The 72,089-nt window shown below is 42.1% G+C and overlaps 3 long non-coding RNA genes across 7 annotated transcripts; all 3 read right to left on the minus strand.

Moving 5' to 3' along the window:
- Positions 1-9,247: 9,247 nt before the first annotated feature.
- LOC118166766 lies at positions 9,248-25,551 on the minus strand. 5 transcript variants are annotated; one of them, XR_004750717.1, is made up of 8 exons: positions 21,838-25,551; positions 21,058-21,292; positions 20,003-20,245; positions 19,314-19,450; positions 14,716-18,857; positions 13,585-13,693; positions 13,008-13,078; positions 9,248-9,462 (listed from the first exon to the last, which is right to left on the minus strand). It is a non-coding gene; the product is annotated as an uncharacterized LOC118166766 (long non-coding RNA). The 5 variants fall into 5 exon arrangements; XR_004750720.1 differs by lacking the exon at positions 13,008-13,078 and having other exon boundaries at positions 21,058-21,226; XR_004750716.1 differs by lacking the exon at positions 13,008-13,078.
- Positions 25,552-31,646: 6,095 nt separating this feature from the next.
- Positions 31,647-48,213, minus strand: LOC118166767. Its single transcript, XR_004750721.1, has 7 exons — positions 48,093-48,213; positions 44,690-44,820; positions 44,195-44,275; positions 43,576-43,677; positions 40,267-40,335; positions 37,472-37,573; positions 31,647-31,710 (listed from the first exon to the last, which is right to left on the minus strand). It is a non-coding gene; the product is annotated as an uncharacterized LOC118166767 (long non-coding RNA).
- Positions 48,214-56,965: 8,752 nt separating this feature from the next.
- LOC118166769 lies at positions 56,966-59,735 on the minus strand. Its single transcript, XR_004750723.1, has 3 exons — positions 59,651-59,735; positions 57,585-57,709; positions 56,966-57,373 (listed from the first exon to the last, which is right to left on the minus strand). It is a non-coding gene; the product is annotated as an uncharacterized LOC118166769 (long non-coding RNA).
- Positions 59,736-72,089: the final 12,354 nt, after the last annotated feature.

Below are 72,089 nucleotides of genomic sequence, written 5' to 3' on the forward strand. Positions count from 1 at the left end.
GGATCAGGGGCTAACAACAGCTTGAGATGTCCTCACAACAGCACCAGCGATGCCAGCACTGAGCAGCCACTCGGAGCCTTGGCTGAGACATTCAGCAGCATCTCTGCTGTTCCCTTTCCCCTGACCCTGCTCCCACATGTCCCCATTCCCAGTTCAGCTGATGCCAAAGCTAACAAGCCGTTGCAATGCTGCTGCTCTCCATTGCTGTTCCTTCTGCTCCTCCTTCACGTTCAGCCCCACGCTCCTCTCCACTTGTCATCACCAGCAGTGGAGCAGCTGCTGTCAGCCAAAGCCTTCCTTTGGGAGAAAAAAAAGTTGCAGTTGCTCCAGGAGGGACTCTTCTGAAGGCTGGCTGGGAGAAAGTGAGTTTCTTAACCAAATCCCTTGCACTCTGCAAAGGGAAAGGCAGGAGGTGGAAGAAATCCCCCACAAGAGGGATCAGACCCAGAGCTATGCTGAGGACCTGATCTGTGCAGGACTGCCCTCTCCAGCAGAGACAGAAGGGCTTGGGATGGAGGCAGGTTGTGAAGAGCCCTAATTAATGGACCTGAGGGATCAGCATCTCACCTACGGAGCTGCAAATACATTTCCTCCCAGCCTAGCGTGCATCCAATTTCCCAGGCAGAGCAAGCCGCGTTTATCCCACGCTGTGCAGGCAGCCACCTCCTTGCCATGGTCTGTGCATTCTCACCGTGGCAAACCGCTCTCTTCCCAACCTTGGCACATGCTGCCTCCAAACTCCCTGCCTCAATGTGCTGCGATACGGCACCAGCATGCTAAAGGTCAGGTTTCCATTATAAGCAATTCAAGGCATCAAAGCTGTACCAAGCACAGTAAAAGCTCGTGATTTTGCACCACATAAAAAGAAAAAAAATAAAACCACAGTAAAAATGCAAAAATGTGTTTGACAAATCCATCAAGCTACATCAACATAGTGCCTGGTGTTTCTGGATTTCTTCATGCATGCTACTGAGAGGAGTAGGAGTTTGCCAGAGGCTTTCACCAAAGCGGAGCTGCCCCCTGGAAATACAGCTTTCCCTGAGCTAAGCCTACACTCACGGTCAAGCACATGAGCTGGGCGGTCTTATGCCGTCCATCTTTCTGAGGTCAGTTACATTGCTGTGCACAGTACATGAGAAAGCCTGGTTTGTTGTATTCCCCAAGCACCAGCTGACTTATTTCTTTAATTTGCAGATTTGCTTGGTTGTTTGTGCAACCATCACAACCTGGCTCAGCCTTTGCTGTTTATCCACAGTGTGAGCATGGGGGCAGGACCTTTTTCCTTCTGTCCTTCTTTTCCCATCTTGCCTATCTATGAAATCAGGCAGGAAAAGAAACCAAGGGAAGGAAAACCATGCTGTGACCTGCAGGTGACCACAGCACCAGCAGTGTCCTCACCAGCCAGGCTTACAGGTGGTGAGGGAACCAGGGGAAGGGCAGGGATGCTGACAGTGCCCCAGGTGGGGAAAGCCACGCAGATAGTTGGGTGAAGCACGTCCTATCCCTCCCCACAAAACTCTCCAGACACCACTCACTAAAGGTAAAGGGAAGGCTTGGTGAAATGGCTGGGAATGAGGTGAATCGAGGTGCTGGTGTCATCCCTCAGTCAGGACATGGTCCATGTGCCAGGAAGAAACAGACCAGAGGCACCAGGGGCTGTCGGGCTGCCACCAGGTCATTGTTCCCCCAGCAGGGAGCTCAGAGCACCGGGCCCCCAGCCTATGCCACTGCCACAGCTTCTGCAGGGGCTCTTCTTGCTCTGACAGGGACACAGAACAGAGTACAAAGGGTGAAGGGCTGGCATTCGAGAACAAGGCATATGAGCTGGACATCAGACATCACGGCATGACAGCTCTTCAAAAGCCTGCCTGGAGAGAGAGATGCTGCCTTCAGACAAATCCAGGCTGGGGAAGCACAGCCAGCTTTGCTGGATCTAGAAGCCCTGAGTGTGTCTTTCCAGCCCCCAGGATAAACACAGGTACTGTTTTCAAACAAATATTTAGGAAAAGAGTAGCATATAGTTTATATGTCTTCTGCTTCTCTTTCCTGCCTGGCTGCCAAATCTCTCCTCGGACAAATTTAGTTGTGCAGCCAGTCCTGCACTGGCCTCACTGGAAACGCTCCACTTCAGTCTCTCCCAGAACCGCTGTGATTTGGGGGAGATGGAACAAGATTTGCCCTATGATGCTCACTTAGAGAAACACCGAGGGATGTGTGGCCATCTGGCCATGTGTGATAGCAAGGCATACTTCTATGGGAAGTGCATGCAGGGGGGTTGGTGTCAGAATGTCTCGATGCTCTTGACAAGAAAACTTCTTATTTTTCTTTAAGCGGTGCATTGCATGTGGTTCCCTCGCTTGAATCACTCGAGTATCACGTTGGATCACATTGTACCCAAACTAATCTACTGCATCTATCAATCCATCTGTTTGTGTTGAAGAATTCCCAGAACAGGAACATGTCTTCAAATGTTTATTTAAAGTATTTGGCCTGGTTAAAGACTTCATATAGTCTTCAGGGAAATGAAGAACATTGCCCTGGGTTCAGCTGTGCTGCAGATTGCAACAGTAAGTGAAGGGCTGTGTGCTCTTCTGAGCTAGGAAACGGCTAGATGGGCTAGAGGGAAATGGAAGGTGGATTGCTTAAGGACAGGAGATGACAGATAGCTTTGACAACTCACAGATTAGGAATGATGTGGAGAAGGGTATTTGTTGCTAGGAGAGTTACGTCCCAGTCCCCAAACTATTTTAATGCTGGGAGCAAGCAGCAGTAGTTTTCTGTATGATACCTGCACATACTTTGTGGAGTGGCATCAAGCTCTGACATGCTTCTATATGAACAGTGCTTGCTAAATGGGAGGTACGCTTCTCCCTGCCTTCCTAAAATCTCAGATTTGGAGAAAAATATAAAATGATGGTGTGTGATTGTTCCCTCCATGCCTCAGAAATACTTGATCTCAGCAGAGCTGGTCATCTCAGCAGGGCTGTCCTGTCTGCTACAGCTGTCCTGAGTTAGAGATAAAAGGGGTAAATCCCACCAGGCAGGGTCTGCTTTAGGAGGAGGGTTAGGCTGGTGGTGGGTTTTGGGGAGTACTGTTTTGAGGCAAGCCTTCAGGTGAGTGTTCAGGTGTGCTGTGTTGCTTTATTAGCTGGGGGGGGGGGCTGAGTTGGAGCAGGAGGGGTCACTGTGAAGATGTGAGTCTGAGAATACAGAAGTTGTTGCTAAAATGTTACCTGAGGTGTGGGGTGAGGTGGTGAGGAGGAGCAAGAAAAATCAGAGAAGAAAATGAAAGGTAAGGAGTGGCTTGGGGAACAGAAAAGTTGGCTTTGGCTGTATCTTGAGTCTGCAGATCAGAGCTGGAGGTGCTTTGATTTATTTGTTTATTCACTTCCCACCTACAGCTCTCAGAGGCGTGTTACTGAGGTGCTGGAGGTGTAATCCCTAAATGGGGCAGCTGGCAGGCACCTTGCTGGATGCAGGATGTGGCCAGGCAGCTTTTGGGCTCTTGGAGGAAGTTGAATGGGTCATGCTCGGAGTCCTGTGCGTGCCTGGAGCCCACCTAGAGGTGCAAGAACCAGCTGGTAATGCCTCTTTTCACAAAGGAAAACTAGATTTATGTGGTTGTGGGGGACCAGAAGTGGGAGGAGAGTTTGGCTTTTACTGTGTTCACGATGTACCAGCTCTTTCTGAGCCTAGCCTGAGAGAGCCTGTGGAGCTTGTGGTCTTTTTCTTCCACAGCGTGATCTCTGCTGGTGGCAATTTGATTGTCTGATGCTCTGTTGACAGTTAATGATTGTCACAATTTAAAAAAAAAAAAGTTATTTACCAATTTTCTTTCCCGTGGAGCTGAAAATAATAACAAAATCAATTTAAACCACATAACGCTAAGAAAACAAATAGATTATCCGAGATGACCAAATTAAGCTGCTCACAGAGCTCATGGTGATTCTGTTCAGTGGCTGCCGTGGGGCTCTGAAATAATTACTGCTGGCTGCCAACTGTGTGGCGTGTTGGGGCTTTGGGGGGAGCACTGGGTCTTCAGTGGGGGCAGAGGGCCACTCCATTCAGTGGGAAAGGTGAAGTTAACTGCTGATACCATGTAGGCTTAATAGCACTTGGTGTGGCTTTTTTAACTATTCAAAAGAAGTGCACAGATAACAGCAGTGATATGAGGGGTACTTTCCAAGGTGAAATGCAGAAAACAAACTCACAATGGGAACAAATTTGTCTGGTAATGGTGTGAAGAGTCAGTGTTCTCATAGTAAAAGGCTGTGTGGGGCAGTGGGGAACCTACAGAAATACTAGAACAAAAACATTTTAGGCACAAAAGCAGAAGAAAGGTGGGGAAGAGAATCAGAATTGGTGGTTGTTATTCTTTTTAGGCTATCTCACTTGCAAGGCCACATTTTAGCTGTGGTAGGGTCAGAGTGGTAGACAGCATGCTCTTGAATTTTCCTGCTCTTAATTATTTGCTCCTGAAACACTGTTTTCTGGTGTTAAAGGTTAATCTGAGATGCAACAGGAGGGAAGGATGGGGCCTGGAGCAGAGAGTTAGTCAGAGAGAGGCTTCTAATGATAGAAAAATGTTCTCCTCTCTTTGGAGAGTGGCATGTCTGTAACAGTGACAATGTTGGGCTGTCACTGTGGAGTCAGAGAAAAGAGGAAGCACAGATGAAGAGGAGCGAGGAGGGGGATGATGCCAGCTCTCCTGAGGGGACAGCTGCAGATGGGGGCAAGAAGTGAGGGCGCAGTCCCAAGGTGAGGCATTTGCCCCAGTGCCAAGCCTGGGGTGATGAGTTTTGTAGAGGTGAACAAAGGGGTTTGGGGTACAGTCTTTACCTTCTAACTCAAAATGCAGTGGCAGCAATCAGCACTTTGACAGTGGTTTGCTCAGGTATTTTTTTGCTTTATCCTCACACACACCTGAGTGACTTAGTGGTGAGGTTAGACCTCCCCTGGGTTGTGTGCTCAGCCCAGGCCAGGTCCTTGTTCCCAACAAATGCTGGTCACCTGCCTCAGCTTTGCAAGATGTGCAGTCTTTGGGTTCAGCATCGATTGCCTTTGCATCACTTGTGATAGGGCTGGCTGAAAGTCCAGCCAGGCTGCGGGACCTTGTGAGCAGCCGGAGAGCCCCGTTAGAGGACTCCAACGGCCTGGCAGAGAAGCTGGGGATGGTCCTCCAGGATCACGGGAAGGGTGAGTTATTGTAAGTCACGGGCTCTGACACCAGAACTGCTCATCCTAAGGTTGGGAGGTAGAGGCTGGTCTTTAAGGAAAAGCTCCAAGGAAAGCCGTACAAGCTGAAACGTGGAGCCTTTATTTGCCCACCAACAATTATTCCTAAGCCTTCAGGCCTTTTCTCCTACAGTAAACAATGAGGCACCTCTCTCATCACACCATGGCTCTGTCCAAATATAATGCTGTCCCATTTATGCCTAATTAATCTTTCTACTACTCATGTCCTTTCATAAAAAAAAGAAAGACGACCTTGCCTAGATTTAATAAGAACAGTTATTCTTCTATTTTCCTTTTTCTAAAGACACGGCTTGAGGAATTGATGCAAACTTGCTGACTTTCTTCAGTATAAAAAAAGGAAAGAAACAGTTCCCTTGGTAAACAACAGATCTAAACACCTGGACACTTCAATGTGAAGTGGCATTCCTCATTTGAAAATTGGTGGTTTTTTTTTTTTTTTTTTTTTTTTTTTTTTTTTCCTTGAAGGGGGTGAAGTAACTCAAAGAGAAATAGAGTATCAGGTGGAAGTGCTACCTTGAGAAAGTGCTCCTACTGCTAACTGCCTGTCCTGATATTGGGAAGATGCTCAACTCTCTCCCTTTCTGTTGAAAGCAGGTGGCTCTTTTTTTTTCTATAGTCTTCACAGTGGAGAAGAAACTGCTTTTGGAAAATTTCTGCCACTTTCTCTTTGACACCTGGGCTCCTGCAGCTCGAGGTTGCTTTTAATGTTATTGTGTGTAATTAAGTGGAGAAAGAAAGGGGCTTCTGCAGCCACAGTGACGTTCACTTGAATACACTTGGAGTACACTTAAAACAGGATTAGCAGCAAGCTGATTTAGGGGATGGAGTCAGACAATGCAATCCTCCCAATTCTGTCTCTGCATATGGAAAAGGACCTTGAGGAAGAAGGGGCTGAGGGCAAGCATGCTGCCTGGCTAGTACCAGGAGGGCAGCCTGGAGGAAAAACCCATGGGTCCAATGGGAGGCATGAGTCTGGGAGGCTATTTTTGCAAACAGAAAGGCTGGCTTGCTGAGGGCCATGGGATAGGTGGGTATGTGCACATGGGGCTGTGGGTTGGGTGTGAGTAGAGGAGGACACTGAGCAGGCATTGTAATGCAGCGCACCAGTGCCTGCTCACTCCGTCGCTGCACCTCCGAGACGCCTGCTGTCTGGCCAAGGGAGATCTGTATGTGCAGCATCTTAAAGAGGTGTGTCCCGTCTCTGGATGTGCTGTGGCATTCTCTGGTTGGGGACATCTGTGTTCCCTGGAACAGCAGACCCCACAACTTCTGATAGCTCACCACCTCCTCAGCATGACATGGGGATGAAAGGAAGCCTTTCCTGGAAGGAAGAGCTTTCAGACAGGTAGGATAAAAGGAAGCAGTGTGTTTATCCACAAATCAGATTACAATTCCAGGAGGCAAAAGGGAGGTGTGAGAGTGCTTGGAGCTTGAACTTAGATTTAAAGGAATAATTAAGGGTTTTGCCACTGAGTGATGGCAATGAGCTGGCTGGGAATAAATCAGATTGCACTTGGAGGAAGTGACCTGGAAATATATTACTGCCTGTCCCCTAGCCAAACCTCATCACCATAGGGCGTCATTGAGTGGTGGTGAGGTAACCCAGGCCAGAGCTGGGGAGGGCTCAGCCGGGGGCCAAAACCTGCTGTGCAGGGCTCTGGGGACTGCCCAGTGGTCTTTGTTCCTCCAGACCACAGAAACCTCTGCTCTGAGTAGACCAGCCTTTGTTGGTACAGTTCTGTCTCTCAGAAATGCACACAATCTTTTATTAAAAACCCTACAGATGAGTTAACAGCTGGGAGAAGCTGGAATATGATTAATGTCTTGTGAATTAGCCCTGGAGGTGCTTTATGGAAATAAGATTTACAACACTATTACACGTGGTCCTAAATGCATTTTACATTTTTAAATGAGGAGAATGAATGTTTCTCTCTGCTCTGCTCCCTTTCCCCGGGCTCTTGCAGAAGTATGTGCCTGCCCGATGTGGGACAGGAGGCTCTGGGGTGGGGGGAGGCACTGGACCATGCAATTAATTGAATGATCTTACTGGCCCCGGCACTTTATCAAGCAAGAAATCAAAATGCGGCCTGACATGTAGGATGTGATTACAAGTCATTAACACAGGAATTATAGATGCTAGGATGGAAAGAAGGGATCTATTGGGCTGCTTTGTCCATCCTCTTGCTGCCAACATGGGATTGCTCCTGACAGCATATGCTTCGGTGCTTCCAGAAAAATTTATCTCCTGACACCTTCCGAGCAGCACAGTGCTTCAAGCTCTCCCATTTATTGCAGTGTGTCAAATGCTCTAGTTAAGAGTTTCCTTTCAGACTTCTGAAGCCTTCCTAGAGGGAGATGGTATTCTCTGTGAAGGCCCTGCCTCGGTACATGTCCCATACTGAGGGGGATGCTCCTGGAGACTTTTCTTGGGAGGAAAGACCACTCTGGGCATATATCATCTCCTGGGAGCCCTCTGCAGCCAGACCCTGAGTTTACCTTGCTACCAGAAATAGAGTGAATGACCCTATGTAGCAGCAGCAAAACTCTCCCATTCTTTATTAGTATCATTTCTCATCTGGAAGAGGAGCTGGACTCTAGTTATCTTAGGGGAGAAGGTGACAAACCAGAGACATCCACTTGCTTATCTCTAATAAACCAGTTGCTTTATTGGTGATTAGGTGGTGGAAGAAGAGCTCTGAACTGGCTTTGAGCTCATGCTGGGGGGGATTTTTGTGCCCCAAATCCAGTAATTTTTTGTGAGAACCTAGTGTTTTACAAAGCTGTGTCTAGATGGAGACTGTTTTGCCAAAACACCTTGCCATCTGTAGGGATCCTCAGGCTTGGTAGTGAGCCTTTCTGCTGAAGTCCTGGCTCTGTCCTAGGTGATCTCAGTTATCTTGCCCTCCCCACCCCCCATTAATGCTATTAATGCTACAAAGGTCCAATCAGACCCATCTCCTTGTCTGGGATGACATCCTGCCACAGGCAAGCTGCAGGCTATAATTACCCGCTAGCTCACCAAATACTTTTCAGTAGGTGAATCAATCCGACAGGAATCGGGATCCTTGTGAGCAAACGGGGAAGCCCTTTTGGAGCAGCACAAAGCCCAGACAGCTTCTGGAAACAACCATATCTGTGTGCACAGGGAACCAAAAATGTGCCCAAAGCTCCTCAGCAGCAGGGAGCCGGGGCACTACGGGACACGGTACCATGGGTTGGCTCTGTCCTAGGAGCACTCTGACTGCGGCAGGAGGTGGTCTCGGCCCGCTGGGCTCCCAGGGGACCCGTGTCCGCCCGGAGCGGCGTGGGGCTGGGATGCTGGCGGGGGGGGCAATGCCTCGCCGGTTTTAGTCTGGTTTTTGTTGCCATCTGGTGGCAGAGTTTGGGAACTGAAGTCACCCTTAAAGTCTCAGAAGGTTGCACGGTATAATCTCATAGCACATTGCTCTCGCCTCATTATTTATTTATTTATTTATTTTTATTTTTTTTCCCCACCGATCTTATCTTTCATTTGGTGTTATTTTTCCATTAATTGCTGCCTTCCCACAAATTCAGCCCAGAATCATGGCTCCCTTGGTGTTTCAGCCCCTTGCAATGTACAGCTTAAAGGCAGCAAAAAAAAAAAAAAAAAAAAAAATCCCAGAAGATGGATATCCTGTAAATTTTCTGGAAAACAATTCAGAATAGATTGAAGAGAGGCAGCTGACCAAGGACTCGAAAAGTGCTAATGTGCCATCTTTGATCTTACCTCTGTATTAGTTTAGGCAAAAGAGCACTGTTTCTGCAATTAGCAAAACTCACATTGAAGTGTAACAGATAAGTAAATATTACTGACCTTTTAGGGACTGCCAATCTAGCTATGTATCAGCATATTTCTAAGGTGTGTCTGCTCTTTGTTTTTAAAGTCACTAGATTAAAATAGTTCTGCCCCCAAATACGGTATGCATTCGCACAGGCACACACCTGCAAACTTTCTATACTTTTGCTGACATGAAGTTCACAAATCTTTAATCTGAAATTGAAATCTTCCAAGAACCCCTATCTAAAGCTACATGAAAGTCACCAGGCACAGACCTGCACTTCTACTGCAGAGGCAAATAATCCTGGAGACGTACTTCTATAATCTCTGCACTATCTTCTACAGCTCACTGCAGCTCTCTTGAAGAAAATATTCCAGGCAGAAGGTCTCCATCCCTGCTGTTCTTCCTACAGAAATAAAAAGGATTAGTGATGACTCTGTTTTCATAAATATAAACCTATTCTTTAATTGTTTAGGAAAAAAACTGTCAACTTCAGAAATGTTTGCAGGACACTGCACCTTTACCATAAATCTCAGTGCTGTAACACTTGCCGCCTTCTGGAAGTCTCTTTGTGTGGCCCTGGATTCACTCTTCCCAGACCCTCTATAGCTAACCGTGCCATAACTGACTGGGTTGTACGCATGTATAATTACACACATGGTGCTGATGGATGTAGTGTAGTTTGGTTTATGACAAACTATTTTGTTGCTAGTTGACAGCATTACAGCAACTAGAAGCAAGTAACTGCGCAACAGGTTGCTGATCCGTGACTTTTTTTTTTTTTTTTTCTCCAAAGGGCTCCCAGGGAAGCTTGTCTGGCAAAGGAGCTAGAGATGGTTTAGCAACCTCAATTATTTTGGGGGGGGGAATGGAGGAGAAGGAATATGACTATTGGACAGAAGAGAGCCTTGCTGCTAAAGGTACAGTGGTAGAATAATAAACCTATCCTTAATCATACATATGAACGGATGGAGATTGCAACTCAAAGGCAAAAAAAAAAAAAAAAAAAAAAAGTTGGAAATTACTGATACCAGCTGTTGAAAAACTGCTTTTTAAAAAAAAAAAATCTTAAACACCAGCCTTCATCTGACTCTAACCTTTGCTGTTTCTCGTGAGGCAGCACAGCTCTCTGTGCCTGTGCTGAAGAAACGTGCTTGCTGCATGCAGGAGTTTTCCATAAGGTGTGTCAGGATTTGCTACTTAACTCCTTTTTTTTTCTTCTCTGCATTTATGCAGTGCCCTGCCTGACTCAGGGTTGCTGGGTGTAATGGTTGATATGGAATTGCATAACCTGAATTTCAGAAGAAGTACAGAGGTGCCTGGGGGTAGTCCTTGACACCTCTCCAAGGACAGGCATTTAGTAAAGGAGTTGGAGGAAGCCTTCTGTCTCATGCAGTTTGGGGTTTATAAGGCACTGTTTTACCTGTAGTCACATGCGCAGAAAGTATCTTCCTACTTTCCAAAGTTCACTCTTCAATGGTTTCTTTCTGAATATTTAAATGAAGTTGCCATTTCTGAGCTGAGAAAACAAGACTAAGTGAATGGGGATAGAAAAGATGAGGTGGGGTTTTTTTGTTTGTTTTTCTTTGGTTGTTTTTTTTTTTATTTTCCCTGTATAAAAATTTTGGCCTTTCTCCTCCACAGCATTTAACACTGCAAAGCACACTTTTATCAGCTGCCAGAATGATGCTTGGTCTTTGGGTGTGCTCACTAGAAGTGGATGCATGTGAGTGAACCTGCAGTGTCACTGCGTGCTATTGCCTTGTATATGTATATAGGAATTAAAAACAGCAAACACTTGGTTTAAATGTGCAACGTCCATCCCAGCCTTTTAGCCAGGCTCACGCTGCGGTTTGGACTCTGATATTTTTGATTCATTGGCAGTGGCAGAGGAGATGTTCAATGTTCTGGCTCAATAGGTGTTTGGAGGCGAGGTGGGCTTTGGTCTGCCCGGGGAGACTAATGGTCAGCGTCCTGCCGATTGGCACAACCTCTCAAGGTCCCAGAGGGTTTTAGGAGGGAAGTGCAGTTTGTGTTCACCCTGCTGTGCACCTGGTTGTGCACCTGGTGGCTCCTGGCTTGCAGGAAGGACCCCAGCTGCCAGGGGAGTTTCACTGGTGAAGCCGTGGACACCCACTGGTGGACTGACTCCAGTTCCTCATTCTGCTTCAGACATGCATAGTTCAGATGTCTCCATGTGAAGCTTTCACCCAAAGCTGTGTCTGTAGATCTTAAAGAGAAATAAGCACTTCTAGAAGACGCCTCCTTCCAGTCAGTGCAGAGAGAGATGTGGAGAGATGTGTTGTGCTCTGGGAGTGGTGTAAAGTCCTGTCTGTCCCTCTTCTCAGCCTGTGACTTTCTTCGGTCAGGCAAACCATTAATCTATTTTGTGCCTTAACTCGTTCATGATGATAAATAGAAAGTATGTCAAAAGGGCTTCACTGCATTATAATGAAGTATTCTGTATTTCCATCACACTTTCCTGCTTCACATCGTGCCATGAGGTTAAGACCGTAAAAGCCACGCAGGAGATTCTGACTCCCCCTTAATGATCTTTAACTTCTCCAAATGGTTTTTGTAAATCTTAGCTTACGTTAACTGCTAGCCTATATTTATGGCTCTGCAACCATAAGCAAGTTATAGCTGATAAATGAGGCAAAAGCTAAAAAGGGAAATTTTCTGACATCACAACGGATTTAAAAAAAATCATTTGCATCTATTCTGGGAACTCAGCTGCCATGCTGGCACTACAAGCATTGTCGCTGCAGCTTGAAGAGCTGTCGTAACAGTATGTGGAGGATTCAGGCAAGCAGGATTCAGTTTTGTCCCTGCTATCCCATTTGCTACAATAAAACACCTGTAAATTGGAAAGAAGCAAAGCTCAGCTTATGTCTGGGGTTAGGGCAGTCATTGCAGCAGCCTTAGCAGTTTCTCACTGTCATACCCAGCATTTATGGCTACTTTATCACATCTGCCTCCATCTTGTGTTCTCACCCCACAGGGCAGCCCAGCTCTGCCAAGCAGCAATGCTGCTTGGTGGTGCTGATGCCCAAAACAGCACAAGAAAATTGTGGCCACCTTCTTTCCAGTTCCTCTGGCAGCAGGACTGGGTGGCTGGGTACTACAGCCACTGCCCTATGTCTCTGGGCTGATTCTGGAGATGTGGCTTTAGCACATCCCACTCCATGCACGTGGCCAGCACTGAAGAATGGTAACTTAGCAAAAAACACAGAGCCGGCTTTTAAAACTGAGACATGAAAAGTCAAGTGCGCTTCATGCTTCTCTTTCAATAGCTTTCTTGCTACAAACACTACCATGAGAAAAACATCTTTCTGCCAACCAGGGCTGTGCAAAAATGTGGCATGTAGGCATCTCAAGGCCTGCAGAAGCCTTCAGATGCTTACGGTTTGCTGGTTATACTAATGTTTTGCCTTGCCTGACCTATCTCCCCAGGGCAGCAATAAAAATAACCAGTTTTAGTCCACTACTTGGCTGCTAATAGTCCACTTGTAGATCTCAGTCCCAGCTGGGCCTGCTTCTGCCCAAAGGCGGTTGTGTTCAGTAAGTGGCTGCGTGCATTTGCAAACAGCCACTTACAATAGAAGCAGGTGGCTGCCATTTTTCATGCAAGAAAGCTCTTTGGAGAAAAGGAAAGGATGCAAATGGAAAGAAGGGGAAAAAAATGCAAGGCATCTATGAAAGTCTCTGCTGCCCTGGTTAAAATGGATAGAGACAGAAAGTGTGCATAATTAGAAGATAAGAGAAGTGCTTTGTCAGGACACAGGAGGGAGAGGAAGAAGTGCTGCTTCTCTGCCAACCACAGTGTCCAGGACTACCCTCTCTGTTTTCAATTTCCAGCAGTATGCAACACCTAAGTATTTTCCAGTGAAGCTGCAGCCCCCTGTACAGCTAATTTAAGCCTCCTGATTATGACTCCCTTCAGTGAGTTACCTTGTCTTGACAGCTTACAAGGAGTATGTATTTTCCCTGAGGTGCTGCAGACCAGAGGTGGAAACCTGCAGCTAAGCACAAAGAGAGAAAATGGCAAGAAATCACTTCGCTGCAAGCTTCAGAGCTCTTCTTCCTTGAGTAGGCGAAAAAGGAAACTTCTAAACTGCCTGTCACATCCTCTCACTGGTAACAGCCATCACCTGGAAAGGGGACAGCACCGAGCTCATCTCTGGAAAGAATAGGGGAAAAGTGCTGCAGAATGCTCTTGTTCAACACCACTGCTGAGCAGAAGCTGGTTTTTTTTTTTTTTTTTTTTTTTTTTTTTTTTTTTTTTTTTATCAAAGGAAGTTCTGCTATTTTTATTTTTTTAATGCATAAGTGTCAAAAATTGAGCCTTTGAAATTTCTTGCCTTGTGACAAGTTGGGGGGGGCACTATCAGTCTATCAAAAGACTTGATTTTGTTGTAATATTACACTGAATTCCAGTCTCTGTTCTCTTCTCCTACCAAATACCTCATCTATATGCCCACATCATTTATTTACATGAGCAGATTAGAAAGGGTGGTTAGCCACTGACCTTTGACTTCCCTTTCACTACAGCCATCACGTAAAGCCTCCAGGAGCAGTCTGGAAGTAAACCAATGCCTGTGGTTCTTCACTTAGTGGTAGCTGACCCATGGGCCTTCCTGCAAAGGGACAGCACAATTGTAAAAGTTTACATAGGATTGAGGGGAAAATGGTCAATTAATGAAAGACTTTCCTCCCAGGGCCACTGAAAACAGAGAAATTGCTTCTGCAATTCAACTCAAGTCAATGGGACTGAAAGGATTCCGAGAATGACAGAAAAAGTATTGCAGTCTTGCCCTGCTCTTATCTTCCTTCCCTTCACTTTTGGTTGATGTTAGGAGATACTGGGACTGGTGAACAGTGGTGTGACTCATTATGATGCTCTCAAGCTTAGAATTTTGTCTTATGAATTTTATATAAGTATTTTTTTTTTCTGAAAAAAATGGAAAGCAAAAGACGAGTTATTTCAAAATAACTGATCTGTTAGAGTATTACCAACTAAATTTTTTTCATTCATCTTTTAGAATAAAATGTCAGTTGCACACATCACTTTTTGAGTCACAACCAGTCCTAGGTCAGGAATCTCCGGAACAATGTTTAACATCAACTCCTTAAAAAATGAAATGTGAAAAGCTATCCTGGATGCAGCTAAGATTTGAATGAGTTGTAAGTGCTAGTTGTACTGGTGTGTAGATGATGTCATACTGAAATAACTGTAAAAAGTGCAGTTTTCAGGTGTGTCTGGGTTGGGGAGCCTCAGTGCTTGAGCTCCCCTAAGGGGGATTTTTCTAGTTATGAGTATCTCATGACTCTGGGAGTCAGAGGGTGTGGAGGCTTCCCTACTCCTCAAAGGGCTGAAGTTAAGACTGGCAGGTGGCTATTCCTACTGTGGATTTCATAGCTGGACAGTGCAGCCCTGCTTGTTCATCATTTCTGGGTAGGAGCGTTCAACACCACTGGTTGTGGTGTTCACACAAGACATAGCTGCTCCTTGCTCCTCAGTAAGCATTGGCTGGGCTGAATGCTGAGGGCTATGCTTTACAAACCGGGAGGCATGCTGAGCAAACAAGGGTCTCTGTGCAAGCTCACCAGTGATTCTGTCTCCAAGGACAAGTACTAAATCTGTGGATGTGTACCTTACCTTACAGGGAGTCTGGAGATTGATGGAGAAGTCAGAAACTGTCTGGAGCATACCCAAAGCAGTGGGAAGTTAAAGATTTCTGGGGTGTCATCACTCTCTAAATCACAGGTAATAACTTCATTATTAATTTTGCAGATGTATCTGTGGGTATCTGAGCAGTAGATTTCTTCTTTACTCTTCTAATTGGGATGAAGAAATAAGAGTTCTTTTATTCACTGGGATTGTGGAGATCAGACTGGATGCTATTGCTCTGTCAGACCTAACAAACTCTTTGCTTCCAGGGAGCTGTGAGCTGTTTTCTGCTTGAGCTGGGCTGACCTGCAGCTGGGGTGCCTGAAGCTCTGCAGCAGCACCCAGAGCATGAACACAGGGCAACGACAGACCCTTTGGACCTTCCCGGCTCAGTAAGTCTAGATCTGCTTGATGCATGATAGATTGAGACAGCACAGCAGGCAGTCATAGGCAAATCGCATGTTTTGAGAGCCAGCAGATCAGTATTTCTGGAACAGCCTGATGAGAGCCCCACTGAGCATTACCTCTGCCATTCTGGCCATGCCCAGTTGCTGCTTACTAACAGAGCGAGAGAGAAAAAAATGTTTTCTTGATTCATCCATTTTTTTTTCCATTTTTTTTCGTTTCCCAGTCTAGATCAGCTGAAGCCAGTAATAAGTTTCCATCCTTCATAAAATTATGTATAACTTACAAACTATGAGACTCAGGGATTAACACTAATTGTATTAATATTTGCTCCGCAGATCAGCTCTGAAGAGCTGGTAATTCATCAGCTCTTTGTTCGCTGTGGTTTAGTGCCCATGAATTCCCTCTGGAAGTGGCTTGCTGCAGCATTTCTGTCTTTTGAGGTCAATGTGATGAGCTGTGTGGGTGTTTTTAGACATGAATCACATGCAAAAGGCTGATTCTTTTTTCTTCCTTTTTTCCTGACATACTAGAGAGCTTTTAAAAAAAAAAAAATTCTCCAACTTCCTTTTCAATTGAGAAGCAGTGCAAAGTTTCATATTCGCTGACTGTTCTCTGTGCTCCAGAGCTGTGTAACTTTTTCATTACATAGAAAGGATTGGTGTTGGGTGGTTTCAGAAGAGACATATCCAGTTGTTCCAGAAAAGGGATCTGTCTGGGTGTTGGGTCGCCTCCCACCTGCAAGAAGCAGCCTCTTGGTTAAGAAGTGGAGCAGCCTTCCAGAGCCATGGGCCCTTCTCTGTAAGTTGTATCAACATACATTATTCTGTCGGTGCTGTGGTGACTTCATTTTGGGTCCAAGCTAGCAGTTTGGTCATTTTTTTCTGTGCTGTTGGTGTTTTGGTTATTTAAGTTGGAGTTGTCTGACTGAAGTTTAGGTCTGCTGACTGTAGTGACCCTGAGGCCACAAAAACTAGCCTTGAATGCTACCTGCATTTGTGGGCAAAGGAAAGGTAATGATTGCTAAAGTGAAGATTAAGCGTCAAAGGGAGAACAGGGGTTATGTTCATCTTGCATGGCCTTTGCTTTCTGGTGGACCATGTGGAACCACTGAAGGCAGTTGTCACAGGGAGGTGGAAGAGCCCTAGTTTGCCATGGCTGAGCCCGTGACACTCTTACTTTGATCAGATGAATTACAGCCTGCTTTGTAGTGCTTGTGTGCTTGCTGTGTCTTTCAGGAAGTCACGGGAATATATTATATATGTCTTCTTTTTCATAGCTCAGTTACTGAGCACTGCTGACTCCACAGGGATGCTGGGGGGCCCACACCTCTGGCTTTTGTGCCTTGGGTACCTGAACTGAAGCACGGATATTCAACATTCCTCAGTTTAATTCAAGCTAATATAGGCTTTGGGGTTTCACATTGGTTAAAATGTCACTTGTAGGATTGGAAAGCATAAGTGCTTGAAGAGAGATCATCAGGTATTAAACTCTCGTTTGAAAGTTATAAATCCTTAGGCAAATAATATATCCTTTTATTAAAGGAACACTGGCAAGCATCACCCTGATACTATATTTAGCTTTTAAATTAAGCGTGTTCTGACATCTTCATTTGCTGAGTGGCCTAAACCCCTTGTCTGCAGCACTGAGGCAATAAGTGCTGTATCTACGAAGAGCTCTAGGACTTGTGGACTGATGTCAGAGCAATGCTGGGAAGAGGCTGCGGAGCTGCAGTGCCCTTGGGGTGAGATGTTTAGCTGCTTTTAAGGTAAGTCCTGGTCCACAACCTCTCTTCCATCCTTCACCTTCTGGAGAGGAGTAGTTACGAAGAAGCTTTTAGTGTCTGCATGTGTTAATACTTAAATGTTTGGGCATCCAGACTTGTTTCTTTGTGACTTGGAATGTTGAATATCTTCTTTTTTGATTCAGGAAAGAGAGACTGTGAGGAAAATGGACATATTCAGCCTACTGTGTAAGAAACATCCTAGAGGTAAGATGAAGAGGGCCGGGGGGGGACATGTAGACAACACCCAGGGACACGTGTCACCTTTAGTACCTTAGTATTGTGGCTACCAGGCAGAGGAATGAGATTTTTCAGATGTAGTTCTGCAGTGCTTGCTGTACACCCGGAGCAGGTCTGCATGTATACAGACCGTGCACTGGCAGTGGCAGAGGTATGGAAATAAGGCAACAGCTTCTTGGCATGAGGGTGCCATTAGCTGGCTGTGAACTACAGCTGCTGAGCTCTGCTGCTCCCTGCCCTCCATGGAAAGGTTAGCAGTACCACTTCCTGAGGAAAAGAAGGCAATTGTTAAATAGGCACCAGTTTCTGAACTGTAGTGGGTAATGTCATAAAATCCCGATGCTACCTAATGGATCTTGGTATGTCCTGGGCTCACAGCTGCACCCCCCCAGCTATGAGAGATGCCCCACCACACTGGACATGGTGCATCACTGGAGGAATTAAGAGGGGTGCCCAGGATGGGTCAGAGGTGTTTAAGCTTGAGCAGGGTCACTCTTTTCCTTTTCTGACAGAAAAGTATTGGTGTGGAAAGAAGCGTGAAGAGGAAACTTTTGGACACCTTGGAATTTATGAAGAATTTCTTAAGCTGCCAGCCAGCCAGCAGGTATAAATGTTTCTTAGACTCTTGTATTTCTTAGGGTACATCACCTGTGAGCAAGGCAAAGGAAGCAGGTGCTATCCTTGTGTTTTGCCATGAACCCAGATGCTTGTGTCCAGCTCAGTTATTGCAGGCTGTACACTGGCTGCAGGCTGAGAACTGCCAGAATGAGACTGCAAAGCTTTCTGTAAGATTGTCCTGTATTGGTATATGTTGCATAGTGCAGAAAAGACCAAACCTGACTCTAAGACACTCTCTGTACTTAGGATATCCATGGATATCACCTATTTAAAGACTTAACATGTTACTGAAATGATGCTATCCTGGATGAATCTCAGGCTTGTGTTGTAAGCAGGAAAAAAAAATGAATGTGTATGGGCAAGGGAGCTGCCATGGGGAAGTCTCACTGAAGAGTTACTTTCTTCTGGCTGCAATTTTGCTTTTTGCCTTTTTTTTTCCTTCTTCTCACAAGAGTTTTTTTGTCTACACTGATGCTGTGTCAGCGCAGCAGAGATGGAAAAGAGCTTTAAGCCTCAGCCAGGAGCAAAACCCCAACCCAGATGAGGAGCGCTGGAGGATACAGAAGTGTCCTGAGCCAGTGAGTGAACAAATCTAAATCCTAATGCCAGGGACACGCAGCAGAAGCAGAGTGTGGCACGGTTGAGGCAGCCTGCTAGAGCAGTGCTCTGAACCTGTAGGAGCATCCTTGCTGTTTTGCCTACTTAGCTGAAGCACAAGGCCCAGCTGTACCTGTATGGATTGCACAGCCCCATTCCAGCACAAGATATCCTCCTGGTGCTAGGACCGAAGAACTTGGCTTCCTCTGAAGTTATTTCTTCTCTTGTAACTAGGTGGTACAACCCCTCTTCACAGAGCATTAAACTTTCTCTTTGCTTGACTGGCTGCACTGTGGGTAGAGTGAAAGTGCCTGGGGCATCCACACCTCATATGTTGATATTTTGAAGACCAGACTCTAGACTTGTCCCTCTTTGCAGTCTCTGCATTACCTAGGAAAGAGGTATTTTTGGACACACAGGTGCTTGTTGCTGTTGAAGAACCCATATCTCAGTCCTGGCAAAGTTTTAACCTGCTGTTTGGGACCATCTGGAGACAAAAAAAAAAAAAAAAAAAAAAAAAGTGAGCTTGTTTTCCAGATAACCCTTCAGAAGAAGCTGGCACTAGACTTTGCATTCATTACACATCAAGAAAATGCTGCTGAAGTAAAGAAGCAAGCCTAAAGCATTTACTTCTTGCAGCACATTTGGTGTTACCCTCAGGCTCTCTCTCCAGCAGCCTGTACTCCCCTCACTGTGGAACTGTTCCCACAGGAAGAGCTGAGAACAAATCCCATGTTAGCAACATGCAGCATCATTTCTGCTCTTGGAAATCGCATTTGGAGAAAGCCACAACTAAGACAACAGGACACTTGGTTTGTTTAATGTACTACTAATATAAATTAGTAAATAAGTAGTGACTGATTGAGGTTTACTTATTTAAGTAATAAAATTATTTCCTCTTGCAGAAGAATCCCAGCTCTCGGCACAAGAAAGGACAGCTCACCTCGCTCCTCAGCTGCTGCTTTCCACCCAGGTCTCTTGGGAAGATCCCACTGCTGTGCTGCTGGAGCTGACAGGTAGCAGTTGCCAGTCACATTTGTCTCCCAGCTGCATCACTCCTCTCCTTTCAGTGCATCGTAGCTGGAAAAGGAAGTGGCCTCCCACTGTTTCCTTCCCTCCCACCTCTTTTACAAATTGTGTTCTTGTACCACCTTGGCTCTTTCCTCCTTTTCAGAGATAGTGCTGAAAGTAATAACTCCAGCTACTTACATTAACAGGTTCTATCTGGAAAGGCATAAGTAACTGTCATAAACTAATATTAATGTCACTGTTTTAATATGAATAAATACTGGAAATTGAAGAATCCCTTTGTTTTCTTTTCCTTGTTGGAGTGCTGGGGGGAAGCAGCTATATCACTCAAACATGTAAATCAATCCCCTGCTTTCCACCTCCTGGAGCCTGAAAAAAGAGCCTCAGCTCTGATGAGGTTTGAGTACCCTGCCTACACTTCCTTACCCCCAAAACTGCCACCTTAATCCCCCAGTGTGGCCTCAACACTGGCCTCGTGGAGTGAAATGCACTGAGCTGGCTGGGCAGTGGCAGTGCAGGGAAGCACAGCCCTGCTCTCTCAATATGAATTAGACGAGCAGAGCCCAAGGAAAGACTGGCACGCTTACTCAACAAGTCACTTACCTGCAGTCCTCAGCATGCAGGGCATGGCTTAAGCTCTCTCACAGCTAAAGCGAGCGTGGTCTCTTCCCCACGAGACCCTCAGCAAGACCCTGCACAGCACAGCTGCTCTAGGCTCACTGTGCCCTGCACCCCAGGCTCTGCCGGGACAAGAGCCCCAAATTCCTCTGGGAGCCCTCCCCAGCACACCTCAACACTGGCAGGGATTGGAGAGCTGCCCAAGTGTTGGAAATCCCCTTTTCCCTGCTAGAGGATTGAGGCAAGGGAGAAAGCTCACAATCAATCCAGATCAGAAGGCTTCCTATTCATTAAGCTGTTACTACTAGGGGAATCGAGTTCTTATCATGCCCTGCAGCCTTCTGTCAGCCACATGATGGCAGAAGAAACAAAGATCTGCTTTTAAAATAGCTGCTGCAAAGAGGGGAGGCACCTGCCTCTGGATGTGCTGCTGAAAACATTCTCATCTCTTACAAGCCTAGAACCCACCAGGAAACCAGTCTGGTCAAGAAAAGGGGGTGGGAGGGGACTGTGCTACCTGTCAGTTCATCTATAGCACCTCCACAGAGAGGTCATGGCTGCATTTCTCATGCAGAAGGTCTCACCTCACACCATCACACAGTCCAGATGCCACACAGGACCCCTGTGAGTCTCCACATCACCCAGTGACCACAACAGCATAAAGAAAGAGCTCCAGTATTTCATAACAACAGACAACTAGAAATTCAACATCTGACTACAGAACTATTGCTTTAAAAGCCCAACAGCTATGCTCACAGCCTGGAACAACAATGCTTTTCCCTCAGTCACCTCACTTCCTACCTCACAAGGAAGAAAATTCAGAAGCCAGCTTCAGAAGATGTCTTTACACAAGAGACGAAATCCACATTAGAGCCCTGAGTGCTCAGAGTAACAAGCCCTACTTCAAGCCATCATAACAGGAAAAAACGAGTACCGCCCAGCATCATGTGAGAGAAATCCAAAGGGCTGTCAATTATTACAATGCCAACTGACTTTCTATGCCACCAAATATCATGAAATCCAAAAAAACAGTGCCTTACCATGTGCTGGTTCAATTGCATGACAAAAGACAACATGCACTTTGGTTGGCCTTTCACCATCCACACAACACAGGAGAAACATCAGCATGTGTCTCCAGGGCTGGGGGTGGAGCTGGTCCTTTCTCTTCTGCCACATCACATCCATTTCTCCTGAGGTACTGAGCACCATCTGTGTGAGGAACCGATGCTCAAAAGACTGTGTCGCTGCCAGCACTTCAAAAACAGTTGCAGGACACTGCAGATAAAGATATTATTTGAAGAAGAGTCTGATGGGCAGTGCTTAGTTCTGAAAGGCTCCTGTCAATAAAGGCAGGCTCTGACTAGCTTTCATTTACTCTCACACCAGCCCCTCCGAGGTCTAAAGCTAACTGACCACTGCTAACCAGCACCAGTTTCTGGTTTATTCTGCTGCCATGGGCTCACACCAAAGGCTCAGAGGCTTGTTATTCTCTGACGGGATGTTGTTTGCCAATTAAATAAATGGTAACTGCTTACCATAACGTGCCAATGGAATTGGTTTCAGCCTAAGTAAAAACAGCACAGCATGACTCTTCCTTCCAAAGAAGCAGGTAAAAGCTCTCTGTACAATTTCTAGGCCTCCATGGAAAGACTTTGAGGTAGCTGCTCCCCAGACTGTTTCCCAATGCAATGAGGTAAATATTATTCATTCTCCAGGAAAAAATAAAATAATAATAATAAATAAATAAAAACTTATGCTAAAAGGAGTCCCTTCAAATGAAGTCCCCTCTGCAAACTCTGAGAAGCACAGAGCTTACTTACCTGCACATCCAGGACTCTGAGGGCCAACACAGGTAGGAGCCTTCTGCCAACCCCCAGCCCCAACATCTCCAGCGAGCTGTAGTAAAGCAGGACATCGGGACATCATCCCTCCTGGTCATACCGGGCTCCAGCTCTCTCTTATCTCGCAGATGATCTCACACAGGCACATCTGTTGCAGGGGAGGAGGTAAAATTAGGGTAATAAAAGTTGAGAGAGGATCTCATGCACGGGGAAGGTGCTGTTTAGCTGCAGTCTCTCTAACCAAGGTAGTGCAACCCCCACAGCTGTGAACAAGCACAGATTTCATCCGTTCAGACACAGCTGGGCAGGGTGTGCAGAGGTGTGCTGGGGACAGCTGTCAGCATGTGTCACAAGCACAGGACAGGGTAGGAGATCAAGATGTCCAGGACAAAGCCACTTAGACCTCACATCCCAGCAGGCCCTTAACAATTCAGTGGCTACCAGGACTTGGAGCAAAAACTGCTGTCGAGCTCCCAAGACAGTTTTACTGGGCCTCTGACCTGGACCCTGGGATGTGTCTAGCAGCAGGTACACTGTCACGCATCTGTCTCACTGGGGGCCAGCTCTGAGCTGCAGAGGGAGGATGCTTCAGGATATACTATGGCCTGCAACAGTCCTACTAAGATGCTGACTTTTCAGGTGCTTGCAACAGAGCCCCTAGCGTGCACTTCGACAGACAAAGCAGGGCTTCTGTTTTCATGAGCCACAAGAGCATGGTGCTGTCCTCCTAAACTCTCAAAAACTAGACTCGCAGCTCACAGCTGAGGCAAGGCAGCCCATTCAATAGCCAAGACTTTTGTAGTCACTGTGTGGAACAGATGATTCACTATAACTTCCTTACTTGCACAAAAAAATGCCATTTTTCCAGAGATATGCAAAGCTCCTGGCTTGCACATAACATACATTGCTGGGACAATCTAACAAGCTTTGTTTTTCACAGCTGTGACTTCTCATCACAGCAGTGGTTAAATTGCACCTCAAATATTCAGTTTCTTCTTCACAATTGTCTAAGCTGACTTCTATAAAAGAATGAAGAGGTATTAGCATTCATATTGAAACTACATCACATCAACCTGAGATTTGGCAGCTGCTAACAGCTACAAACAAGCATCTTTTAGATCAGCTGTTAGATCATTCCCAGCCTGCAGTGAGGGCCAGCTGCTCTCATGGACAGGGAGCCAGGATCTGAGGGAATAACCCATGTGGCAGGACAGGACCTCACCAGCCAGGACTCATCCCAGGGCAGGAGCCAGGCAGGCCAGGGGGGCAGTCAGAATCAAGCAAGAGCCCAGATCACCAAACACATCCACGGGAACAAGGCAGATCCATGGTTAAATTGGGAATCCAGGCCATAGGCTAGGATCAGGTCCAGAAACAATACTTAGGGCCTGACACAACCCCAGGGTGGCCAGGCAGGACGATGAGACAGATCTAGTGCTACTCCTGGATATCAGCCTGCGCCACCAGTCCACAGAGCAACAGGGTTAAAACACAGGCAGCAGCATGGCTGCAACTAAAACAAAGCCCATCTCCCTTCCCCAGCAGCTCAAGCAGGTACTGAAGGTCTGGGGTTGGGCTGAAATAGGGTTCCCAGTCCCTGGGGCAGGGTGTGGACAGGAGGCCACAGGTGAGGCTGCTCAGGACCATTAAGGCCCATTGGTGCCATCTGGGCTCTGACACTCATTGACCAAACTGGTCTGCAAGATCACATACTGCTGAGAGGGTCCTGGCTCCCAGACGGATCATTTTTAACACATCATTTTTTTGCCATTCATCTTTTTAAACAGGAAATTAATATCCTCAATTGAGATTTTCTTCAGATTAATAGTGGTGATTAGCTGCTCTCTACCTGCTGAAATGATTGTCTAAAGGCCTAGGTTACAAAATTTCATAAAATTTTGGTACTTGTTTTACATCAAGCAGTTATGAACAAATGTCAGTATAATAGACATCTAAGCAGTTTCTTGTTTCTTACAGGAAAAAAAAAAAAAAGAAAAAAAAAAAAAAAAAGACCTTTTAAAGCTTCATTGAGCTTGCACAGTAGAGCCTACCCTGCCAGTTCTGCTCTGGGGCTATCTGTTGCACATGGCATGACTAGAAGTCTGCTTCTGGAAATACAATACAATAAAATAAAATAAAATAAAATAAAAATAATACCGTCTGTTCTTGTTTGAAAATTCCAAGTAGAAAAGGATTCACGTAGTGACTTCCTTTCCCTAGACAGACTGAATTAACCCTTCCATGCTTCTCCCTTTGTGGCACTGTGGACATCAGTGACACCTACAGAGGGCTTTAACTGAACTTTAGCTTTTAGCTGAGCAGTTGAAAACAAGTCTGGAGGTGAGGTTAATTGAAAATATCACGGGTAGCTCCTGCCTGCCCCAAAAGCGCCTCGCCCAGTGCTATGCCTGCGGCAGGTGGCGCTCCCCATCCACAAATACAACAGAGCCGGTCACGGGCTGCATGCTGAAAAACAGAAGCTGGGCAAAAAAAAAGTGTGTTCCCTTCCCAGCTGCAGTGAGGAGCCCCTCGCTGTTATCCCTACGGAAGCCACAAACTGGATCCAGCCCTCAGCTGTGAGAAATAAAGGCAGGATTAGTGGTGGCATTGGACACCTAGAGCCTTTTGGACAGCAAAATGAGAGGGGTAAACTTCAGGCATTTTGTGTTCTGAGAAGTCTGGGGTTTTTGGCAAATACAGCCACACAGATCAGCTATGCTGCCTCCTGTAAACTGAAATGCCCTCTTAATTCCTCTGAAAAGAGAAAGACATGAATGCACTAGAGAATAAGTAAGAAATGGTGCTAAACATGGGAACATTTTGCTGTCATTAGCAATTATCACCCTGAACATCACTGCTGGCATTCAGCATCAGGAATTGGTGACCTGTGATATTGAAAACCCTTATGCTGACTTCCTCAGGTGGGGGCTTGACTGATTTCTTTAGATTAATTTAAAAAAAAAAAAAAAAAAAAAAGTAGTAGAAATTTGGTGACAGACATGGAATACATATGTGAAACATATCAAGAAAAATCACATGCAATATTGCACAGATATATCCAGCTGATTTCCCTGTGCTTTTCCAACTTTCACAGAAGTTTGGATTCTGAAGGCTATGATGGGTAGCATTAGGCTGATCTAGTCTTATCTCCTACATACACAGATTACACGATTTTTGCCAGAAACTGAATTAAATGTATCTTGGAGATGGATTCCAAACAATGACAATCTTTCTCACCCAAGCAAGATAGTTCAGTGCACCAGTTCAATCTTGCTGGTAGGAAATGGCACTGTCACTGACCATAGCAAGTTTCTGCCTCCAGCTGTTAAACCAGACTAGGCCTTTTGTCAGTATAAACAGCAAGGTCTCCTTTCCAACTCTTGTTTTATAAATAACTCAATGGACAATTTACCTCTTTACTATTGTTTAATAAACTGAAAAGAGGCAGTTTCTCAATTTAACTTTAAAGACTTAGGTGTGTTTTTTGTTGTTTTTTTTGTTTGTTTGTTTGTTTTTTTTAAGTTCCCCTTTCAAGTTCCTTTGAAATCTCTCAAGGTGTTCCAGATCCTCCTACAAATTTCTGTGCCAGAACTGGGCTCCCTTTCAAATATACAAGACAACAGTCCCTTTATTTGATTATTTTTTTTCCTTTTAACTAAAATATTGCAGCTTTGACATAGCCATCCACTGACAATGCTGCCAGTGGGGTGCCATCTACAGTGGTGCATAGCAGAGCACATTGATAACCCCTGAGCAGCACCTCTGCACAAGAGGAGCAAAGCAGATGAGAAGCAAAACCAAAACAAAAAGTGGAAACATCTTTAAGTGGCATCATCAATTGGATGTGTTTCATTGATTACAGACTTACAACATCTAAACAACTAGCAGCACTTGCCAGCTCTTTTTTTTTTTTTTTTTTTTTCACATTATTTTGCCTAGCATCTGCAGTGAGCTAACGTTTGTAGGTCAACATAGTTAAGAAGGACAACAAAGCCAAACCAGGTGCAAATTTGTATGCCTTCACTTACAGTAAGGAAATGACTGACCAGAAGCAGTAACATATTTTGAGAAACTATCAAACTTACTCAGTGTTATTTATTTTTCTCTTTTCTTGGAATTGGCATTTTGGGGAAAAAAAATTCCTCCTTGGTGTTGGTAGCTATTAAGTTTTGCTCAGCCCCATGTGTCAAGCAAGCAAGTACAACCATCTGGAGAATATCTTTGCTTTGAACACTCTTCCTCGTCTGGACTGAGTCCCTCCTTCCTCAGTGGTGCTGCTCTTTGTGCACTGCACAGCTGCCTCTATTGACTCCTGTGACTTCCTTGGGTACTGTGGGAGATGGAGACAATTTCTACTTGGGTAAATTAGAAGAAAGAATTTTTAGCAGGGAGAACAAACAGCAGATGGATGAATGTGACTTACGTCTCCAGACCTAGGAACAGGAGCCATGCTGCAGGACCGTTTCTTGTGTCTTTGTGTCACCCGCATCATGTTTGTTCCTCAGATCACACAGGCCACCAGCAATGCAGGTCTTCTACATCATAAAGACAAAAGCATTCAAAGCAACGTTATAAAGAGAAATTGAAGTTTTTTGGCACTCAGGAAGACAGAGGAAAAGAAGTGGTGTGTGCGGAGGCAGCAGGTGAATTTACAGCTGCTTCGGAGCATGAACAAGGCTATTTGTGCTACTGGCACATTTTATATTCATGCATCCGATACTGAGCCATTTGTGCAGTGTCACTACTAGGAATTAAGAACTAGGAATAACAAATTGTGCTGTCAGTCAGACAAGTCTGGAGAAATCCCAGCATATACTTGTGTACTTAAAGCAAGTGACCTGACCAGAGCCAGAAAATTAAGCTGAAGCTGAGAAGTCTCCACATTGTAAAACATTTAAGTTGGCAATACTGGGCCAAATTTACTATTGTGACAAGCAGCACAACTGTCCTAAAGTAGACATACTTCTATCAAACCCCAAAATCATCTCTATCACTGCTTATAATTTACTTTGTTTAGGATACCAATGGGGCAGGGCTTAACACATCTTTTCCAAAAGCACATTTTCCGTTAAGTAACTTTTTTTCAAACAAAGAACTTTTCATAGGAAGATGAGAGAATCTGCCTGATGAAATATTGACTCCCCCGATACATATTAAATTTTCAAGCATCATTCAACAACTCTGAATTGACTAATGGCCATCACAGCAAATGGATTTCCACCTTAATCTTTAGTTCTTGTCTGAATGATATTAATACACACTGTTTATCACTAATGAGCTCTAGAATATGATGTTAACAGGAGCAATTAAGGGCCCACCATAACTGTCTGCAACACTGTGCTGGAGCTGAATAAACAGCTAATGAATCACTTCCACAGTTCTGTTCCAGTTTCCTTACTGGAAATTATACTTCACAGGAGTTATGCTCATCTTAGCATCCAGGCTGTTAGCTTTGTCTTTAAATGCAAGTATTTCTATTAAATGACTTGGGTCTTTGGAAGATTGCTTGCATAAGAAAGAATCATATAAGTCCTTTGAAGAGCTATCCTATTTGTTTGTTTGTTTGTTAATTTATTGTTCAGTGACAGCAGCTACCATCAATGAGAAGTGCCACAGTTAAACTGGCTTTTCCTGTGCATGGCACAGATTTAAAGTTCTCCTAAGGTGCTTTGGTTCAGGAGAACAAAGCTTGATCCAGAGGACTGTTTAGCCAGGACTGCCAGAGCCTGACTGCCTGTGCAGATGACCACAGCACAGAGGTCAGGCACATCAGGTTTTTTTCAGGTCACCTGCTGAACGCCTGCTCAAGGCAAAAGGGCACTTCTCTAAAAGCTTTGTTGAAGTGCTGGCTTCAGGGAAACATCTGCCTATACGATCCTTCCATGCAACTTGTGGTCACAAGAATTTAAAAGCTAGGACTTAAGTCAAGGAGGAAAAAAAAAAAGGAGGAAAGTAAAGCACAGTGCTGCCCACCTCAGTTTTGTTTTGCACTCTTCCCCTGTCAAAGGTGGGGCATCCCTGTCTTTAATGAACCATTCTGAACTCTGAATCTTCAAGGTACTCTGCAACTGTCTCAGCACTAAGAAGGAAATATAAGCAGCTACTTGACAGCAACATTCCCAGAAGAGATCAGAATCGCTAAAATGACTTGATCCTACATTTGAAGTTAGACAATTTTTAATATTGTCATCTGTGGGAATCTGTTGTAAAGAAAGCTTGGCTTGGCATGGATGAGCTTTCCTATGTTCTGCTGTCCTGGGTAATCCACTCACACTATCTAGTCTTGAAGGTGAGTGAAGAAAACCAGAAGTATCATACGACACAGTCATTGATCACATACTGTGAGAAATTGCTGAGATAAGCCAATGCCAGTTTCAATTTGCTTTTCTCATATATTTTGGAAGGAGGCTCAAATTCTGCCCGAAGGTGCTTTGTCAGTTGAACTGAGAGAAAGCTACCAGCAATGAAACTCTTGCTGCTCATACACTCAGCTTCGTGCTTCACTGCAACAGAGCTGGCATTCTACAGCTGTGATTTTGCCTTAAATAAGTTCAAAAGAAACAGTTTTGCCAGTCCACTCACCTGTCTGGGCTGGGCTGAGCTGCAGTGCTGTTTCCCACAGCCCCAGCTGTAGCTGCTGTTTTTAAAACATCCATCTGAAATGCAAGTTGAAATGTAGCTCTTCAGCTAGCAAAGTGGAACATGCAATTTCTACCTGTCTTCACCTACAGATGTTATCATCACATCTACAAGCACACTCTGTGCTTTGACATTTTTGATCTCTGACTGATGCTTAGTACCAAATTAGTGAGCAGTTCCTTTTTTATTTTTTAAGGAGTTATCTATCTAAGGACCAAGATCAAAGCACCAAGAGCATCATTTCATTGTGCTGACTTGAATTGCAGTGTCACTTTAATTTGCAGCCACTGAAGCAAAACCTTACCAAAAGCAAAGGAAATACTCCAGCAATTAGCCTGCACTCAGCTCAGTGCTGCACTGCTGCAGCATTCAGGCTCCTGAGCCCTGGGCTGCCTCCACTGCCGAGCAAAGCCTGCAGGTTAGGGCACAGCTCTGGAATAATGGAGCTGTTTCACTTGGGAACGGGAGACTGCTGGGATGTTTTAGAACAAAAAGTTCTGGAAAGGAACTTAAAGAAGTCAAGCTCGTGTCGGTTTGTTTGCTTGTTTGCTTGTTTTTGATATGGTGTATAAAGGGGAGTTGAAAGAAGCTTATTTCATGCAAATTTAAATTCAGTAAAGGCAAAGTTATTGAGTGACTTCTGAGCATACAAGGCTTCTTGGTTTACCCAGCAGCAAACTATGCACTTCTACTGAAAGAGAGCAGAATAGAAGATCCTAGCACGAGGTGAAACAGTGCCACTTTTATCACTGCAGGATGTGGCACAGCATGCGAGTCTTCTTCATTATCTGCATTACCACTACCGCTATTTCATTTTATGGCAGAAATGTTGCCCTGTGCTGGGCATTGTAAAGTCTCACAAACGCAACACCATCTCCCCAAACGCATAGTTTCTACAAACGAGGAGAGGCCTGGATACAGAAGAAAAACCTTCATTATATTTTACACAGAGGCAACAGAGACATCAAGTGACAAAGCAGTTTACTCGAGGTCTGCAGAAAACCTGGGATACCATTACAGTTCAGCTTCTCACCAGCCAAGGCCTAGAAGCAAATGAGCAGCCAGTGCCTCCTCGGGCCAGGAGCAGCACAGTGCTCCACTGCCCCATGCCCCTGGGCTCAACAGATGGGGGCAATATGGCCTTGGTGGCCCATTAAGGCAGTGGGAAGAGAGTTGAGGCCCTTACAACTCCCTGCACCACCTCCTCCCTATCTCCTGACACCATAGGAACCCCATCCATCCGTCAGTGCCGCCACCTATTTGCAGCACATCAAGCCACCAGGAGCTCAGCACCCAACACCTCACACCAGCCTCAACCACTGGCGGGCGGCCAGGCTTGCCAAGAAGGGCCTGAAGCAGAATCCCCCCCCCCCAAAAAAAAAAAAAAAAACAACAACAACAACAACAAAAAAACTGAAGACCATAAGAGACTGCCCCTCGCACCCTCACACCGCTGCGGCCTGGCGCCTTTATGCATGGCCAGTTCTCAGGGGGGGCCGGGGGCGGCCATGGGTGCTATGTGAGGCACCTGCGGCTCGCACAATGGGCTGTGGGTGCTCGGGGGAGAGACAGATTGATGTATTGTGTGCGGGGGAGGAGGGCTGTCACTTGAATCCATGTGAACCCAGGCTTTCGGGGCAAGGAAGATTGACAGCTTTTGTAGGTTGCAGCTCTCTTTCAAAGCTCTGCTTTACAGACAGTAGGTTAGGGGGCCCGGGCTTTCACTCTCATGATTCGAACAGGGCAATCATGAGCATTGAGAATTTCTTCTCTCTCCCTCTCTCTCTCTCCTTTTTTTTTTTTTTTTTCCTTACCCCCCTTGTTATGCATTAAATGATTTCAGTGGAGGAATGTGCAGCATTAATTAGAATTGGTTAGCAGATACCAAGGGGAAAAGTTTCTTCACAACAACTATAGGAGGTGTCACTGCCACAAAGCTGGTTTTGTTTTCGCTCTCCCCCACATTATCAGTGCAATATGTAAGGTAGCGATTCTTTTCATTTAAATTAAGTGGAAAGCTACTAAATCTTGTTTTATTCTCAAAAAAAAAAAAAAAAAAAAAAAAAGAGAGAGAGAGAGAGAGAGAAAGGTCCTTAACACTTATCTTTTAACTTCTTTTATTTTGTAAGGTTAGTGTTTACTTTTGCTTTCAGCCCTCCCCATTAATCGGCCTGCAAAGATGTGTATCCAGTTTTGTGTATCATTTAGCTCTTACAATTATAGGCCAATACAACTAATATATAAGGATTGTCTCCTGATTAAAGCAGCAATGTTACCATTTAAAATCAAAGGCGCTCGTCTAGAATGACACATTGAAATTCAGAAGTGTGGCTGGCTGTTCTCTGCGGGGATTTCCTAGTTTCTTTCAACTTTTTAAATAGAAGTTAAGCTAAAAGATGGGCTTGGGCATATAAAGTAAGAGCTTAACAGAAACACTCATTAATATATTTATGTATTTTTTTTTCTCCTTAAAAACTTTTCCCATCAACAATGCACAAACAAAATTTAGCCCTGATAGTTTTCAAATATTTTCTCCCAAAATTAATAGAAAAAAAAAAAATTATTTATTTTTAATCTACAATGTGTTTAAACATTTGACAATAGGCACAAGCCCATATCCTACACCATGGGGCAATATTCCATTCTATTTTTTATTTTTTATGTTATGGGTACTAGGAAAAGAGTAATTCTTGCTCACCCCCCAAGGGAGGGCTGGAAAACGCAGGCGTGGGCAGAGCTGCCCAGCGGGACGGTGCAGGTATCCCAAGAGGCTGTGATCTCCTGTGGGGCCGGTACCAGTGCTGAACTTTTTTCCTTACCTATAAGCAGACAGTCTGGCCTCTGCATTGCACCACCAAAACCAAAGCTTAAAATAAAGTATCTATCAGTAATCTATCAGTATCTATTCAGTATCTATCTCATAATATCATGTCATATATTTTCATGTTACTGCTAAATCTGGAGTTACAATGTTAGGGCATTATTTAATACAGTTCAGCACCAGCCCAACGACTTCAGGTGCTGAGTACAAATAAAATAGAGCCTGTGTAAAGGAAGTGAGGAGAAGTTTCTACCATACATGGGATGCCCCATTGAGTTTTCTAAACTCAGTAAATTTAACTCAATAAAAAGCCAACTAAAATATTTCACCTTCTCGCTGGACGCTTTTCCCCACCATGAATAGGAGCAACAACACTATTATATCTGTCAGTCCTACGAGAAAGAAAAAAAAGCACCCATTCAATATGAAGTGTTATTTTCCCCAGTGCAGGGGAAAAGAGAGGCAGAGTCTCAGCTCCACTGGCCGGGATTTAAGCCCCTTCTCTGGGGAGCTGAGGGCAAAGCAAAGCCTAGCTTGGAAGGAGGCAATAGCCCTGGAGGCTCGAGGCAGACGAAGCTCCCTCAGCAGCATTTAACATCCCTGCACAGCGCCCAGAGATGCAATAATACCGCTACGCCAGGCGCTCTCGCCCAGTTTTCCCTCCTCTCTTGCATCCTGGCCCAAGGGCTGTCTCTCTCTCTCTTTTTTTTTTTCTCTTTTTTTTTTTTTTTCTTTTTTTTTTTTTTCCCTTTTTGGACCACAGCACCTCTCTCAGAATTATGCATCCCTCATGCATGTAAATGAGAGGGGTCCAATTACACGCGAGGGAGAAAGGGTTTAATGAATCGTGAAAAAGCAAGGGTTGCATAGAAAAAGCTCAATCCCAGTGCCCCCTCATCCTCCCACTTGGAAACATGCATTTCTCATTTTTGAGAGTGACAAGAGAATGCAGAGGAGTGAACGGGAGAGAACCACCGCTGAATGAATACGACGTTTGTTTGCATGTATTACAGCCTGCACTTGAAATCCGTGATATGCACTTTTAAAGAAAAATAGTAAAGCACAGAAGTTATGTTCCTCTAGGCAGCACAAACAAATACAATACAGGATTGCCATCAGTTCTCTCTATGTTCAAGTTCTCCTGTGTGGTGTTCATTCCTTTTTTTCCCTCTCCTTTCCTCTGTGTGTATACATAAGGACTTATATGAATCTAAAGAGCAAAGAACAAGCAGAAACTGGTTGTTATTAATGAGGGCCTGTAAAATAAAGCCACAGGTTACACAGTCTGAGCCGCATAACAGATTTCCAAACCTGAAATTAATTGTTTATCACTGGCAATACCAAGTGAATGTGAACATGGAATATGACGAGCATTGTAGGGCACACTGTATTAAAACATGATTATTAATGTCAAGTCTAATTTCACAGGATTATATTTAAACAGACATTATAGCAAAATGATTTGTAATTATTCTGGGACTCTTCCTAGGTCTTTTCCTTCTGGCTTTTTTTGTTTTGTTTTGTTTTTCCCTCTTTATCATGGATTAATGATTAGTCACTCACTGTTGCTAAAATGACATTAATGTCTCAAAATATGACATATAGAAAGTGCCTGTGCCCTCGATGGAAATTAAACAGCTTTGTGGTCCCAAGCTGTGAAAAGAAACAGAAATAAATACTTTAACATGAAGATGGTCTACTCCATACCAATGAAGGACTCACAAGGATTGAGTGATTACATCTCCAACCAAAATGTAACAGTAATTTTATGTTCAGTATCTTTAAAAATGAGCCTGGAAGCTTCCTACTATATTGGGGTATGGAAATACCCACGAAATTGCACATGGCAGTGATCTCTCGTTAAGGTAGGATGCACCTATAAAGAGCAGCTCCCACCACAGAATAACAGCAACAGGATAATGCCACATTTACACAGGAGCATGAGTAATTTGTGGAGTTACACCAAGTGTGCTCCAATCTGTTACTAGCTTCATCTAGAACTCTACAGGAAGTGTGACAAAATGCACAGGAAGGCCATATGTAGGTTTTGGCAGTTATAAACAAGTATTTCCCATTAGGAGCTTGTGGAATAAAAGTAAAAAAAAAAAAAGTCAAAAGCACATATGGCATAGACCAAATTTTCATAAAAATCGCTTGTCCTTTGACTTTGTTCCACAGCACATGTGAGCACTGTTCTGATTTTTTTTTTTGCCTGGCTAGGTGTCTGAACCAGCTTCCTAGTTTCAGGTAAGTGGCAGTGTGAGGGAAGCAGCAACAAAACGATTCTTCCAGCAACAGCCAGCTCTTATTTTGGCTCAGCAACGTTGTCAAACCAAAACTGTACTGTTCATGCACAGGCCCACACAGGTGCTTCCCAGAGCTGTCACTTACTTCATATGGTCTGGTTGTGGCACAGGAGCCTCCTGACAATGCAAAGTTTAGGTTGGGATTTCAGATTTCACTCTCGTGAACAATTCTCACACACACACATCAGGCTCTTTTCCCTTTGAATGCAGAACATTTAGATCCATTGTTAGAAAACAACATTATATACAAGCGGTACTGAAAAGAGGCCCTCTGGAGCTCATAACTTGGGACCAGGCACCCACCATTTGGGTTTGAAGGATATTTCTTTACATTTGTTTTCCAATTGAAATTTAGTTTTAAGTTACTCAAGGTCACTGCATTCTTAACACATTTGGGGGATATCTTTCTTTTCTTTTCCTTTCCTTTTTTTTTTAATAAAGCACTGAAGAAGAACAGTTCTTTAACACAGTACCACCAGTAAAAAATAAATATCAGTACAAAATACCAAGACGTTCATGAGGTGTATTTGTCATATCTTAACTTTCCAAACAAGAAAATTAAAAAACATAAATCCACATAAATGCTCCATTCCTCTATCAATTGACCACACCAAATTCACAAGTCATACACCTACAACCATCCTACCCAACCAATTTTCTCCATATGATTGTTCCCTTGTGCTTTTACCACATTAGTATTTCTCCCCTGGCAATGCATGGCAGATGCGTGGGGTCATGGTCAGTTGGGTCAGAGGAACTTTCATGGGCCATCAATTTGACCTCTGCCTCCTGGAAAGCTGGTGGTACCTTTCTAAGTTCTCTCCTCAGTGGGGTGAGAGGAGATCCAAGGGGCTAGGTTCTTGCCACTGAGGTGTGAACAACCTTTTGCACGCTCCCAGGCTCTCTAACGCAGCCCATTTTGTCCCTGTTATTAGCTAACTTGGTGGTAAAAACATACACTCCTAGCCTCATTCTTCAAACCTTCAAACCTCCTGTCTATTTCTGTGCATGACTGTCACCAAGAAGAGCACAGGCAGTGATCCAGAGGGCAATGGCACAATGTACAGACATCAGCAATGGAAGCAGCAAAGATCTCTCTCAGTTTTGGTCCACTAGCTTTGGCACGTCTGCCCGTAAGATTAAACTGCATGTGAGTTACATTTCCCTAATCGATTTTGACTTTTACAACCCAGGCTTTGACTATCTGCTTGAAAGCATGTGCTTTTCTTTCAAAGGAAAACATATTAAAACACACTTTAAAGTTGTTGCAGATTATTTTTTTTTTTTTTAATGGGGAAACATAAGGTAATTAAGGAAATCATGCACCATGCCATGTGGAGGCCTCCTGACAAATACAACTTTGGTGGCCATGACCCTGGCCAGAGGAAGAAGGCTGTGATGTCACCTCATCCCCAAGTCCCAGTTTCACGGATAGTATCTCTGAAAGGAATTGTCTAAAGGAGATTGTTCCTTATGAAAAGTTCACATGATGGAGTCTGAAGGGCTTGTTTCACTTGAAGCCCAGCAGGACAGAGCTGTTTGGAAAGAAGCATTCAGTGTGTTCTGTTTTGCTGAAAGCTGTCACAGTGAACAAGTACTTAGCAAACAGCATGAACAAGGATTTGAACTAGAAAACTAGCAGGGCCCTGACAACATTGTAATAGTGGGCTTGTCTGTTCAGAGCCTGTACAATGATGCATGGGGGCATGAGAAGGAAAACAGGATAACTAGATTTTCATATATTTATTATTTTTTTTTAATGTAACAGTTTATCACTGCTCTGCTCTTGTTCAAATTATTGTGGTTGCCTTCAGCATCAGTGGAAAGGGAAAGCATCCTGGTGAGAAGGGGCACGGGGCAGAGGCACCATGCACAGCCCAAAGGGTAAACTGATTGATTCACCAAAAAGCAGTCAGCTCTTTTTTAATTGCCCTGTTTTGTAACGTTTTTACTTCTGTTATGATGGTCTGTTTAAGCTGTCTCTCTTTACATCTGTAATCCATATTTAGCAGTGAACAAAAGCTGCCTGAATCTCAGACCCAAAAGAGAACCTACAATTCCACACCTTTCCAAACAAGCCCTGTTCACCCCGGCACCTAGCTGCTGGCACCAGGAACCTAGCACCCGCTAAAGGCTCTGCTCCCTCTACCCTGTCACACAATGGACCACTGAATGCAGCAGAAGATTCAGAGATATTTAACAAGTAGGAATGTAGAACAGATAAACAAAAACTCTCCTTTCAATTTTACAAGCTGTAACCCTCTTATTTCTAGAGCAAACCTCCACAACACTAACCTCACCTTTTCTCTGTGGTTATAACCACAGTTGTCTAGTTTATGACAAGAAGAATTTCAAAAGCTGTGATAAATAACTTATTTATCACTTCTAACATGCTCTGCGTTTTCCTAGATGTGGGAAGTCCCTAACTGATGTCCTTCTTTGTTATCCCCTTTTCAGGTTGTCTTCTACTGAGACATGTAAGCAAAAACCCTGTTTTCCTTCTTCCCTTTACCAGGACAGAAACTTGCATATGATTTAAGAGCAAAGCCCAGCACAGCACCCACCTCTTTCCTGATAGACCTCAATAAGCTCAGGATTAAAAGCACTTCTCTGACTCAGAGGGAAACTTCTGACCTTTTACCAGGTCCTGGGATATGTTCCCAGACCTGCCATTCATTCTCTTTGTGCTCTGTGCCATGGCTGAAAACTCCTGCTAATAGCTTGTGTAAGGAATGCAGGTGGAGGAAGACAGAATGAAGAACCACATGCTCCTATCTAAGCTTAATCCTTGGAAAAGAGGCACTGCTCAGCTAATTTATTGCTGGAAGGCTTGATCACAGGAACTCAATCACTAATGAAATGGATCAGAGCAACTACATCGATCCTGACTCTCTTCCCGCATGCACTTCTTTCCTCCTTTCATGCTCAGTAATAGTATTAGTGTTTCTGTCTGTAAATTGGGATCTGAATTTATAGGACCAATATACTTTACTTCAAAGTAATTATAAAGATTATTTTGTCTGGCCTCAATATTGCCCATAAGACATATATAGTAAATCTTGGCATCTAAAGAATATCTACTTTTAATCTGAGGCCTCCAAGCCCTCAGCATTAAGAACTTTTCAGAGCTGCAAAGACAGGAATGTTTTTAGTAATCCACATGGTTCCTGGGTAGACTTCCCACAACCCCCCCTTCGCAGCACTGTTACGTCTCAGTATAGGGAGAGCTGTGTTCCAGGGAATCCAGAATTAAGACCACCAAAGTGACGAGTCTGTGCTGGTATCCAGATCTGCGGAACACATTTTATAACTTTTGTGATACTAGAAATGTATTAGTCCTCTAAGAGAAATGTAAACTGGGTATTAGATGTTTCCTCAGGCTTCAGAATATCTTGTGGGTTTGAACTTATTCCTGTGATATCCAAAGTATGCACCTCCCTCTGACACCCTCATCCCTCAGACCCTGTAATTGTATTACAAGTTTCTTATCACCATTAGTATAACAGAGTTTTTTCAGCAAAGCAAGTATCTTTTGCAAGGAGACCAGTTATGATAAGACTGTTCTTCCACAGATTGTTTTTTTCAGCTACTTCCTGAGCCAAGTAGCATGTTTTCACCCTGAAGAAAGAAGTCACCTTCCCTGTTTTTTTCCTTCACTTGTCCAACCCAAATCCCCTCTCATTTCAGATATAATACAGTGCAGAAGTTTGAAAAAGAAAAGACTGGGCTTTTTAAAAAATGCCAGCACGATGTAAGGACTTATAAACCTTAGAACCCAAATGCCAGCTCAGGATCACGCTGTACCGAAGCAGAACAGCCCCCGTTCACCCAGCTGTGCCGTACTCACCAGCTCTCACCCGCAGCATTCCTACCGCAGACACGCTTCAGTCTGTGTCAGCTCACAGTCCTTTGAACTCAGCTTCTCCATAAAAGGGCCACGCTGATTTGTCTAGAAAGGTGAAATCCTTGTCATTAATAACATCCTCTGGAACGTTACCCGTACTTACACTGCACTGAAGCAGCTACCACCCCCTGTCCTTTTTGTAGGAGATAGGGGCAGGTGTCTGCTCTGCAGGCAGCTGTTGCCACAGTCCTCAAGTCGCCACTGTCCAGCTGCTTGCTACCATCCTCTGCTGGAGGTTTCCAGCCCCATCTGCTTGATTTATGGGATGGTTTCTCTGAGTTTCCTCAAACTGCTCCAGGCAAAACCTGGATGGGTTAAGTTAAACATTTTTAAGGGGATAGCTTGGGTTAGGCCAGAAAATTTTGTCTGAGAGAACGCCCACATTATGCCTTCACCACAGGCCTGAGAGTGAACTCCTATGCCAAGGTGACCTCCAGGTAGAATTGGTGACATTTGCAGCTAGCAGAGCTGGCTATGGAAGATGCTGCCACTGCAGGCTAGTTCTGGACAACGGCATAACTGCACATCAGCAGGATGTAATCATATCTCACCTCCATCTCTATAAAATAGCCAGTGTCCTTTTTATGACTGGTATCTCTGGTTTTGGCCTCTAAGCTTGCAAAATCACTTTGCTCCACCTGTACTCTTCCTTGCAGCCTTTGTAGCACCACAAACAGGATAGCAGCTGCAGATCTGCTGCTAAAACTGTTCCTGCGCCTTGTGCTTACCTAGAAAATAACACTCAGCAGCAGGATTTTATGTCCTTACATATCATGGGGGAAATACATTGTTTCTCCTTCTCTCCCCTCTCCACAGATAAACCATATCACTCATCTTTATGTTGTTTTATTCCCAGGCTAGCCTATTTTTAACCCATGCACTGTTTGAAACTGTAAAATACAGAGCTCCTTTCATGCAGGGAGGGATGTGTTCCTGCCAGCTCCCAGTGTTCTAGGGAATTTGCCAGATCCCTCAATAACCTGATCCCCTGCCTTTTGGCTCCAGTGTTCAGAGCTGGCTCTTTGGTGTGAGTTTTCCCAAAACAGGCTCTCCATCGCCTCCTGTATCGTGCTTTCCCTACTGCCTGGTAACGGCATGTAAGGTCCATCTCCTTCAGTATTTCCTTCCCCAGCAGAGCAGCCTGAGGAAGCAGCAGGAGCAGTCTGCCCCAACAACACAGGCATTTTAAAGAACGAAGGATTCCTGTTTGCAGAGTCCCATTTAAGTTTTCTGGCACTTAGAGCAGTGCAGCAAATACACTGAGCTTGATTTCCCCAGCACAAAGTACCCCTTATGGGGCTGCAAAAGCCAGCAGAAGAGCCAGGAACAAGGAAAGGCAGAAATCACATAAAAGATGGTTCATACAGGGCCTGAGAGGGGACCAGGTGCAGCCGGTCACTTAAAGAGTCACTGGTTACTTATAGGCCCACCTTCCCCTTGCTGGGAAGTCACCTGCACGCATCCGGCTTAGCAGCCAAAGGTAAGGGACGTCCCCTGCCCTCTGGTCCTTGTGTGGGAATTAGAGTTTAGGCTAATTAATCAAAGTAAAAAGTCTATGCCAGTGAGACTGCAACATCGTGAGCTGGGCAGAGAATGGGGGGTGTCACCCTGTTTTGCTGTTACAGCAGTACAGACACGGGAGCTCAGGATATTGCTGCTCCAGACAGTTATCAGCCACCTGACAGGCTTTGCTTGCAAGCTCTCATTCCCAGTTCTATCCAAAATGAACAGATTTTGCAGAAAAGGAATGTAATTTTAAAAGTCCCAAGTTAATCAAATGCTTTAAAAACACAGTGCCTGCAATACAATGGATCAACTTTGTCCTGGGTGTCAGCCTATTCACTCTGGCAAGCTTACACCAGAGATGAATTTGCTCTGGTGCCTTTGTCAATAAAATTCTAGATTAAAAGAGCCCCTATATAGAGCTGGTCCCAGAGGTAATTGCTAGTTAATCAGCCAATTAACTGACCCAAGTCCTGAGTAGGAAAAGGGGAAGGGGGAGCAAGGGGGAAAACAAATCAGTCAAGGTATGGTAGAACGTAATTCTTTAGGAGTTAACGTTAGAAACCTTTTCAAAGGGATTACAGCCTACCTTGACTCATTTCCACCCCCCCACAACCCCCCCCCCCTTCTTCTTTCCTTTCTCTCTTCTTCCCAATTTGCAATTGTTGGCTCCCCTAATTGGCTGATTAACTACTTATTACAGGCAGACCTGGAGGTATGTGGGATCCCGTTAGCCACGGAATTTGATTTCATCTCGTGAAGCAAGGCCGAAAGCAGCAGAGCGTCTGCATGGGCTGTTTTTTTCCTAACCCAGTCTGCCTGCTTAGACTTGAGTAGTATTTCTTTTGAGAAGAATTTTTTTTTTGTTTAACTAGCTTCTATTTTATTTATTTAATAAAACCAGGAAAATGAAGGATTTTTTGTTTGTTATGCAAGCAAAATGTTTTTTTAGCAATAGAGTTGGTAACCCCTCAAATTAATCTATTTACTGTTCACTGATAGATTATCAGCATCGTTAGGGTATTTTAATGAGCGAGCTGTTACAGCTGCTTGATGTTATGATAAGAAGTAATGACAATAGAATTAGTCTCTCTTTTTCTTTGATAGCCTTAATAGGCTGATTTCTACCAGTAGCTATCCTGGGAGATGAGTCCCAGTGGTGAATAGGGAGAGCTGAGAAAGTTACCATAATGTCCTCTCCTTGGAATTGTATGAGGGAAATGAGCAGAACTCACCTTTACAGTTGTTGGCGTCACACAAGATTGACATTAGGTCACAAGGGTACCAGTCCAGGCTCCTGCATCCTGAAACCACACAAACAAGCAGAAATTCAGTTTCTCTCCAATGCTTCAAAGAATGTTGTTGATTGTTCAACATAAGGCAAACATAGCAGCATCCCATTAATGCATCTTATCCAGCATTGTGGAGACAGAGCTGCTTAAGCAACAACATCTTAACAACATCATAGCCTGACAGGTCACTAAGTTTCATTTCTCTAAAATTATACCAATCACTGTGTCTGGCTGCCTATATTGATGGAGTGTCTTGAGCTCTCACCCTCCTATGATTTTTCATAAATAATAATTTTTCATAAATAATATTTTTCTCTCTTCATTGCTTGCTGCCTGGGCAGCCTCTTCCAAGAGCATTTGTGCAGGGAGATGGGCACAGGACAGGGTTCTCCTAATGTAACCTCTATTGCATAAACTTCAACTCTGAATTCCACTTCTCTCTTTTGGCTTTGGAAGAGAGTTTAGGATTTTAGTTCTATTTAATGTTTGTGATGATTTATTCCTCCTGCCCCTCTTCTCTCCTTTAGCTAAAGAACAGGCTGAGCCCAGGCAGCCCATCCTCAACTGCATGTAAATCACAATCTGATTAGGAAGTGATATATTCATCTCTAACTCCTGCATAAAAGTTATTCAAGTATTTTGACAAAATAAGTGCTGTTTACTTTATACGTTTTCTGCTAATTCTAAAGATTTCTGCAAACCTAAAGGATCTCATGGAATTTACAGGCTTGTGGCTGTGCTATTGAAAGTATAAAGGCATGCTAAATTAAGTTGATTTGCCTGTGAAAGAAACACGTCCATTATTCATGTCAGGGCCCTGTCACATCAAATTGAGGGAGCGAAGAAAACCCTTTTTTATCAACGTTTAGAAGCAAGGAAAAAACCAAGCATTGAGAGACTGAATTTCAATTGGGAGAAAGTCAGTCTGAAAGCAAGGTTAAAAAAAAAAAAAAAAAAAAAAAGTTGGGGACATGTCTAATGTTGGAAATCAGCAAAGGGGGGATTGATTTAACTTTGGCTGGAATCTTTCAAACAGAAAGCCAGGAGGAAACTTAAAGTAGCAAGTAGTACACAGTCTCGATGTCTCTCGTGTAAACTTGTCAAAAGTAGTTAAGCTAATTCAGATTGAAGTCTTTTCAGACACATTTTTTCTAGGATATGTGTCTTCAGAACAGTAGTAAAAACTGTTAAACAGCTAGCACATTACATTTGCATACTACTAAAAATTTTATTCACTGGTTATTAAGTGATTTAATCCTCATTAGCAGACAACACGTAGGGTTGTTTTTTTTCCTTTAAGTCTGATTTGCTGACAGAAAATTTGAAAAAAATGCTTTCAGTATGGTTGTTCTATGGCTGCACACAGCTGTAACGGGGGCACTGCCAGGATCAAAAATATTCAGGACTGTTTCTTGTCCAGTGTAAGACACAGTACTTCAGGGAATCAGAAAATCTTGGCTGATTTTTAAATGACAGTGTGATAGATACATACAAAATAGCTTGCACATGGCATTTTTTACATTAAATATATATATATATATATATTGCACTTTACTAACTATTCCAGTGTAGAGAGAATTAAATGAGAAACTGCAATGAGAATTGTTTTACACACGGAAATCCTTCTCACTGCCTGATTATAATTTCTTGTGTGGCTCTTCTATTTAACAAAGGAAAAAGCTTACAGTTCCTTCTCATTACAGTTGTTTTTTATAAGCTTAAAAACAGCATGTTAAGTGGCATTTCACAGTCTCCTGCTTAAAGCCTAATTGGTTTAGACTGGACACCTTAGAGATATTCTTTAAGAAGTCCGGTTTTCATGTCTCTGACAATATTACATTGTACAAAGGATAATTCAGCAACTCGATTGTCTTAAATCATGTTTCTGCATACCAGACCTATGCATCATTTCTTGATGAGATTTGTTTTCCTACCTTTTGTTTTTCCCTAACCTCAGAGCCCTTGGGTTAACATGTTTTCTGCTTTAAAGCTCTTATTTGAAAGACACTTTACCACCTCATGCAAGCACTCTCTCAGGCTTCCCAACTTCAAAGTCTCAAGCTGGGAAAGCAAATCTAAGTCCCAAATGCTGGACCCTGCAGCTTCTATAGGACCCTCTGCTAAAGTTAAGTTCTTGTGTTTAATTGAAAATTGCAGCCAGTGTAAATAGGAGTTAGTCTGCGGCAATCTTGCCACAAAGGAATTACCTTGTGGAGTGGCCACATTGGGGTAAATAGAGGGGATAAGAAAAGGAGAAAAAAAAAAAAAAAAGGAAAGAAAGAAAAAAAAAAGGGGGGAAAAGCGGGTAATAGAGAGAGGCATTGTACTGTGGAGGTAGCATCAAGACAAGGATTAATGGCTAGAGGAATTGTATTTTGTGTGCTTTCAGCAACATTACAATCTCCCAAAAGTAAGTGTTACTAATAAGTGGGCCAGTAAAGAGAGGTTAGCGTATCAAGGGAAATGGGAAGATCAGGTTTTGCAATTAACAGAAGACTTTTATTTTGTAAAGACCAAGCAAAACCATGCTGACTTGTTTATTTTTAGTAATTACATTTGGATCAATTAATGAAGTTAGTTTTTGATAGAATTGACAAGTGATGGGAAGTGATATATACATACTACAGAAATTACATTTTCTGCCAATTTATGCTATTTCTAAGTGCTCCCAACTTTATTGCTGGCAGGGAGAAACTCAGTCTGCGTTTCACTGTGGATATGTTGTGCCAATCTATCGGAGAAATTCATGCAGCCGCACTGGAAGCCTGCCAGCCCCTACCACACCAGCACAGCAGGGGCAGTGGCTGTGGGAAGGAGGGCAGGTTCCCCTTTCAGCACCTGAACCTCTGCTGCCCTGGGATTATGGTGCTGATAGAGGCTCACACAACGTTATCAGATCTTTGCAGTTACTAAAAAAGATACAGGGAGAGAAAGTTAGGAGAAAGCAGCAGTGCTCCTGTTCTCCTTCCTCCCTCTCCCAGGAGCAGGGGTGAGGTGGGTTTTTTGCTTGTGGGACTCCCTGAGCTGGCTCAGTGAATGATCAAGCAAACAGCAGAAGTGGCAGAAGCAAGTGAGCAGGAGGAAATAAGGTCTCCTTTTTCAATGGGAGCTACAGTTTTAGTAGCTCAGCTGCACGATGAAAGTGCAACCTGAGACTTGTTAGATTCGGGCTCAGTTCGTAATTCTTGTACCACTTCCCAAGAGAACCTGGTTACATCATTTGATCTCTTAATTATGGGCTTTTCCACCTACAAAACGGGCTGAATAGCTTCTCTTTTTCTCCCAAATTTCTGATCTTTTCTTTATAATGCAAAGTGAAGTATGGACACTGTCTTCATGGGAATCCATTCAGCACTTGTGATACAATATTTTGTTAAAATTATTATTATTACAATAATAATTTAAGCAAATGTAATGACCTCTGTTCTGTCTTGAGCAGACCACTTACAGCAGGCATTGCATCACCCCATGACAAAAGAAACAGTTCAGTTTTGGAAACTTGGGATATTCTGTAAAAGTAAGAGTAAGGACATTAACAGGCAGTAAAACTGTTCCATTGCTATCAGTGCACCTGCTATTAGCTTTTTTTTTTTTTAATAATTCATAGCTCATCATATTCAAACTACCATTTTGAATGGAAGTCAATGGAACCAGAGTCTAAAAATACAGTGAAAGTATAATTGCATTTATTCATACATAATGCAGAATTACAGGAAACTGTAACAGAATTCAGTGAGATACGCTCCACAACATTTTTTTCATTTTTACATAACCTGTTTTTAATAAAATACAGAATCTCTGAATTTAAGCACACTGCTAATACAAAACAGAACCATTCTGTTTTAAAACAGAAAATTGAATTTCTACTTACTTTTCAGTAAGGGGCATACAAGTTGCAGCAGCTCAAAGCTCTCTTTCAAAAGTTTCTGTGGTGTGAATCCAATGGTTGCACCTGTGAGAAACAGAACTGATTAAATATTTTTAAAAATCCTAATTATTATCTAAATAAATTACTTTAAGAGGGTAATATTTTTGAAAGTTCTAAAATTATTCACTTTGCCAAGAATTCACTAAGACTTCTTTTAGTCTTTCTTTTTGAAGTTTGCTATTCATTTAATTCTTAACTCTTGAATTTAAATAGCATTTGACCTTATTTATTTATTTACTGCCATGGCAAATAATTGAATTGTACATGGTGTGAGACTCTCTCCATGTGTACACAAATGCCAGGCCTTTCAAACTGTGATCAAAATGAAGTCAGAGAAGGAAAACACTTAGTTTGAGACATTGCCCATTACTATTCTGCTTACAGTACACACTTGGGAAGTTTTCATGTTCATAACTCACTGTCTGTGATGCACCATACCTCTTAAAGATATGCAAGTTCATTTCAGCATTTATCTGCTCTTTTCTCCTCAGGAGTTTGACTGTTTTTCCGCCTGATGGTTAGATTGAATTGAATATTTTGAACTCATCCATCAGATTTGGAAATGATCCCTGAATTGATGAGAGTGTTTAACAGTTAATTGAACATTTCTATTGTGAACTTTCATTGTTCCAAAGTGCAAAAATACTGCTCCCAGGAACACGGACAAAGAAAAGAGGATCCATACCACGCTGTCACACCACAAATATTTTCATCCTCTAGAGAGCAGCAGGCATTTAAGTAATGGGGCATCACTCTGTTCTCAGTCGTGGATATGGCAAGGAATGGTGATCTGAAAAGGACTTTCAGAGGTCCTGAGGGCTCTTGTGTCTTGTAGTAGGAAATAATCCCACATTTTTCAATTCTGTGTTTTGTTTGAGCTTATCTCACACGGAGTGACCTCCCTAAAAGTACAGTTCAGCCATCTCCCTGCCTCCTGTGCCACGTGGGACAGACGTTCATAGAGCAGTCCCAATTATTGGTCTGCCTGCGTGACCCACACAGCAGGGCCTATTTTCTTGTGTTGGTAAGTTGGCGTCTACAGATACAACACACACACTCTTCAGCCACAGTGAGGCTGTTTTAGTTGTTTTTTGATTTTAATGTGACTTGCATACCTCATTCTCTGACTTTTTGAAGCTCACCAGAAGAAATCAGGCCCTAGGGACATTAAAGTCAGTTTACTGTAGTATATTTCTACTTATGCTCAAAACACCCTTTAGACAGTGTCAGAATCATTTCCAATACACTACCAACGAGAACAGGTCCATGAAAATAGGTAAGTATGGTTTGGGGGGTATTAGATTCTGTGGTAGAGTCATTTTCTGTGGGTTTGAAAAGCAATCATTCCCTTTATTGTACTGCAATACAGTACAGTCAGCTCTATCCGCCTGAACTGCATTTCCCTCGAGGTGCTGTGCGCTTTTCCAACTCCATAAAATCTGTTTAATTTTCTGATTTTCCCATCACTTGGGTAATTGGTAGCCCCCTCCTGCCTCCTCTGCCACACAGCCAGCAGAAACGCAGGCAGCGAGCCTGGTTCCTACCGTGCGTGGGCTGCTGGGCTCCTGTCCTCCATGGCTTCATCCCTCTGGCCATCTTGTACTTCGGTACATACAGAAAAAATATTTTAGCGACGTTCAACCAGGTTTTGATAAAATCACTCGAAACTTCATATCAAATCAATTGTATAGGGGCAAACTATGGTTTAAATACACATAAAAGCAGCAGAGAGAGTTTTAGCTAAACTGAGGCAGTTAGCTAAATGTAAGCTACCAACAGGGAAAGGAGTTTTTAGAAGTTGTGTTAACTGTGTTGTCATGGAAATCCATCAGAATGACATCTCCAATTTCAGCAGGACAAAGGGTCCAGGCAAGGTGGAACACTTGGGAAAGAGTTGGAGCGATGTACCCACTCTTATCCTTATGTGCTGCTTTATGCCCACTCTGACTTACTCCTGAGGCTGGAAACTCCTCGGAGCTGCAAATGCCCTCCAGCCCTTGGCACACTGGGCCTTTCAGGCTGAGCTGTGCCTCCCATAGCACCAACCGCAAACTTAATGAACCTTAAGTAAGGAGCAGGAGCAGAGATTGCAAGTTCATCAGTTGTAAACGGCAGAGAAAAGGAAAGATGGGGCGGGAGGGAGTTTCTAATCAATCACAGGACAACAAAGATGGACTGAAGTGATGCAGCTGCAAGAGAAAGCAAAGGTGATCCCAGGCCCCAGCTGGTGAGGGCTGTGTATCTGTGTACCACTGCACTGGGGACCGCTGAAACCTCAGCGGCTAAAACCATGCATGGTTCTGTTTAGGAAAGTAGGGTTCAGCCCCAATCCAGGGCAAAGAAAAGCAGCTTTTATGCAAGAAGATTAAAAGAACTTCCTGCTAAGTACAACCGAATTGGGGTAAAAATCATTCTTTGGAGATACAACACAGGCAAGAACCATCCAACATATTAATTTATGGTACTGTCGGTATTGACATTCAGATATTTTGAGTCCTACTATGAGGCTGGCCTAAAATTAATTCTTTCAAGGACTGATATAAAAACTATAAAGTTTATATTATTTTTTTCATCTTGCTATTTGAAATACGAGCGTGTATATTGTTCACAGGAGCTAACTTCTCCTTGCAATCATGAATTGCTTTTTTAAAAAAGAAATAAACATTGTAAAAACACAAGATCCTTGGGAAATGCCTTAACTCCTCTGACGTAACAGCAATTCCTCCCCAAATTAAAACACTGTTTTTTACTGTATTGAATCTGGATATTATTTGCAAGCTGGTGATGCTTAAAAATAATAAAAAATAAAATAAAAGTTAACATCAATGCATTAATTAAAATGATGGTATTTTCATATAGATACAGAGCAATGTTCCGTGCTTTTAACTTGAGCAACTTTTCTCCTAGTAGCTCTAGAGCAGCGTGCAGGAAGTGCAGGGGGTGTTCGCAAGGCTGCCTGGTAAATGCAGTCCTGACGCTGCTCTTCCTGCCACCTAGTGCGAGACACCAATTGGCAGTTATGACACAGCAGGTGTGGGAATAAAGGATTTCTGCCCATATCCAGTAACTCCTACAATAACAGTGCTGTGAATATTTCTTCCTGGTCCCACCCCTGGTGTTTTACCGGCTGTCAGGGGTACAGATTACACAACAGATTACTTTAGACACCCTCATGATTCATATCATCTAACGAGATATGAGGCGTGGAGGGGAGGAGGGGCAGGGTTTACACCCTGGTGCACTGCTCCGTAGGGGCTATTGAGAGATTTGACCACATAAAGACTGGGAGTAGCTTTACAGATCGTTCAATGAGAGCCTCAAAAGGTATTCTGTATCTTTATGCACATCCAAATATTTACAGATCTTTTAAAGATCAAGACTGTCGTTATCAGTTTATGTGCTGTATATTGGCATTATCCAGCGTGACCTCAGGAAAGCCGATGCCCTGCAGCAGCAATGCGATGGTATGTTCAGCTCTGCTGGATCTCCATAGAGGGGGCTTGGAATGCACTGGGGAACAATACCCAGGACTGCACAGAGCAAAGAATGAAGGGCAGCAGAGTTTGATAACCACATTAAAGCACTACCAACATCTGTTCAAGCCAAAGACAACACTATCTCCAGGAATTAACCTTCTGAACCACTTAATCATTAACCTCAGCAGAGAGAAAGTTAGACAACAAGACCCTATTTGTCAGCAGCCCCTCCGAGATATGTGGCGAGCAATATTTTACTGAGAACAGCGTGAGAAGGGCTTGCCCAGCTTTATAAATTTTAAACACAGAATATATTTGTGTGGGAAACAAGAAGACAATAGATGTAAATAAACAGCTGATCCTACCTTGAAGCCTTCGTTCATTTATCCTGTTTGAAGTGGCTTGCCTGTTTTGTCCTCCATTGTGTAATAACATTTCCTCTAAACAGTTAGAGATGCTTCAGTTCTTGTTCAGAAATAGTCCTGGGTTTGGAAAGATTTACAAACGGACAGGATGTTAGAATTTGAAACTTGCACCCATGTCTCCAGGATTTCTACTGAAAAACAAATAGGTGATTATTGCTTTGCAAAAAGCATGAGAGCTAGAAAAGCAAAGTGGTTTTGTTTAACAATTATTTGTCTATATATACTGCTTGACATGTGAGGTCACCCATTCAGTTATTCTGCTATAACCTGAACAAATGTCCTCCCTTCACAAGACTACAGTTGTTACAGATTTTGTTTCTTTTTTTTTTTTTTTTTTTTTTTTTTTCTTCTTCAGAGGAGGAAAAGCTTTGGTTTCCTCTAACTAGAGTGCCCCAAATTTTAGCAAAACTGCACTGTGGTGTATTGGGGCCAACGCTGTATTTCTCTGGACTTCACGTAATCATTTACCAAGGGGGTGTAAAACACTGCCACATAAGACTGATGCTGTTTAACACCCACTTTGCACCAACCTCAGTGGCCACACAATGTGTAGGACAATGCATCATAAGGCCCTGCACGGCCGCACAGATATTGCCACAGTTGGAGAGGCTGAAAAAAAAAAAAAAAAAAAAAACCTGTTGAGAAGATGAGTGACGGAAGGGCTAGGTGACAGACTGGTCCCTACTGTCCACATGGGTGGCTCCTGTCTATTACTACTGGAACTGCTCAAGAGAATTATCAGGTCTCTGCTGGCTGCAAAAGGGATGGTCTAATCCCAAGGGATGAGGGAGGCAGGGCTCAGCCATCTGTTGTTTTTTTGCTGGATTAACTTTCTGTTGGTGAACAAGTTGAACGGTCTCAGTGCAGAGCCTCGTGTATGTCCCAACACAAGGGTAGGATCATTCAGCCAGGGACAGTCACACTTGCAAGTAGCAATCAGCTCAAGCCACAATGTGTAACTTCAACTTTATATATTTGCTTACAAAGCAGACCAGAAACAGCAATAAAAAAGATCCATAATACTACTAATACTACTTTTTTATACTACGACTTTTTTTCTTTTTTTTTTTTTTTTTTTTTTTTTTTCCCCTCAATAAATGGTACACTATTAATACCCTTGTTAGAAAAGCTCTGGTTGAGTGTGCATAGAAACTGAGTTATGCTCTCAGATCAGGAGTCAGAACAAAGACAGAGTGTGGACTGTACCAGCAGAAGCATCAGTCTGGTCTGTCTTCCCTTACCTGAGCCTGACCAGACATAACACAGAGGCACTACAGTCCAACAGCAATCTGCTACATCAGGCATGAATTATGTCCCCCAGTTCACCTGACATTAATTCTTTCAGTGTGAGAATCATGAGTGATGTGTTGACCAAAAAAAAAAAAAAAAAAAAAAAGGCATAATAATTATCTATTTTTAAATCATCAAAAGGTAAACAGCATTGTCTCCTCAAAGATGGTCATTTACAAACACACCGGGAAGATGCTCCTCTGGTCAAAGCATCTTGGGGAAATTATTTTCAGACAATTCATTTCTCCAACAGGTTTATTCATCATAGTCTATATTCCCACAAATTGATTTCTCAGGGCTTATTATGGTAATTTAATCCTCACTGATGACTGCCGGGGCACTTCGGAGGCTGAGCAGCATAACTGGTTTTTAAAGCACTGTCTGCTGAGAAGACTAAACTGGAGCAGCAGACAAGGCACTCTCCTTTCACTTGGGTCGCTGAGCTCATTAATGTGGATAATTAATTGGAGCTTTGTAGCCCTCCCTTTGTACACCAACAACAAGCAAGTCACAGTAGCTGTACTACGTCCCCCCCTCACCTGAGCACTCTTGCACAGACACCTGCTGCTCATAATTAAGATCCATTGCCCAAATTTACATATCCTGATTTGTATCACTCAGCTCCTAGAGACAAAGGATCGCATTTACTGCGGGGAAATGACAGCTCAAATTATGCTCCTCGTGTACGGCTTGCCTGGGCAGCTGCTTGTGCTAAAGGGCCCTGACATGAAACACCAGAGTGTTTCTATTTAAAAAGTATATGTTTGGACTGAATTTAAAGAAAAGCACATGGTGATTTCCCCCTTAGGGGGATAATAGGCTTTTCATTAGATAACAAGTGTCAAAAGATGCCATAAACTTCCCCGCAGGCTTTGTTGCCGTGCAGCACTGCACGGAGCGCAGCAGTGAACTTGCAGGGTCCCCCCCTCTCCCCCTGAACCCGCTGCTCACGTGCACACAGTGGGTTTAGGAAGAGCAGGCATCTCACACTCCACGCAGTGAAGACCGTACCCTCAGCTCATGGGCAAAGAGGAGGCTGAGCGTTGCATCCCCGATTCAGCAGGGCAGACATGGCACAGGAGAGAGCGCGTCCGGGAAGTCAGGCTTCAGTCTGAAAAGACAGTCAAAAATGCCAGGTATTGCCATGCAGAGCAAATGGAGTGTGAGGCTTCCACTGACACTTCAGATGGAAACAATTTTCCATATACACATAAAACTTTTGCTGTCACCTGTTCCTCAGCTTTTTGGGCAATGCAAATAGCAAGAGAGAACCTACTGGTGATAGCCCAAGTTGTCCCTTCCTACACTTTTCCTCCAGGTTTATTAGGTTCCTGCAATGCCCCTTGGCAAGATTCAGCCTTCATTCAAAGACCTTTAAAGTATTCACTGGGTTTGAATCAGTCATCCAGATGATTAAAATAATTCTAGATCTGATTTATTCACATACCACAATTAATGTTATGTACATGGGGTCTAACCCAGAAACGCTACGAGGGCAGGACCTCGTTGTCAGTGGGACTGGCATTTATAACTTGCTTCAGCTCATTTTAAAATCTGGAACTCACCTTTAAGAGAAGGAGTTAAAACTATGAATGGCAAACAGTAGAGTGAATACAGAAGAGCAGAGACTGTAGATAGGACAAGTGCAGCTACCTGGGTTTCTAGGGCTAAGAAGATAAACTATACACACCTGATGTCTGATCTGGTTTAGCTATTCCTTTTTTTTTGTTTGTTTTCAGGGATGAAAGCAAATATTTTGTTCATGGTATCAGAAGAGCAAAGTCCCACACTAATTCTGAGTTTCTTTCTTTAAGGGAACTTTTAACAGAATCTGACATTAGAGTTACCTAAACATGTCTGCTCCTGAAAATATTAAAAGTATGGATATTTCATTGCTCATATTTGAGAAAAACAGAAAGGAAACTAATTTCTAATGGAACTAACAGCTACCAAACTTCATTAAAAATAAAGACACTTCAGAAGTAGAAATGAAAATGGTACATTATTCCTTATCTGTGACATAACTTCAGAATACATCCATAGGAGTACCTGTTCAGCAGCCTGTGGCAAATGAAAAAGACAAAGAAAAACATTGCACTGGGAGTCATTAATTGAATTAATTAACCTAGTGACATTGTCATAAGAAGAATTTATCTGGCAACCAGCAGGAGCAGATCTCTAATCATTTCACCATGGCTTCTTCCACAGATTAACAGTCACACAAGCCCCTGGCAGCTGGCTGTTAACATTGCAAATTATCAGAAATTAATTAGATAAATGCTGTGCACCCATGTGAATATTTTTGTTTTTTTAAGTAAAGATTATGAAGCCAATAGCTTGTCTGATGATTTATTTGGAGAAAACATCATTGTTTAAACGAATAGGTTGCAGCATGGCTTTCTAATGGGAGAAGAGAAAAAAAGGGGGGAGGTGGCTTAGAGCAAACCATAGTAACAAAAGCCAAACACTTGTAAACAGGAATTAAACAATCCACCCTGAAAATAGGGACATACACAAATGAATTCAGAAAGGTCTATTATTTTTGGAGAATAAAAATAATTCCATTTGCATACTTTTCAGAATAATTAAGGTCACTGTTTCAATCTATTAAGCTGGGATCCAACTCTTCAGAAGTACTTCTGCAAGATAGCTTTATTCATCCAGAGAGTAGCCAGCATATCACACACGATAAACAGAATTTTAAGGAAATTGAAAGAGGCTACATAAAGCTTAGCCTTATTATTTCCTGCAACCTCTTGTCAGAGTAACAGGCGATGTAACCATCACACTTTAGAAAGACTCCTTTAGATACTGCAGTGCTGCTTAGTAGTAGTCAAGGACTTGCTTAAAATAAAGTCTTAATCTCCATGTGATTCAAACAAAAGCAAAAGAGATTCATTCTCGCTAATGGATTTCAACTGTCCTCTTAAAAATCTCTTTTATTTCTACCTGACAGTGCTTTATTTGTATGTTTTCTATTTAAATAGTCTTTGAAAACTCCCCAAAGCAGCTTTTAAACATGCAAAACTGGCACTTTACAAACAACTGTAATGCATCTATATTTAACAACCTCCAATAATCCACTCTTTTGGAGGAGTGGGGTTTATAGAATACAAACAATAACAAACTTAGCCCAAGAATCTGCAGATTCATCTGGACACAGAGCTGCTTTGAGGGTGAAGGAGTTGGCAGGGGGAAGGGGAACTGGAGAAGAGAAAGATGAGAGTGGAGACTAACGTTTTTGGAGGATGTATGGAAACACGGAGGGTCAGGAAGGATGTTGCTGACACTCAATACTGAGGCTCTGAAGAGGCAATCACAGGTCTGAAATAATATCTTGTAAGAGACCCCAAGGGAAACCCAGCCAGCCAGGTTATCATTCCAGGCTAATGTGATATTCTTCCCACTGGGAGCTGTAGGCTCACAGTCTCAGGTTTCCAGTCCCTGGGGGAAGATGAAGCTGCTGAGGGTCTTTCCGAGGACAAGGCAGCTCGCAAAGACTGTGAGAGGTCCTCACGCAGCAGGTGTGGGGCTGGACAAACACAACAAGGGCAGCACAAAGTGAAGGAATCGGTGACGCTCTCCCCTCTCACAGTGAAAGCAAAAACGCCCTGACAGTCAGGAGCACTGCCCCATCTGGGCCAAGCTATTCCCCAGCTCTCCTTTCTAGTCACAGATAGGACATGTCACAGACTCAGAAAGCTCAGTTATGTTTGGCTGAAAACAGAAACAACCGTTTTGGGGAAATTGAGATTTCCAGTGTTTCATTGTGCATGGAACAAAGCCCTCATCACAGAAACTCCTTTAAACCAGAATGCTCTGTGCCAGTGCCTGTCTGCGAAGCGGGGATGCTCACAACCAGTGCATGGGCAAATCTGGCAGCTGCCAACTGTATCTGTTCCCTGCCTGCCCACCTGCCTACCAGGCTACATCCACGCCAGGTACGTAGCTGGGAAATGTGCCTGTCTATGTGCCTGCCTATGCACAGGCAGCTATAAAGGCTTCCCTGGAAAATATGTAACCTCTAGAAACCTCAAGTTCTCAGACACTAACAACCTCCAGAGCTATCACAGCAATCTAAAAAGTATCAGCCATTTCCTAGTATATTCCCATGCTCTTGCTCATGGATGTACAGTTACTTGTTAACATGTGTATTGGTCTAATTTTAAACAGCTGCCTCTCTTCCTATGCTTGACAGGTGGCTTAGTGGATAAATACTGCAGAAGCGAAATAAAAGACAGCTTCTTGAAAGCTGATACCTCAGCTAGGCTCGGTTTCTTGCTTCTTGAGAAGCTGCTTTATCACAGCATGAATCTTACTGTTGCACGAGACAAACTGTCAACTCAGAAACTTACAGTTAAGCCCCTAAATCCGTGTTTATGCAACAACAACAAAATAAATCATTTTAAAAAATATATTTTTCAAATGCCGAGTTTTCATTGCCTGGCTGCAGAAACCTGAACTTTATACCTTTATATCTGTGCATTATATCTTTATATTCTGACACCAAAAAACACCTCCTTAACTCCATTGAGAGTTTAGGAGGTGTTGGGACAAAGCTACATGGAGTAAGATGGATAAATAGAAATGCAGACATTAGAAACTGATCACTTAATTATGATATGATTTCCTTAGGGCATGAAAAAATCTATTTTTAAACCATTTATTTTCTTTTATTATTGACTACCACAGGAATTCAAATAATCAAGAGCTAAGCTGCCTAAACTCTTTAGATATATATATATTTTTATGTCCTTTGGTATTTGAATTCTTACGGACCCCTCTCAAACATTTATCTTAATGTCAAAATTATGTAATTTAAAAATCAGTTTTTAAGTGAAGATACTAGTTATCATTAAAAGAGAGAAAGAGAAAGAACACCATTACAAAAACAAGCAGTAGCTGAACCATTCTTAGCATAAGCTTGTGAGGTATTTCCAATTATGCTGCACTTCAGGAGAACTGAAAAGCCCACTTAGTATAAGCATGTGTACAAGAATTTACAATATTTTTCATGCAACTGTCTGTGTGCATAGATGCTCAGGCAAAGAAGCACTTGGAGAAGGCTGCACTTCACCCTGAGAAAAATTTTAAAACCCCTTTGATTTATTTATTTATTTATTTATTTATTTTTCGTGAGCATCGTACTGAAGCAGAACTAAAGAGGAGACTTTTTCCCTCTATGAAACTCCAGGATTTATATTTTTCAGCAGTCTTGTGCCAGAACTGTCTTGTGTGAGTACTTTCAAGTAAAAGAAATCTTTAGCATGTATGATGTACTGTCATGTAAAGCTACCTAAGTGTCTAATTTCTTTTGTGGATCTTGTTAAAATCCCTTGTGCGTATATGCACGTGTGTTTGCCCCTACACTACAAAAGCACTGGAAGTCTTCTTGTGCTTCTTCATCTCCTCACATCCAAAGAGAAATGATGTTCCCAAAAGCTTCCACTAGGAAAAGACTGCAAGAACAATTTTTGTGTTAGTTTTACTGTGCCAAGATGGCAATAGCTTGTATTTTTTCTACATCAGACAATCTTTTCATGTATCCTTTACTCTCCCTACCCATTATAAAACTTCTGTTCCTCAGTGCAATGTAAAACAAATCATGAGAGAAGACTAGCTTTAACCAGAATTTTCAGAAAAAAATACATGTTTTTTGTTTTCTTGCACTTTCCTGGGTGACTTGTCATGTCAAATAGTGTCAGTCACATCTGATTAGGTGACTTTATGACTCCAAGACATAAAGCTACATGACTGATGCACCTCAATCCAATGCACTGCAAGATGACTCCCCCTCTGGGAAATGTAAAACAATGCACTTTTCAAAAAGCTTAACCCTTAGTGCTCAGAGTCAAATTCCACTAGCATGCTTCCATTACAGTGACATGATAGATGGTGACCGTTGACTTAAAGGTGTAAAGAAGTGTGGCTTTTCAGAAAGTGAGCTGATTTAGTAAAATGTCTGAAGAATAAATTGGTGAGTTTTTGACTTGGTATTATTATATCAGACAGTGGCTCTATACCCTTATAAAAATTGTTTTAAGGAACATATTTAATTTCTAATAAATTCTGAATATTTTGCTCAAGATTTACATGGAATAAACAGGACAGGTAATTCCTTTGTTTCAGTTACCCAACCTTTTAGTTTATAAAATCATATATACTTGCAGGTCATACATCACATCTCTAAATCAAAGAATTATTAGCAATGGATTTATGCATCTGCAAATAATGAGGCACTGTAACTGAAACAAAAGCAGCCAGTTTACAGAGTAACAATTTGCAGGTCATCATGGTTTTATCATAGCATGTTTTATGCCTAAATATGAGAAGTTTTAATAAAATGTTAATTGGTTAATGAAAAATCTTGGGGGAGCGCTACATTAATTGCCACCTATGGTTATTTCCACCTTTTATTTAAGCTCAGTGATAAGACTGGGATGCTCTGGGATATATATCCTGAGGAGTAGCATTTTCATGATATTTTGAAAGTAATTTACTATTTATTTTAAGCAAGAGAAGAGACACACAAAGCAATAAACACATGGTATTATTCATCACGGATTTGTGCTTTTTTAACAAAAGCTAGTCCAGATATCTACTCTGATATTATCTAACAACATGGAAATAATTGTGCTACATCAAAATAATACAGGTGTTTTACCTGTAGACAGTAACACATTTCAGCATTAGCTATTACCATACCATAAAGTAATATTATTTTCTTGCAATACGTGATGATTAGATCTCAAAAAATCACCCTGTTTATCTGCACAATCCTAATTTTAGCTCTTTTACCTATTTAAAAATAATCCACCAGGAAAAAAAAATGTAACAGGTTGTAATTAGATTATTTTGAGAATTTAATGGAAATAGTACACCCTGTGGTGTCCAAACAAACAACGAAGAAATACTGCAGCAGCAACGAAGGACCTGCACTTTGCCTTAGGTGCCATGGACAGCACCCATCTCCCACTTAGGACCTTTCCATAAACTCTGGGAGGCTGAACCTCACTTGCTAAGAGCCTTCTCCCCAGGACAGTCAAACACCGCTACACCTACTAAAGACAGACAGTAGTAAGAAGGAAGGCATTAGCCCAAAGCTAACCAGCATCGGTTTATCTACAATTTCTGCTGCTGGACTTATTCAAAAAGAAAAGGCTGTGTGTCAGCAACTGATGTAAAGTCTTTGCATGTCTGTGATGGCTTATGGGTGACATCTTGATTAACAAATCATACCAATAAAAACCTAAAATTACATACATTAAATCAATTAATAGGTTTCTAAATGTAATTATAAATAGCAATCTTGTCTGACAGCTTTTTCAAGTGCAATCCCTAAGGGTCTGTTCTGTGCTACTTAACATTTCTATCAATGGCTTGGGAATAATATAAAAACATTACTGAGAAAGAATGCAGGCTGGGGGAATATTCAATTAATAATAATAATAAATAAAAAAAAAAAGAGCAGGCCAATAATGCAAAGTGAACTGGACACCTCTGCAAATTATCCACATAGAGCAAGTACATGTTTCAGTAGGACCAAATATAAAATCACAAATCTGAAAACGAAGTATGCAGGCCACAGTAACATGATGAGGAATCTATCCTGGAGAGCACTGACTTTGAAAAATACCCGTGGGCTGTGGATGAAAATTATTCTCCCACACAATAAGTTAACTAAAGGGGCCAGTGTAATCTTGGGGTATGTAAGCAACAGAATCTCCAGGCTCTTTTACCTTTTTACCTGTTATTGGTGTTACTGTTCCTGAAATATGCCCACAGCTCTGGCATTTACAATTCATGAATGATAAAGAATCAAAGAGCACTGAGAAGAAATAAATGAATAAGTAAAGTGCAGGAAAACATGTTTGTGGTGAAAGATTCCAAGAGTTCATTCCAAAAAAGATCATCTGACTTGATCATAGCCCCTGCACAGAACAAAAGGAAGAGGAATTTCATAGCTACTGCTGCTGTTTTAGACAGAAGATACAGTAGTAGCTGGATTTTGAAATTTGATAAATTGATATTAACTACAAAGTTCAGATTTCATACCATAGTTGAGCTCATAGAAGAACAGCGCAGTTTTTTTCTTTTCTATGCACAGATGGCTCTGTGGAGACAATATTTTAGTTGAAGCACCTTGCAGCAACGATTCATGAAGGCAATCCCACCGCTTAGGTTATTCAGGAAGTTAAATTAGATGATCATGACCATCACTGCTGACTTTTAAATCTATGACAGTAGGTGAAGATCAGACCTCAAGTCTGAAAGGAAAAAATAATAATAATGTTCACATTCAAGATAGTTAGCCATCAGAAACTACGCTAAGGGCCATCTGCAGTGTTCATAGTATTAACCATGAACTCCAGTTTGTCCCTTACAGTCGTGAGTTGGCTAAAAAATCCTAAGAGAAATACGGGCAGAAAATTTTCACCCTTACACAAGCTGCACAAAAGGATCAAGAACAATTGTTCCCAGTGGGAAGGGGAAAACTGGAACAAGGGAATCTTATGAACCTTGCACTATTGATTAGTGGCACTCAGCTAGGACAGTAGTAAATACTGATGGACTGTTGCCTATCACTACTAGTCAAGGTTTCCATGTGCACTGGTGTAGAAGGGATAAGAAGCATATGACACTTCACTGGGCAGAGGGCAAGACTTAGATTTGCTGAAAAGGAGATGCATTCAGTTATTTAAATTCAGTCCAAATTTTTAAAACAGCAGAATGTATTTGGTTCTGCAATGAGGACAGGAATAAAAAACAGCCACCAGTAGATGCTCCTTTCGTTTATTTTAACATGAGAGGTGACTGGGAGTTAGCCCAGCATCATGCCATCTGAATTAGTAAGACCAGCTATAGCCTTATTATATTTGAGAGGAGGTGTTGACTGATATAATTGTTTATTACTCCACTGTATCACTTCCTTTTTTGCTTGCACTCAAACTAGGAATAGGAAAACTGAGATTCTAGAAGCAGGCAGACTCCTACGCCATTGCAGCCTGAGTGCAAAAAGACACTGCATGATAAATTCCCACCTGCATCAAACACTCTTATCTTCTTCCCATTTCTTGTGCCCTCTCCCACTCACCTGGAACTGAACACTTCCCCTTTGTTTTATCTTATCTTGAAAACAAGGAAATACCGCAAGGTACATGTCAATATGACCTCTGTGAACTAGGAAAAAGCTGTCTAATGTAATGCCTTGTGGCTCCATTAAACCAATTAAAGATGCATCTTGAATTCTAGCAGTGTTGGGAAAAGAAAATAAGCTTTAGGCTGTGAGTTTAAAAAATGTAAAGAGACTAAATACTTGCTCTTCTGCTCAGAGATTCTTCATAAAATGAGTTTACATAGGAGATTTCTAAAAATTACTATTACATGCTGCTTTTTCATTTATTGAATATTTACACCTTGTTTATATGTCATGGATTAAACTGAAAGTCTGAGTGTTTTAGGCAAGCTTACAGTTAACTGGGAAAATAAGAAGTAACCTTGAAAAAAAATATTAGAAATTTTCTTTCCATAATTTAGGAGTTAATGAAAGAATCGGCAGGATGAAACAATTGCATTTATGGGATTGCCTTTGCCTTACCAATGTAAAAATTCCATATCTCAGGGAAGACCGAGGAGTGAGTATTGCCATTAGCTTTCCTCCTATATTTCTGTATTAAACTATAGTTTTTGACCAGAGACAATTAGGGTATGTTAAATACTCTTTTTAGGTCAGAGAAGATCACTCTGCTTTTGATTAATGACTGGTCATCCCACATTGACCATACTGCAGTGTATATAGCAGAGCAAATCCAATGTGGAGGAGCAAAGGCAGGATGCTGGTTGGCCTTACGGAAATCTGAAATGATTGTGGAGTCCCTGCACTGTGCAGGGAAAAAAAAAAAAAGAAAAAAAAAAAAGAAAAAAAAAAAAAAGGATAATAATATAATAATGAAAGAGCAGTCTTGAATGTCCTGCTTTTCTGCAGCTGGTATTTACCTTTGAGTGGAATCAGCACCAGAGTAATCATACTGTCTGAAACTAGGGGTGGACAAGTCTCAGGAGCGCTGATTATCCAGATGAAGTGAATTGGAGTTTGGCATCACTAATTTAGATCCATATTTGCCTGGAATGACTCCTGTTTCCTTATGCTGTGGAGGCAAAAATGTTTCATTTCATGATAACATTTAACTAAGCAAAGTCAAACGGACCTTAAAAACTTCTCAGAATCCCTGGAGAATTGAGGAAGCCCATGTTCCTGCATGATCTTGCCCTGCTAATGTCCAAACTGGGTGGCACTTCTTGATCTGAAGACAGGTAGTATTAGATATATGCCAACTACATTAATATGAATTAATTGGACAAATAAACACAGAGACCTTTTCTACACACAACAATTGAAATAGTATACACAATTCTGGTTGAGGATGTAATCAACAGGAATAGATACACACTGGTACGATCTTTAGTATAGGCACCAATCTAAAGACCACCTTATTTCCTTTCCTATAGAGTAATAGATGTAAGGAATGCTTGCAGTGCCATCTTTGGTCTCTGACTATGCCAGTGTAATGATACTGGGATTTAGGAAAGCAGTATAATTTCTGGGTGCAGGGAGTGCATTAGTGTCAGAGAAAGCCTTTACAGGAAATTACCTTTGATTATCTTCAACAAGTGGCCTTTGGTTTCAGCCTGTCTCATACAGGAACATGATTACAAGACTATTAAAATGTATAATGTAACAGAGGCATTTACAGTTTACCTGAAAATGTTTTATTTCTAAATTTCCACCCCACTACTGAGGTCAAGAAGCCGCTTCCCTGTGGGCCTGTCTAACTGCAGAGGATCTGTAGCCACTTCTGAGCTGCATCAGCAGATACCTGATCTTGGATGAAAAGAATTGGTAAACTTTTGATAAATGCTTTCCTGAGATGAAGTCTGAAGACCTGCCCTGAGGTGTGTCAACAAGATGCTTCTGCAGATATCCCACAGAAATACAGATACTGCTCCATGCAATGACATTAAACTAGAATTACATTTCTTCAGCTCCATTGTCAGTCCAAGGTAAAAGTGAAACGTTCACTAGCCTGAATCCAAAGGCACAGCATCAGCAAATTTCCCTCTTCATCCAGTCTGTGCAACAGAACTCTCTTCTGAGAGTGGAAGACTGTTCTGTTTCTACACCCAAAGTGCTGTAATTGGTAGTAAGGGAAATAAAAAAAATGTCCATCAAAGACAAGTCAGGTGGGGTGGAGCTCATCTGCTTGTAAGTGAACTCAGATCAACCTATTACACAGGCCAGACTGTGATCACTGCTTTTGGTCCAGAGCATCACCTCCAAATGGTGCCACATTAAGAAGGAAGAGCCAGAGTCTCACATATACCCAGCTACCTGCACCCAGCTTCCCTACTCGCATCTGCAAAGCTTCCAAAGCAGCCTCCATAAAGCATCTACCATCACAGCTCAGCTACATCCCGAGGGTTAGCAGGAGCCATCCCTGTGCACTCCTGGCCCGGCTGATTCGCATCTCAGCCTTAATGCTATTTACTCACGGTCCTGCTGTGACTGTTACCAGACACACATGGTTTTGTGGTCAGCTACTGTGTATTGCTCTCTTCAGCCCTTCAGGTTTGACAAGGATGGATGTGAAAAGAAGTGAAAAAGTAAGAAAATGCAGTATACTAACATCAACAAGAACAACAAAAACTCTGGTAGCTTTTTGGCATTTGCACCTAAGTCGGACATTTTCTCCGAACAATAAGAAGTCAATAAATCACAATAAGCCAGTTGGAAGTGAAGTGTTTAACTAACTGAACCACTGAGCCTTATCTGTTAACAGATAAGTGGGAACCAGATTAAAGAGATCACTAACTTTAAAGACAGGTAGCATGGATATGAGGAGCAAAAATGATCTCGTTTTCTGATTCTCTGTGTTAAAATAGTAGCAAGGTCATAGAAGCAATGCATTTGAGACAAACTTTTTACTAAAATAAAAAGTTATGCTTTCACCAACACTTTCAAAGACCATCTAGCTTGCACCACTTAATACAAAAAAAAAAAAATGACATTAAAGATGACAGCCAGTGCTGCACTGTCAGCAACAGATACCCTGCATCGTATGATTTTTTGTATTCCTTCACTGTTTGAAGTTAAATTTTAAGTATTTTTTCCCACTACAGAGATATTTCTGAGTTATCACTATTTCTGTCCACTAAAAAAAAAAAAAAAAATAGATAAATAGATTGCCTTGCATAATACTGTACACTACCAAGGGTCATTGGCCTGGGAAAGTATCTATATGTTTCTACAAAACTCGTGGAAACAAAGCCTTATGATGACTGTTCTATACTACAATTGTTCATATATTCCAAAAATCTTTTGAAATGGGTGAATGTGAATCAGCATATATTTTAATAGGAAATTTTAGGGGAACATGAACCGCATTTAGCTGCTCTGCAGAATGAGTAATTTAAACAACATTTACTCTGAATGAAAATGCAGGTATTACTTCCTGCTTCTCCCTCACACCACACATGCACAAAAGGAAATGTGTTGAGAAAATTACTTTAATATTGATATTCTTCTTGTAATAGAGTCCTTGTTACCGAGGCAGGACTCAGAGCACAGCAGCGCATTACGGGGGCTGGAAGGTGAAGGCAAATTGATGTTTAACTTTGCGTTCTGCTTTGTAAACTCGGAGAATGGAAATGTGAACCAAGATCAGGAAATGCTATTACTGGTCATAGAGGGGGTGCTGGCGTGCTGAACCTCCTGCGTGGGAACAGTCACGAGCAAGCAATGCTGCAGGAGCTGCAGCAATCCAGGGCCAGCCCCAGGGGGAGCATGAGAAATGCAGTTCTTTGACCAGCTTCTCACTGGGCAGAGGGGAAAGGAGATGACACTCTTCTGGGGTGAAGCAGTGAAGTAGGACACCCCTAAAAGCAGACTATTTGCACGGATCAAAATGAAAGGCAGGAGAGCAGTGAAGGGTTTGCCCAGCTAGGGGAAGATTAAAGATGAAGTTACAAGTGATACTTCTGCAATTATCATTTGAGGGTGTTGTAACTCGTCTCCATACTTTTTATCCATCTGGAATTCTGTTAATTCAGGCAAAGAATTGCCAGACTTTATGCCAGTGGCATAAAATTGATAATGTCTTGCCTACCCCAAGCGAGGCTGTAGGACAGTCCTTCCCTGCCAGTGCTGCAGAAGCAGTAATGGGGCTAGGGATTTGATCCTGTGTTCTGCCCTGCTCATTGAATGCATCCCTGTTATTCCATCCTCCCTCTGCTATGAGCAGAATCTTAAAAAAACCTTTGTGGAGACATAAAACTATGTTTCTAGCACTGTGCTGGGGCTTTGCACTCAGCTGAGTAACAGGAGAAGCTCACACAACTTGCCTGAGGTTATACAGCAAGAGAATGGCTCAGAACAAACCCTGTACGGAGGAAGATTCTCGTTCTAAATTGTGCCAGTGGGAAGGAGAGGATCAGAACTTTACATTGTGAATTTGTGTTGGCCTTCTGTTGTTCCTAAAATGCCTCCAGTACTCTACAAGGTGTCCAGAAATGACAGTTTCCCCTGGAGGAGGTGAATCACCAGAGGTGACAAGAGACAGGAAGTTCCAGAGCTCAGCTAGGCTTTATTTTAATCTGTTCAGTGATCTCAATCACATCCCACAGTGCCCAGACATATTAGAGAACACTGCTATCTGTATGAAGATACTTAAAGGACCTTATCTGCAATTATGAAACAAAGAAAAAAATGAAGAAAAATCAAACTCCATTAATTTTGGATTTTCATAATAGTATATTTATAGAATTTGGCTTAAGACAGAGTATTGTTGTCTTTGTGTCTGAAAAGGTTTAGGGATGACTAGTTGATAATATACCTTCTAAAGCAGTGTTTTGATGTCTACTGATGAAAGCTTGAAGGTAGCCCTGTAAATACACACATGTAATAGATCTAAAACATATCCAAAATACCATGTTTAGAGATACTGCATTTACTCGATCCACCATCTCACGCAAAAATCAATTCCTTGTAATCAGTCCTTTATCTGCAATTACATTATTTATTTCAGTGTTTCTTACACAGAAATAATCTTGCCTCTGCTGCAAGTCACACATGCCCTCTAACAGCACCAGGCTCACTCACTATGCCAGCTTCTCAGGACTCTAATAACTTAGCTGTTCAAAGACAGCCCAATAATTTATACACGTTTTTTTCAGTTATTTAGTAGATCTAGAACTCCTCTTGTGTCTGTAGATAGAGCATCCTTGCCTGTATTTGGGTGCGTTCCCTCATAATAATCTCTTCTGGAATGGCTGTTGGTTTGAATTTAAGGAAAAAGAGGGAAACTTGACAGCTGGGGCATGTTACTGAGAAGATTATTGATTGATAAGTTGCATGATAGTATGTGCCTCCAGAATGAGAATCCAGTATAGCTGCAAACCGTATCACTCTGCAGGTCACAAATTTTCTAGCGTAGTCTTAAAGGTGCTCAGTACAACTACACCAATGCTTCTGTTGATTATAAATTCACTGAGTTGTTTTTTTGTTTGTTTGTTTGTTTTGTTTTTGTTTTGTTTTGTTTGTTTGTTTGTTTTTCCACCAGGGAAGGAAAATATCTAAAACAGTATCTTTTTGGTCAAGACTTCATCTTGTCCCACTACCACTTGCTGCCAGCAATTAATTTGCAGTTATTTCAAATAAATCTTTTAGGAATATTTTCAGGTATAAGAAGAAATTAATAACTTTCCTGTATTTTATGACTTAGTTCAAGAGGATCCTTTCTGACTCATCCTAGACAAAGCTCCCACTGAAATCACTAGAAAAGGAATTCAAGATAGGGCATTTTGAGTTTTTTGTTGTTCCAGAAAAATCCCTGAAGTAAACACAATGTGGGGTTCCAGTAAATGATAAAGTTCCTCCTTGGGTGATGTCACTCAGCCTTTCTCTTCTTGTTGCTTAGTCAGGATTCTCTAACCATAGCTTTTCAGTGTCTCACCTAACATTTTCATTGATGTGGTTATTCATAAGGACGCTATTCATAATAACCAGTTAAAACCAGATGTCAGGAAAACACAGGAACACAATTACTGTGTTTTTAGAAGCTTCTGATTTTCTATGGGAAACCTGCAAACTCTAAGGGGGCACTTAATAAGTGAGGTTAACTTTTATTGAGTATTGAGAGTAAAATCTGCCTTAATTATTCTGAAATAATTAAGACAATAGTTGTCTAAATCTATATGCTTCATGTTAAAATATGAATAAATTAAATATCTTTTGAAAGCACTGAATTCTCTGAACATGAGAAAATGTGAGCATTTATTCATCTTCCCAGATCCAGACTTAGAAACTCAATTTTAAGTTATTATTTTGTCATACCTAGCTTACATATCTGGGAATCAAACCAAACTTTTGAGCGAGGCTTTTGACCACTGCTGACTATATTCAGTGACAAAATACAAATTTATTTTACAATTTGCTCTTGCAAGACCTACATACTGCATGCTAAGGTGCACTGACTACACCTGCTGGTAAGGGCTGAGTTTTTGACTGGCAAAACCAAGAAAGCAGCTCATGAAGCCAAGAGTCTTCATGTTTGTAACTGTCATCCCAGTTATACAGATCAGGACAGCAAACAAATCTGTGGGAACCTGGATTTGCAATTAGACCTACATGGATAAAAAATATTTTCTTTCTGACATGGAACCATGGAACATCATTTCAACTGGAACTTCTCAACATGCTGTGATTCACATTGTCAATATGGTCTTGTATTGACCCAGCACAGAAGTTCCTGAGCCATAAATAAGATTTCCGAGAGCTAAAATAATAGTCATCAATTCTGATCACAGCCACATAACATCCTATTAACTTGGCCAAGAATAAGATATAAGCATCTCCCTGAAATACTGATCACCATACCTGGAAATGTGTGCTCATCTCTGCTTTAAATCTATTCATTATTTAAAACAATTATATTTCAATTAATCAACTGGCTTTGTTGATGTTGAGTATTGTTTCACTTTCCTATTTCCATCACTTCTGAAAGGTATGAAGAAAACCTCCTGTCTGAGAGGGTAAAATAAACCCTAACTGGCACTGAGAAGTGAATGCCACTTCTGTCAGCAGGAACAGAGCCTGTGATATCAGGGATATCACACAAGGGTATCCTCAAGATCAGTTTGGCCAACAAAAAGGGAATATATAACTTCAAAAATTGTTTTTGTCTTTAAAAAAATCTACTAATCTAGTGAAAACATTTTTGTTCATATTTACAAACCTAGTTTGCTTGCATTTGCATTTTACTTGCAATGAATCACTGAAAGGATTAGGAGGACAGTTGATCAGCTAAGAGGAAAACCAAACTTTATGCAGACTATTTTTAGATTTGCAAGCCCTGTCACGATTGCTGCTGGCTCTCGGAACAGCCAGAAAGCGCTGCACTTTTGCAAATAAGCTATGGTCCAGATATATTTTAAGGATGACTATTTCTCTCCAGCTTTGTAGGGAAAATCAATATCTTGTTTTCAGATGTGTAAATGTAGTCGTCTCTCTAAAGTGCCCCGGTCAGTTTACCACACGTTCAGCAGCTGCTTCTTTCCAGGCTATCCCACGATTCCCAGCCTATGAGGATTGACAAGGCAATGATAAACTAATGTGCCCCCTCAGCTCTGTGCACGGCCCATTGTTCCGGCAGCTGAGACCCTCTGCTTCTATTTGCTTTCTCCCACATACATTATTCAACAGCCCAGGAAAAGGCCAAGAACCTCTTTCATTCAGGAATTCTGTATTAAAATAATCAATTTCAAACTGAAGCGGGGAAAGGAGGCTTGCTACAGGCAAGGCCTATTAATAAGCCACCAGTCTCTGCCATTTGCATTGGAATCATGCTATCATGAGATAATATATTATTATATTTCTTATCCATAAAAAGAAGAAACCTAAGAATGCCTTCCTGTCTTTTTTTGGCATAAACATTAATTAAAGCAACACCTTCCTGATGTTATATTTTGGCACACCATTTCCAACATAAACACCTCATTTGTGAGGGTCTATGTACTAGGCTACCTAGACTACAGTTTGATTTAGAAAGTCTTAGGGAACGAAGGAGATGTCCAGTTTCACAGAAGACAGATAAGCTGGATGTTAAAAATAACTTGAAACACTTTCTGTGAATGTTTCCACAGAGGATTAAAATACAAATCCATTACTCTATGCAAAAGGTTTACTGGCATTACAACATATTAGGTCATGCCAAAGAGATGCCCAACACTGTTAATTCATAAACTGTAAGACATTCGAGTGCAGTATTTCTCCTTACAGCCCTGCCAGAAAAGAACACAGGAATAAAGGCAGGACACGCCATTACCATTGCACATCACGACCTATGGCACATTTAGGGAATATAAGATCGCCACCTTCAAAACAAGTGCAGTGTCACTTCCACAGCCAAAGAGCAGCAATCTCTCTCTCACACACACACAAAACAAAACAAACTACAGAGGCATTGCTTTTTACATTGTTAATTGGGTCTATTTATCAGAACCAGTTCTGTCCACTCCCCAGCTAAACCTCCCTATGGCACTCAAGATTTCAGTGTAACTTTCCTCAGTTTTCTAGATTACACATTTATGGCTGCAGCATTTTTACTTGACATCTTTCATGGACAATAACGTTAACTACTACTACTACTAATAAATAATAGTTTAAAAAAAAAAACAAAAACAAAAATCAAAAAAAACAGATACCACCAGCAAGAAAGCATGCAGAAACCCAGCCCAGCGTCACTGGAAGTTAACAGCAGTTATCTTACAGCTTTCAAATAATATTGACCATTGCCCACTTCTGTATTCGTGTTTTCTCCTCTTCTACTTGAGGTACCATGATAGCTCCTTGTTATGAATGTTCCATCCACTGTTTGATTTTTCTGCTAACCAAGAATGGTCAGTATTGTTTAAAAATGATTGTAACCTGGAAACACTTTGGTGAGATCAATATTGTATCTACTTAACCAGCAGCAGCCTTGTAAGCACTGGGGTGTGAGCCATCAACTAAAGGTGGTTGTGGACAAGCTCTGCTCAACCTCATTAAGGGGAACAACTGAATAGTTTCAGCCCAATAGCTTGGCTGTGAAGTCAAACAAAATACATGCAAAATGTTAGATTCTGCTTTCAAAAGTTCAAACTTACATCTCAGTGGGGACGTAGCAAAATAAAAGAATTTACTCCATTCTGATAGCAGTCAGAGGAATTTTTGTTTGTTCTGACACTGGCCACATTTGGAGATTCTGACAGGAAAATCCAAGAAACATTTGATGGCATAAGCATACAATCTAAAGTCAAAAAGGTTAAATGTACTGGGATTTGTGCTCATGACTCACTTCCACAGCTCAAAATGCTCACTCAGTAAGTGAATAAAACATTCTAGAAAGTGCCGTGTACAGCATGAGGCATCCAGCTTCAATAAGCAGATAATTTTTGCCAGCGGATGACCAGTGCCACGTAACTATTCAAACTTTTGTTTTGCACTCCAGAATTTAATTTCAGAACTCTGCAAGGGATGGGAGACTCACCTCGAGATGAGGCAGTAGAGCATATCATTGTGTCCAGGTTTCCCGTGGTCTGAATGTATCAAAAACCTCGTATTTTCACTGTGCAAAACAAACCAATCCCTCCTGCTTAGCATTAATAGTTTTGAGGATTAGAAATCATTCCTATGACAGAGGTCAGCTGCTATCTGCTCACTCTGAGCCAAGCCAGAGCAAAACAGAGGACACCTCAGTCCCTTCCCCTGCCAACCCATGGCTTTGGCAGGAAGGAAATTCGGGAGCATGAGCAGAAGACTTGGCGGAGACTGAGCAAGTCTGGATGACCAAGGGGTCAGGATCCTTTGCCCACTCTGATTCCTAAATTCTGGCTTCTCCCTTTTTTGTGATGCTGGTGTGCAACCACCTTTATCTGGTGAGAAAAGAGAAAGTGTACAGCTGGAGTCTGCACCTGTGCCAGCGAGACCAATGTCAGGTCTAGTAACACAGACGTAGCCTAGAACACTTTTACAGTATGAATTCACCGGTATCACCCAGAACATGCTCAGTTTCTCATAGTCTGCCTTTAAAAGATGGCTAATATTCAGTTTTAGCATGCATTTTCTCTGTCAGTACACTTTTAAGATTTACACGTACCATATTTTTACTGTACAAGTGCATCAAATCCTGGAAACATCATACTTTACAACGCTGTATTTCCAAACGTAGTTACCCAACAGCATTAAATCTCTGAAATTAATACAGGTTATCCAGAATATAGAAGCAAATCCAGGATGTTTCTAACCTAAACTAATTACATTTCCATATCAAAATTTGTCTACAAACTGTAAGGAGTTTCTAACAACGGCTGCTTCACAATTCTTCCATAAAGAATTTGCTCTCTACAAAGCCTCCAACTCAAACCAACCAGGCTAATACTATAACTGCGGGTAGGAAAATTTGTAAGAAATTAGACTGTCTTGCTTTCTCAAATGACTTAGGATTTAAAAGGATGAGGTATATTGTAACTTGTGCCAAGATCTTGTAGCCATTGTACAACAAACTACTCTTTAATTTTCACTTAATGGAATGATTCAAAACCCTTACTGATATAAATATATATATATATATATTTTAAAAAGAATCTCATAGTTCAAGACTCCATACAGGCATTTTATACAGTTATTCTTCACAGATATTTTTACCTTTTTTTTTTAGTGTCTCACTAAACTAAATGCTTTAGTAACTGTGGGCAGCTTCCATTACTCATTATTAGATCTTTGATGTAATTCTTCTCCAGCATTCAGCACGTGAATTTACTCTGCAATTTGCACTCAATGCTTGCAGTAAGCTAACGTGTACAAAGACAAAATGCTGTCAACATTTATCTGCTGCTTTACACATGCCTGGAGCAGAGCAAAAGGAAAGGGGCGAGCATTTATATTCCTGAACTCAAAACAAGCTCCATTCACTTGAGACAGTGCAGGATAAAAGGCAGAGTAGAAGAGATGAGAAAGTAAACAGGAAGTGAAAGACTAAGAAAAGGATAAGAGGCCAAAAAAAATCCAAAAACAATTCAAAAGAGAAAGAAGCAGATAACGGAATGGATGGTTAAAGAGAGAAAGAAAGCAAAATCTTAAACATAAGCTCAGACATGTAACACACTGAGTTCGCTCAGGAACACAGAGAGCTCCCCACCACTACTACAAGGAGCCCGGTGGTAGTAAAAGGCAGGTCTGAGCACTGCCAACCTGGATGGCAGCAAGCACCAGCCCGAACAGCACCCAAGGGCAGTAATTCACACCATGCCCAGGGTGAGCCTCAGCTCCATCTGAACACAGGAGCAGGGAGTAAGAAAGGAATAACTGTCTGCCAAGTGGGCACGCACAAACTTACACAGAGAAAGAAAGTTGATTCTCAAACTTTCTGAAAATTCACCAAATTGCATGGAAAATGGCCATGTACCTCTGCAGTATAATGAAAAATATGCTGGTACAGTTAGAAGGGAGAACATCGCAGAATAGGCAATTTGAAGAATAATCCACATGGGTCTTGTGTAACTAGGACTAGTTCAAAGCACAATTTTTTCTTGGAAATTGGTACATCTATATCAAAACCTTACTGGGAATGTAGAGATTACTTGTTTTTTGTTGTTGTTGTTTTGTTTGTTTGTTTGTTTGTTTTCTGGAAAATTATGGAAACAGGTTATTTCTATAAATTGAAAGCAAAAACATATTTTTTATAAGATGTCACTAGATTCCAAATTCCAAGATTTTGACTTTTTGTCCTACATGGTAACAGAGATTTTGAAGATTTTGGATTTGCAGAATTCTTCCACTGGTAGAAGATCTAGTTTTATTCCTATTCTGTTTCTTCCTTCCTTTCTTAACAAACAGTCTTTTTTTAAAAACAAGGAAGTAAGAAATTGTATGAACTGCACTTGCAGATGAGTTGAATCGCTAATTACATCTCACAGACCAATTCCATAAGGTGCCAAATCCTGCAAAAGTCACCCGGCAGTGCTGGGGCTGGACAGTGCCCAGCACTTTGTTAGGAAGATCCTTGCCAGTGCTGAAGTGAGCTGCATTGTAATATTACATGCTTGCTGCTAGAACTGATCCAGAGAAGGGCTAAGTGTCCTCAGCTCTGATTACCTCTCATTGGGAATTGAGAGCACTTGGCAAGATCCAGCCTTAAAGCTGTCTGGCACATTATCCTATTTCATAGAGTGATTTATTTTAAGTGAAAGCATATGGATAGCAAGTGTCAATGGTGCAATAGTGCTAATGTTAGGTGATGCACCCATCGTACGCGAGAAGAAACGTGGTCTCTCCAAGCAGAAGGTAGCGATGCATATGCTTCTGTCAATAAGATCCCACACACATTCCCGATGAGCACATTTATGAGCTCCTATTATCATCAGGGGGAGGGGGATGGGGGACGTCCATGTCTCTACGTGTTTTCTGTGCTAATCTGAGAGCTGGACCAAATCCCAGTACTTGGGTCACTTGTACACAGAGTTCTCATTGTGAATCAGGGGTAAAATGGCAGCCTCTCAGTTGTGCTTTGAAACTATGCATTTTTTAAAACTTGTGTATGCATAAGCCTCTTATTTAATGAATGACTCCCTTTGTATTTACATGTTCCACCATCCACAGAACAAATAGGGTTTAGTCGTTTGAGAATGAAAACTTCTAGTCCTCAAGGGAGAGAAGGGAAAGAGAAAAAATACTTGCAGCTACTTTATGGAAGTGGTAAAAAAAAATCAATTAGCCTCTTAGTTTTAGATCTTACCTGGTCTTCAAGGCACTATGCTCACAAAAATGTGCTCTTTCCTAAATTATATTTCTGATTTATTCCACAGAAAAAAAGTTCTGATGTAAATGTAACTGAAACATATTGGTTTTGATGCAGCTGAATTCAGATCAAAAGTGGTCAGAAAAGTTATTTTTGGCTAAACTGTATCATTATCCTATATTAGAAGTATGTTACCAGACCTGACGGTTTCTTAATCTTATTAATTTTTTTTTCCTCCCTTTAAATTCAGCTGGTAAATGAAATATGTGAAATAATAAATAAATTAAAAATATATGGCAGAAATAATTTCAAAGGATTTAGCAGCCAAGATAGGAATGTACTGAAAGCAGCATTTTAAGTTGTCTTGGTTTCCAAAAGGAAATAGTTATAAATTAGTTCTAGGGCACTCTGACTCATTTATAAGAGTGGTTCAAGAAACTCTTCAATATTAATTAGTAGCCTGTGAATTCAGCTTATGCAATTATGATGAGACAGTTCTCTGGGTATGAAAGAGCTAACTTATCATATTTTTGAATTCACCATCTATAAGCTTGAATATTTTTGTATTTCCATATTTCTCAAGTAGCACTTAATTTAATCTTATCCCCATTTCTTTCAATAAACCATTGTTGCATCTCTTAAGCAGCACAGCTTCCTCCTCTAACTCATCTCCCCGTGAAATTGGTTTAATGAAGCAGAAAGGTATGAAGCATTAACAACACTGGAATTCATGTGGTAGCACTTCATTTTTCAGAGGCACTCACATTTCCTACCTAATTTATAAAATCAGCACACAAATGATTTTTATCACAGCCAT

This window comes from Oxyura jamaicensis, chromosome 4 (assembly GCF_011077185.1).
Source record: "Oxyura jamaicensis isolate SHBP4307 breed ruddy duck chromosome 4, BPBGC_Ojam_1.0, whole genome shotgun sequence".
Lineage (NCBI taxonomy): Eukaryota > Metazoa > Chordata > Aves > Anseriformes > Anatidae > Oxyura > Oxyura jamaicensis.